At 43.3% G+C, this 60,948-nt stretch overlaps 2 protein-coding genes and 1 long non-coding RNA gene across 3 annotated transcripts; 1 reads left to right on the top strand and 2 right to left on the bottom strand.

The window, feature by feature from the left end:
- The first annotated feature begins 8,056 nt into the window (after positions 1 to 8,056).
- On the top strand, positions 8,057 to 9,103 carry LOC307041965 (uncharacterized protein). The gene is made up of 2 exons (XM_079685587.1): positions 8,057 to 8,694; positions 8,761 to 9,103. The coding sequence occupies exon 1, from the start codon at positions 8,163 to 8,165 to the stop codon at positions 8,691 to 8,693; it is 531 nt and encodes a 176-aa protein (XP_079541713.1). The 5' UTR covers positions 8,057 to 8,162; the 3' UTR covers position 8,694; positions 8,761 to 9,103.
- Positions 9,104 to 15,531: 6,428 nt separating this feature from the next.
- Positions 15,532 to 16,175, bottom strand: LOC307041130. Its single transcript, XR_013808698.1, has 3 exons — positions 16,127 to 16,175; positions 15,874 to 16,049; positions 15,532 to 15,774 (listed from the first exon to the last, which is right to left on the bottom strand). It is a non-coding gene; the product is annotated as an uncharacterized lncRNA (long non-coding RNA).
- A 115-nt stretch (positions 16,176 to 16,290) lies between these two features.
- On the bottom strand, positions 16,291 to 17,738 carry LOC307038773 (uncharacterized protein; the record flags this gene model as incomplete). Its single annotated transcript, XM_079680452.1, has 5 exons — positions 17,498 to 17,738; positions 16,837 to 16,999; positions 16,644 to 16,727; positions 16,409 to 16,563; positions 16,291 to 16,302 (listed from the first exon to the last, which is right to left on the bottom strand). Exons 1-5 carry the CDS (start codon positions 17,594 to 17,596, stop codon positions 16,291 to 16,293), a joined length of 513 nt encoding a protein of 170 aa, XP_079536578.1. The 5' UTR covers positions 17,597 to 17,738.
- Positions 17,739 to 60,948: the final 43,210 nt, after the last annotated feature.

Below are 60,948 nucleotides of genomic sequence, written 5' to 3'. Positions count from 1 at the left end.
ATTCAGAAGAGATCTCTCTCTCCCCCGTCTGTGTGCGAGGGGGCGGGGCAGTTTGCACACACACCCGGCTGCTACATGCAGCAACACACGGAGGAGATGGCGGAGAAAAGCGCTCCAAGGTGTGGTTAAATGTCCGTCTTGAGGTGGACAATACTCCTTGCCAAGAGTGTTTAACAAAAGTGCACCACATTCAGACGGAGGAATGCACCGGGTTCGACTGTCTTTCTAGTAGCTCTGTAGCCCCGTCCATCCATGAGTAACTTTTCCACGTCAGGTGTTATGTATGCTAGCAGCAACACACGGAGTTAACTCAATTATACAAACATGGTTTAATCATTAGAGGTAACAGAGTTACTCTTTATTTTGTTAAAGTTTCAGCTATTCTGTTTACAGCTCTGTCATCAGATCATTTAATACGATTTGTTAAAACATTGTTGTTTCTTTTGATGTGAAATATTATTTATTTAATTCAAATAAAAATCAATGTTAATTTTGTTCACAATTTGTTAAGTTAATTTAATAATATATGTATTTTTGAATCAAGTATTCATCTTTATTGTCTTCATTGTTAGTTTCCACATGCCTAAAACAACCTCAAGCTAAATCTAAAAGTTGATGGCTAAATAAGAGCGTTTGAGAAATTGTGCAAGGCAGTAATAGTCCGAATAGTCCATTAATCGTTTCATTAATCGATAGATTCATCGATTATCAGATTAGTTATTTGTTGCAGGCAGCCCTATTGTAGTTATCCCATGTATAAATAAAACGTGTTATTCAGCAACCCTTGCAATTTGGGATTTTATTTTTGGTTGGTAGACCTCGGTGAGCTGGTCATTTGTTGTGGAACAACAAGTTCTGTTTTAATTTCACAATAAAGTTAGTTTTAATATTTTGGTGGAGGCACACACATATTGATAGATGTCTTGTTGGGGAACCTATGACCCAAGTTTGTCATCATTGCATAACTACACCGTAGTTGTGTATATGATATGTCAATAAACCTTTGATTAAAAAAGTCTTGAAATCTTGAAAGGGATGTGCAAAATAGCCATTATATACAGTTTTTGATGAACGATTAGAGAATAACAAGTAATGAATATAATTTATAGGGATCTGCAGATACATTTTTTTGTCTTCTCAAGCACCAACTATCAAATGTCTCGCCTGATTGTTTGCACTTGACAATCACCTTCACAAAATTTTACTCAGGTGTAACTAAAGTCTGATTTAAGGGTTGTTTATTTTTCACATCATTAATCCAAATCTGTAAAGTAACTAAAATAAATGTAGTGAAGTAAAAATACCAGGTTAACCTTAAAGAAATTCCTCAGGATTATAAAAGACCCCCATCACCCCAGCCACAAACTGTTCTGTCTGTTGCCGTCTGGCAGGCGGTACTGCAGCATCAGGACTAAAACCACCAGACTCAGGGACAGCTTCATTCCACAGGCCATAAGACTATTAACCACCTGAACTTTGAAACAACATTCATCTGGCTGCTACTTAGAAATTATTTGTCAAATATATCATATTCTAATCACTTGTATAGACTCTTATTGCACTATTTCACTTTTTACTATTTTACTATTTTTCTTTTTGTATTTACTTGCACTATTTTTTCTGTGTATCTGTTTTATTGTGTTGCACTTGGAGGAGCCTGTGACCTAAGCAGTGGCGGCGCCAGGCTATAGCTGGGGTAGGCTACAGCCATACCAAGAAATGGCTTAGCCCTACCTTAGCCCCACCATGAAAAATGATGTTAAAGTAAGCAAATTAAATTGGGGGGGGGGGGGGGGGGGGGGGGGTAGGACACGTTCAATCCCTGTTTTGGTTAGTGTGCCATGGATGGGATTCATTCCATTTCAAAGTGCTGTTTGACGCTCCGTGTAAACTTCACGCACTGCCACTCTTACATCCAATCACAGAGCTTGAGGACTAATCACGGTGAAGCAAAGCATATGGTGTAGTCCCAAACGATAGCTGAGGATTCTGGGTAGTGTAGTGTCTTCTGCCATCCTAAACTCCGAAAAAATATTTGTTTCTCCGAATCGAAGGGGGAAAATACAAAAGCATTTTACAAAATTTAAACCAATCAATATTGTGTAATTACAACACATCCTCACTCCCAGGTTGGCCTATGTTGACGTTAAGTCAAGTCCCCTCTGTCTGCTTTTTCCAACGCAAGAGGGGGGGCGGCCGTGTCGGCTTTGTCCAACGCAAGCGGGGGGGGGGGAAGTAAGTATTCTCTCCGCTTCGCTTGACAAACCCCGTGATAGTCCTCAAGCTCTGTGATTGGATTTCTTAGTGTGTTGCCAGGCAACGCAATAATTTACAAACTCTTCAACTACAACCCTAATTATATTTAAAAACATTTTAGAAGGCCTCACGAAATACTTTAATGTAAATTTAAATTTAAATGTGAAGGGATGTGTGTAATGTTGTGATTGACATTATTCACCCACGGACCTATGGTTTGGGTTATTGTTCTGCACGGACATTTCAGTTAACCGGACTTCCTTGATGTGAAATACGAAAACATAAAAAAAAATACAAATAATACTTTATTCCGAGTTTGCTTGCTTTTCTCTTAGGAGGTCATCACATAACGGCATTGTAATACACGGTTCGGCTGCATTAAATATTACATATCTGCCGTAGTTCGCTATAGAGCCCTGATGAGAAGACTTCTAGACAAACAGGAACAACTGCCGCCGAAACTGAATATGTGGCGTGGATCATAAATATATCAGCAATTAAACAAAATCTTCAATTTCTCTTCACAATATAAGTCTCCCCGCAGTATCAATACTAATTCGGCTGACTTTTATATTTGATCCAATCAGTATATTGGTATGTTTACACCATAACGGTGCAAAGCTGATAGAAAGGGACACCTCGTGGTTAAAGCACGTTATTGAAATGTATTATTTTTATTATTAAATATTAATAGGAGACACAGACAGACAAACTAATAAGGCTTTATTTAAACATCCAAGAATACTTTAGGTTAAGGTCTTATTTTGAATGAGAAAAAAGCTTTGGAGGTAAGTACTAATATATTGCTTTCCTGCAATGTTAACTCCTGTATGTTTAAGCACTTATTTTAACTGATATTATACATATCTAGTATACTCTTATAAGATGTATGTAGACAGTATAAGAAATGTGCATAAATATGACAGTTTAATGGTGGAGGTAAGGTATACACACATATTGATAGATGTCTTGTAATGCACTGTTGAGGAACCTGCGACCCAAGTTTTTCATCTCGGACCTTGTCAGGTATTGTACTTTCAATAAATAAAGAACACAGAATTATTCAATAAATTAGACTAAATGATTTAAAAATAAACACCACTGCATATTTACAACTGTTACACATGCTGATGTAACGCAAATGTTTCCAACTTGGGATCAATAAAGTATATCTTATCTTGAGATGATCGATGGCTGCTGCCATATTTGCAAAATGTGCCTCGGAACCTTGACAAGTGCATGTTTCAGGCTTGTCAATGAACAACAGGAGGGGCCACAGACATAAGACCAGCTGTTAAATAAAGCTCTTCTGACCTTAGCTGTCATGTATATTAATGCTGCCCATTATGGGCACAAGCAATTTTCACCCATTTATTAATTATATGTTTTAAATGTGAGTATTTCCTATCCCCTAAACCTCCAGGGATGTACACAGTTTAATACTGGCAACTTCTGATAATGGGAAATATGAAAATGTCTTTTAAAACTATCCCAGAGACGTGCCATAGAAGTTAAACATGTTGCGAAACACACAATAGCGAGCATGTGTAGTTCTGGGGACGGGTGGGGGAGGGGGGACGGGGTGGACCTATATATATAGTCTATGGGGTGGACCTGTTCAAATCCAGTTTTGGACAGTCTGCCGTGGTTCCATCCCATTTCAAAGTGTTGTTCGACGCTAGGCTACTATGAGCTGCTCCGACCCTCTGTCCTGACGGACTCCAACTTGTGTTTATTAATCAAACAAATAAATAAACACAAGGATAATTATGTGTTATTGTTGAGTAAATAACAGTGTGTGGTTTAGAAAAGAATACAAAATTAGAAGGAAAAAACGATGAAACAATACAGATTTCAGTATTCTGAGCCCCTACTCTCCCCATAACTGACGGCAACAAAAGTCCTACATTATTCAATTAAAATAAAGAAGTAAAAACAATATGTGTGGCTTGATATTGAGTAATAAAAAGGTTGATAAACGCTGTGAGAATGGATCTGCGGGTAGCATTCGCTTGCGATCTCAAGTCGTCTACAACATACGTTTAGGGAGCTATAGGCCAATAGAAGCCTATGGACATCCCGGAAAGTTGAAAATGTGTTCCTTGCGTTGGAAAAAGCCGACACGGCAGCCCCCCTCTTGCGTTGGAAAAAGCTGACACAGGGGACTTGACATAACGTCAACATAGGCCGACCTGGGAGTGAGGATGTGTTGGTAATTAACAAGGATAATCTGGCGTGTTTGAGTTGATGAGTAGTGCAGATATCACTGTAAAATCAATCGACAGTAAGGAGAATACTTACTTCCGGGTGTAAAATCCTCCGTTATCCAATGGGAATGGACGCTCACATTGCCTTTAAATGCCGCCGACATGGACCGATGCGGTGCTTCCCTGAGCGTCAAATACCGCCGCCAATGGGAATACATTGCAATCAGTTAAAAGCTCTTTGCGTCAGTTTATGAAGCTGAAGGAGACTCGGCGCCTCACAACTGCACGCCATAGGACCTTTTACAACAAAAAGGTGAACAAATATGTATATGAGTTATTTTCAATGTTTTGATCAGCCACCACTGTTGAAAAATGTGTCTAATACTATTATTTTATTGTAGCCTAGCGACTGTGCAGGAGAACTGGATATAAACAGGATGAATGGAAGAAATAAATTCATCATATTGTCATTTCTCTCACTATCTGAGGAGGACATGACAAAGGTTCCACACTCTTTAAACTGTAATCTCCTCTCAAATTGAGATTTTTACCTTCAGGGGAATACCTGATGACGTCAGTCTTCATAACAATTAGCAATATGCTCCTGTCTGTTGCATTGTGTATTTTAGGAGCCTTTTTAACAAGACGCGTTTGTTTTGGTAGAACAGCTGTCTGCCAAATGGCCTTTTGGTTAAAAGCAATATTTTGGGGTCATTAGAATAAAGTGCTGGCTGACCAATTATATGTCCAAGTAACTCTCCCTAAAGTATCTCACAACACACAATAAATGCCAAATGAAAGATGTATTCAAATGGAAATCAAGCATCTTTTTTCAAATTGTTTCCCCTGCATGTCTACTATTATGAATTAAAAGGCCAGCGTGTTTGCCTGGCCTTCATCAGGGAGCATCTGTGCATATCCATGCAGTGTAATAACCTCACCAATCTCAATCAATGATACGACAACCACCCACTGATTGTCTTTTGCCATATCAAAATGCTCACCCTTGTGCCCGTGGTTTTCGTCCCTCCCATTGAGCAGGCAGACTGACAGAGGGGGTGTTACAGTGAGACAGGGGGGGGCTCAACAGATGCTGTGGGATCTCGCTCAAAACAAGCAAGAAAAAGGCAACGCTCCCGTGGTCTGATTAGAGCCGCCACAGGGGAACGTGGCAAGGAGACTTAATTAAAACTAATCTAGATGAAAAAACTAAAATGACATTTAGTCTGGGCTGCTGGCGGCTCTAGGGTTAGAGAATATATGTGCACCTCATCACTGGGGTGGGGATTGAAAAATGATCAGCATTAGCATGTGCTGTGGCCGAGTTACAGCCACAGGCAAACACAGTTAGTGGACCTCAAACGCATTTCAACTTTATTATATAGACTTATTTTTTATTTGTTCCTCCTCTCATGCAGCCCTCGTTCTTTCTCTGTCTGTCGGCACATCTTTGATCAAAGTAAAACACATATGAAAACGTTCTTCGTGGCTGCGACAACAGTATACCTCTACCCCAATGGAGACGTCCTTCCCGCGTTTACCTTATCCATTTATTTTTTATTTTCATCCCACTCTCTTCCCAGGTATCCAAATTACAGCGCTCCACAGCAATGGAGCCCATCTCAAACACCCATTAAAAATAATGAGATGGCCATTTTCACCGCCTGTTACTTGAAAACAATCCATATCACACGGGGAGCCCCAGGCAGAGACTGAGGGGAGCAAAGCGGAAGGCAACAATTGCTGAGTAGATTTACTTAATAACCTCGTGTTGTCCTTGGTCACACTGCTGAGCCTGTGTCCTGCAGTAAAACCATCTATCTGCTCGGTACAGTAAACATCTGACATACCACCCAAATACGATTTAACAACACGTCTGACTTTTGGAGAAGTATTGTGCGAGGCTGTTGTTCTTTTTTATTCCCCAATTATAGATACTGAATGTCACAGTGTTTGTAAAGGCGTCTTTTAGATTTATATTCATAATACAGTATTTTGCAGTAAACATATGGCTACATATCAAATTGTAGCATTAATGCAGTAGAATGAGACTTTCTTTTACGGCTGTTTTTTTATGATAAGTAAAGCCATATGTCTATTTGACAGTCGGAAATTACAATGGCTCTCTGCATACACAGGATAACATCCAAATAATGAAATTGTTTATTAATCACTCGCCTTCTTTCCTTGAGGAAATGGCAGTGTTTCATAATGGAAATGAAAGACATCACCTATGATTTAATCAGTGCTAAAATAAAAGTGAGTTGATTAACATCTGTCTTTTTGTGAGTGTGTGTGTCTGAAGTGTTGCCAGAGGGAACGTGTCATCTCACAGTCTATTAATTTAAAGTAATTTTGTGGATTTCCACAATTGCTTCCTGACTTCATTACAAGTAACCACAGTGCATTAAAGCTCTTTATGTAACAGATTATATGAAAAGCAGAGCTACATCTCTTTCTGCAATGGAAAAAAGGCTGCTCCAAAAACAAGTAAAATATTAGGTATTTGTGCTTGCAGTAAGTAAAGAAATAAACCTATAGAACAAGTAAAGATTTGCTCAGTGTGTGTCACGGGTTGTGAAACAAGCAGGACCCAAATGCAGATTTAAACTGAAACTTCCTTTATTTCAAGGCTAGGGTATATATAGACAATGACAAACAGAACACTCACCGCAGAACTAGTCAGAGAACAAGACGAACCGACCAAGACAGACAGACAACACAGAACTTAAATACACACAAGACTCAATCACACAACAAGACACAGGTGAGGAGGGAGGAGAAAACACAGGGGCCCAGGTGAACATAATCAGACACACCAGGGAAACTAATGACAAGACAATAAGACACACCCAAACCTACAAAACTATAAACGTGACATAACATGAGAATCGTGACATAACCCCCCCATCAAGGGACGGATTCCAGACGTCCCAAAAAAAAAAAAAAAATCCAGCAGGGTGGGTGGAGGGGGTCTGGAGGACGGGTCTCGGGCGGACGGCCCGGGGACAAGGCAGAGTTCAAAAAAGAGGAATTCGGGCGGACGGCCCGGGGGCAAGGCAGAGTTCAAAAAGGGGAATTCGGGCGGACGGCCCGGGGGCAAGGCAGAGTCCATGGAGGGAATCTCGGGCGGACGGCCCGGGGGCAAGGCAGAGTCCATGGAGGGAATCTCGGGCGGACGGCCCGGGGGCAAGGCAGAGTCCGAGGAGGGGTGAAGACCCGACAGCTCCGGAGGCCGGTCAGGAGCCGGTGTCGGCAAGATCCCCCATGGAAGAGGACACAGGACCGGCAGGACCCCCGGCAGGAGAGCAGTCGGCGGGACCTCCAACGGCACAGGACATGGGGTTGGCAGGACCCCCGGCAGAAGAGCAGTCTGCGGGACCTCCAACAGCTCAGGACATGGGGTTGGCAGGACCCCCGGCAGAAGAGCAATCTGCGGGACCTCCAACGGCTCAGGACATGGGGTTGGCAGGACCCCCGGCAGAAGAGTAGTCTGCGGGACCTCCAACGGGACCAGACATGGAGTTGGCAGGACCCCCGGCAGAAGAGTAGTCTGCGGGACCTCCAACGGCACAGGACATGGGTTTGGCAGGACCCCTGGCAGAAGAGCAGTCTGCGGGACCTCCAACGGCTCAGGACATGGGGTTGGCAGGACCCCCGGCAGAAGAGCAGTCTGCGGGACCTCCAACTTGACAAGACATGGAGTTGGCAGGACCCCCGACAGAAGAGTCGTCTGCGGGACCTCCAACGGCACAGGACATGGGGTTGGCAGGACCCTCGGCAGCGGGGCAGTCTGCGGGACCTCCAACGACACTTGAGTGGGTTGGGTCGACAACAGAACCCGGGGAGCTGGCGTCGGACGGACAGCCAACAGGAGACGAGGTGCTGGAGTCGGCCGGTATGCCGACAAGACACGGGGAGCTGGCGTTGGACGGACAGCCATCAGGACACGGAGAGCTGGCGTCGGACGGACAGCCATCAGGACACGGGGAGCTGGCGTCGGACGGACAGCCAACCGGAGACGAGGTGCTGGAGTCGGCCGGTATGCTGACAGGACATGGGGAGCTGGCGTCGGACGGACAGCCAACAGGAGACGAGGTGCTGGAGTCGGCCGGTACGCCGACAGGACTCGAGGAGCTGGCGTCGGCCGATGAGTCAGCAGGTGACGAGGAGCCGGAGTCGGGACCATGGTTACTGGAGCCGGCACTGAAGCCGGGGCCATGGCTGTAAGGTCCGGTTCTGAAGCCGGAAACATTGCTGTAAGGTCCGGCTCTGGGGCCGGAAACATGGCTGTAAGGTCCGGTTCTGGAGCCGGAAACATGGCTGTAAGGTCCGGTTCTGGAGCCGGAACCATGGCTCTTGGGGCTTGAGCTGCCTGCTTGGCCTTGCGACTCCTCCTCTTAGCAGCCGCCTGAATACTCCGTGGACCTCCATAAGCCAGACGAGTTCCAGAATATGACTCCTGGACAGGAGCAGGAACTGGGGCAGAAGCACGGGTTGACTTCAGACAGAACCCACCAAGGCGTATGGTGCCAGGTTGGGAATTGGGAGACATGGAGCTAGCATGCCTGGGGCTAGCAGGCCGGGAATCACACACAGGGAGGATCCTTGAAATCCAGCCAGGTAAGAACTTCACCATACCTGGTTTCTCCCTAGCCATCTGGCGCGCCTCCGACAATACAGCCTCGCGCTGCTGAACTCCGGGTGCTCTCTTCCATCTATCCGAGCAGTTAGCCAAAAAAAAGGAAACATTTAATAATTCCGACTCGAACGGATCTGCTGGGCCCATTTTTTGGTCGGTTCGTACTGTCACGGGTTGTGAAACAAGCAGGACCCAAATGCAGATTTAAACTGAAACTTCCTTTATTTCAAGGCTAGGGTATATATAGACAATGACAAACAGAACACTCACCGCAGAACTAGTCAGAGAACAAGACGAACCGACCAAGACAGACAGACAACACAGAACTTAAATACACACAAGACTCAATCACACAACAAGACACAGGTGAGGAGGGAGGAGAAAACACAGGGGCCCAGGAGAACATAATCAGACACACCAGGGAAACTAATGACAAGACAATAAGACACACCCAAACGTACAAAACTATAAACGTGACATAACATGAGAATCGTGACAGTGTGGGGGAAACTTCTGAAGCAATTGGAGCCAGGACTCAAAGAGAGACACGATGGAGAGCTGGAGCTTTGATGTCAAACACTGACAGTTTATTTGGAGCTTCGGCCGGAGAATTCACAAGACATGTCACGGGCCACGGTTTGACCACACGGTTGGGATGCCACAATCAATTCTGAAGAACCCCCCTGTAGCTCCAGTTTTTAACTAGTTCAGAGTGTAATAATTAACATTATTCAATAAGTAGACTAACCAGCTGAGGACAATGAATCACATTTGTTGTCGCTTATGGCTCGGGTTCATCTACACCCCGGGAAGGATGTGTGCCAGGTGTCCCACAACAATAACTATCTCTGACAGAGAGTTGCCCGATCATAAACTGGTAACATCAACAATATGCTAGGGCAGCCCCTCCTTATGGGAGATAACGGCTGCTCAAGGTTGGTCAGCTGTGTCAAAGGGCGAAGGAGGACATGCAGGGCAAATTATTCCCCAACAGTTCCTCTCATTTTATCAATTTTGATAACCTAAAAAACCCTATTTTAATAATAATTTGTTCAATACTTAAATCAATGAGAATCTTCAGAATTGAGTGTGGGCTTACACAATATCAATCACATTAATAACAATCACATTAATAACAACACAATAAGATTGAAACTTTCACCCACAATGATTGGGACAGCCAATCATAATAGAAAAATCATCTCTCGTCAGTGTTTGGAGCATCTTTTGTCAAAAGCATAATAATGAACACATATGAAATCACAGATACATAATAGCAAAAACATTTATTTTAAACTAATATGTTTTAACATTTAACCATTAGTTAATCTCCTTTATCAAACTATAAAATCAAAACCAGCTTGCAGCTTAAAGATTTACTTCAAGGCAATCACTAGTCAAAAGCATTTAAAACTCAGGGACATAAGAGATCCAGCTAAGGTATAACAATTCACAGTTAAGGTATACAATTCACAGTGTTGATTTAATCCATCTGTAATCTGCAAAATTGCTGTGCTTCAATGTAGGATTATATTTATGTTAGCTTCATTAAATATTAAATCAAAAGACTATGGCAAAGATAACATAATTACATTACTTAAACTATCAATCCTTATGTCATTTCAAAATCTTAAAGGGAGAAGTGTCATCTCTCGCAAATTATGTTAGTTTAGTTAAGTATTTTTTTTGTCTTTGTCTAGAGATTTTCCCCTTTAATTTTGAATAGTAATCTTTCCTCTCGTTTCAGATACTCTGACCTCCCTTCATTGTGTGTCTCCCACTCCTGTGATTGTCGACCACGCCCCTGATTGTTTCCGACTGTTCCCCATTACCTGGTGTATTTATTGTCCTCGTCTCCCTCTGTCCTGTGCCAGTTCGTTTTGTTTCTTGTGACAGTCTACCAGCGTATCATGCCAGAAAGAATCCCAAACAGAGCTTTGAGCCACGTCTTGTCTAAGTATTCTTATATTCATGCGCCTAGTGTTTTTTCCTCAATGAAGTGATTTTGTTTTGTTAGTGTTTTTTTCCTCATCAAGAGCGACTTTGTTTTGATACTGTTTTTAACAGTAACTAATGCTAACGGACTTTTGCATAGCACTCACGGTAGCAATGCCCTTATTACTTATCGTCACTGCACAAACAAGATATCCGATTAAAGCTGAGACTCCACAGATTCCACACATGTCATGTCATCACTGTACGACCCCGAATTCAGGAGCTATTAGCCAGAAAACAGAAAGTAAACAACATCCGGTTTCAAAAATATTACAATAATTACGTCAAAAGTTGTGTTCAACGGAATAAAAACGCCGCTCAAGGTTAATCCAATGTCTTTGTGTCACGTAGAATGTTTTACTGATAATCCACCATCATATTTATGGCAATATACTGGGTATAAAGTTTTGCTGCCAAGGCTTGTACTTTCAGATGTGCTTCGTTTGCTTCTCTATTACGTCCGCGATGGTAATGTTTACGTGGATTTGGGAACTGCCCATCGATTCTATTGGATGTAATGGTTAAGAAAAAGGTGTAAATCACCCAAATCGACCAATGGGTTCCAGAGATATGGTCCTGCGTAAAGTATAAAGAATGCCAGCCAGCGTAAGCACTTTACGCAGCAGACTTTACTTATTGTTTACTACTTAAGGAAGCAGGAATTGCAGGACCCAGAGCGCACGGAGCACAGAGCGAACAGCAGATAACGGAATTGCAGTTGTATTGCTTATAGGTTATCAGAACGTTTGAAAGGGGACACAGCCACATTGGATATTAACCTAATATGTTTTTTGTTTTTTTTCACAACAGTTGTATTTGGATGGAATGAATACCTATAGTGATAATTCAAAGTAATAAAATGATTTTTACAGTGAAAAAGGTCAAATGGAACTGATGGTTCCCAAATTACCCAGAGGTGAGTCCGTCTGGACTTTATTTTTCTAAACCTCTCTAAAAAGGTCAAATTTCACTTGTTTTTCATCAATCTTGATACAGGGTACTTATTATATGTTATAGTTTGGATTCCTAAAGCTTTTAGTCTACTAACCCATCATTCAAGGGTGGTTTTCACTATAAGTAATGGGGTTTTTTAGGCGGACATTAGAATTTACATGTTTTTACTATGTTCCATCTGAATTTACTTTAAAATAAAAACATCTATATTGATTCTGACACTTCTACATCCAACTCACAGATGTAACCTTGCTTTGAGAGAAAAGATTATCAATTTACCCTTTTTAGAAGTGAAGATATATCCTTTGCTGTGTTAATGGCATTTTCGAGCCTGAAACCTGAAAAACAGGCTCAGGGCTTAAGAGGTTAAAACTTTAATTCATACATTTGTAAAAGCTACAACTGATCTGTACCAAATTAACTCAATTAATTATTCTTATTAGCCATACTTACCTGCAAATATACTTATGGTACTTGGAATGGGTTTTTCTGTGTTTATCTAATGTTGAATATAGAATATTAATTTATTTGAATTATACTTCTCTAATTTGAGGATTAAATATGCTACGTAATTTTTATATGAATTATTATAAATATTTATTTTGGGCCAAAACTGAAATAAATCCAGTACTAGAAACATCATGTTAGGTATGTCTGTGCATGGATAATACATTAAAGAGTAGTGTTGTTAAGCCTGATTTCTGGACAATTAAGAATATTAACATTATCTGTTATAATAGTAGAAATACCTTATTATTAGTGCAGCCTTCTTACAGTGCAGACGCTTTTCTGCTTGCTCTTGCCTCTGCTTACTTTTTTATGCTGTTTTTCTATTTTTCTTTTCTGAAAACTTCGAGCAGCGGCTCCTGGACATTAAAGTATCACTGGGACAGTTATTCTTTGTAAATATACGGAGGGTTTCAGCCATATTTCAATATTTTTACGACGACCTCAGTCTTACAGTAGCGTGGCCTAGCAACAGCTAAAGCCTGGTACTGCATGCTATTTAGCTTAAGCTAGTTAGCAGCAAAATGCCTCCGTTCTCTACAGATGACTTCCACAAACTTCTACAGAAGATGGCCATGTTGGAAATTAAAATGCAACGGTTGGAAGTTAATGTGGAAGTGAATGGACTAGGTTGGAATGACACCACTTTACCAGTGTTGCAAAAGAATGGACAAAGGCATGCTAACTCAAAGCTAGTCAGCAGCTACAAGGATTCCAAGGAACAGGAGGGCTGTGTACCGGGTAATAAATCTACAAGTGGTAGTCCTCCCTCGAACTCTCTGGGTGCAAGGCCGAAGAGTAAATCATTTGCAGGGTAAGGACCAATAGCTACTCCAAAAGTAAAAGGCTAGAGGGAAAGCTAACAACTGGGCCTGAAACTCTGATTGTGGGTGACTCTGCTGTAAGAGATGTAAAAGGTCTGTGTAGTAAGAACAACACCAAAGTACTCTGTTTTCCCAAGGATATGGTCTCTGACTTGGCTGAGAAGATCCTGCAGGCTGAACATCCGACTGTGAAGAATGTGGTACTGCACATTGGAACAAATGGTGTTGTGAAACAACAGTCAAAAGTGCTGAAAAAATACTTTAAATGTTTGTTGGAAACTGTCAGCTCTCTAAATGAAGAGGTGTTCATCAGTGGCCCTCTACCGCCAGTCAGAAGAGGAGTGGAGAGATTCAGCAGATTGTTTGCACTGAACACCTGGCTTTCAACTGCCTGTACTGACCATTCTGTCCATTTTATTGACAACTTTAACTTTTTATGGGACCGCAGACATATTTTTAAGGCAAATGGAGTTTGCCTGAACAAGTCAGGAGTGAAATTGTTTATCTCTAACGTATTCAACTGCCTACGTCATCAATCTGTTCCCTCTGCCAAGGACAAGCAACAAGAGGAATCAAAACAAGAGAAAGACACAACACATCGCTCAGAAAACCTTGAAAATCTATCACTGCGCCCACCTGAGGAATGTCTAGATTATGGGAGACAAATGGAGGAGTCTCCACCGCCCTTCACCCCCCTATCACCTCTGAGGATACTCTTCCTTCACCCCACAGCTCTTTCTACTCTCCGTTCACCCTTTCACCCTCGCCCACCCTCCTGGAGATCGCTGAACACACGAAGGAGATACAGAGGGTTGGCACCGATTCCTTCCTGGAGTTCAAAGACCAAACTAAGGCGATACGCAGGGTTGGCAGCATGTCCCTTACCCCCACCCTTCAACAACGCCAACCAAAATCACAGAAGCAGAGACGCGCACCATCTCCCCCGTCTCCATCACCGTGCCTACTTCAACCACCTCCCCTCCCTTCAAGAAAGCATCTGCAGTCTCCGAAGCTTGATAAGGATGTGTGTGTACAAAACGCAACAAACTCTCACTGATATGTGTTGGGTCCAGGCTCAAGGGCGTATGGCACTCTCAACTCTTTCCAGGACATGCCGGGGCCCTGCCTGCCTGTAGCTTTGCCGATATCTGTGTTGATAGGTAATAGATTAAGAGCGGTGAATCAGCTTAGAAACAGGAAGTGCTCAAACGTTTGTGTGAGTTTATCAAATTTAGCAATGATTCCATGTAAGCCACAGCTTGTCACAAAAAATCTTACTGATAGTGTATCAAACTTAAACTAGCTTTATTAAATGTCAGGTCTTTGGCAGGAAAAACATTTTTAATCAATGACTTTATCACTGAGCACAATCTCGATTTTATGTTTTTAACGGAAACTTGGATTGAACCAAATAACAGTGAAGCTGTTCTTATCGAATCAACCCCTCCCAACTTTAGTTTTATGAGTCAGGAAAGAATGCATAAGAAAGGGGGTGGAGTTGCTATTTTGTTCAATGATTCCATTCAATGCAGGAAGACATCTTATGGGAACTTTGCTTCTTTTGAATATGTGGCCCTTCAGCTGAAATGCTCCTCTCGAGCTCTGTTCCTAAATATCTATAGACCACCCAAATACTGTGCAAGCTTTTTCGATGACTTTACTGAACTGCTGTCTATAGTGTGACACCAGTGTTTCCCACAGATCTGAAATATACTTGGGGGGGAAGGTGCCAGGGGGGGGGCTGCGAGCGGAGCGCGGTGCGGGCGGACCGCGGGGCGGGCTTTGTGATGTGCAACACATGTGACAAACAACAAGTTTTAACAACATGTTTATTCATTAACTTTACATTACTGTATGGCAATATTCATTTTGTACAAAGATGGCACTGTTTGTCAGAGCACTTAATCCGTCTGGGTTTGTTGAAGAACAGCTCCAACGCCTGTGTGTATGGGAACGCCTCTGGTGCTGGTCCACTGACTGCTATCCGCATACATGCAGCCAGGTGCTCCCCTTTCAGTCGGTTTCTCATGTCAGTTTTCACCTGTAAAACAGACAGTTTGTTTTAAATGAACTATACAGAATGACATGCAACAGGGAATGACACTTACCCTGTTCATCGTAGAAAAATGCAGTGTTGAGGGCGTCATTTTGTTTCCTTTAATAACAGCTGACAATACACATTTCACACAATCCATTAGATTTAACAATAAACTCCATACCCGTCATCACTGCTGCACCGTCTGTCCCGAGTCCGTAGAGCCTGTCTACCGGGAGATCCTTCTTCTGTAGTACACTCTTGATGGCAGCAACAACGCTGTCAGCTTTCCCATCTTCCAGAGTTACCAGGTCAAGGAAGTGGTTGAAAACATAACCCTCTTTATCCAGGTGTCTAAAATAAAAATGTATAGGTTTTCACACATATTAATAAATATTAAGTTTAACTAGGCCTTTATTTAAATGCACATCATTCCTTTAAAAAATACCCCACCTAACATGTAAATCCAGCTGGCGGTTTACAGATACATCTGTGGTTTCATCAACCTCTAGGCTGATTGCTTGAGATGACCTTATCTCTTCCAAAATAGGCGACTCTACTATCTCTGCAAGGATCTCCAGCATTTCATCCACTATTCTGTGTGATTGATAATTGTTTCTTTGATCCACCTGAGAAAAAGAGATCATTTAACATTTAGCTGGTTAAAGTTCTTAGTTTCACAAGCATCATTTTGTACTAGGTTTACCTTCAGCTTTTCAAAGTAATCACAACCCAAAAGCTGAGCTAAACTTAAGAACTTAGGGTAGTTGGTGTGGTGAGCAATCTCGTTCTTTACTAGCCAGTAAAGACATTTGAATCCACCAATGACGGCCTCATGCTCCATAATAACTGTGGGCTCAAAAGCCTGCATCACTGAGTAGCCTAGACCAAGGGCAAAGACATAATTCATTATATGAGCCAAACATGGTTGATAGGTTGCAGAAATTAGCTTTACATAAAAAAATGATATACCTGATTTAAGTGAGACCTGATGCTTTACACTATATTGATGAGGCTCTGAGGAGATGTGGCGCTCGATATAATCCTTGCGGAAAACAAGAATCCCAACTTCTATGAAAGCCCGTTTTAAGGGGCCTTTCTTTATTGGAGGCTTGTGTTGCCTGCAGATTCGGCAAAACATTCCTTTTTAAAAAGAAAAACGTGTTAATTCTTACAAAAAATAAGTTTTATTACAAATATGAACTTGCAAATGCCATTCATACCATGCTGGGTGAGGTAGAGCCAATTCTTGAACTGTGGCATTTTGAGCCAATCAGGGTTCCATCCTGAGTGGCGATGCTTGGAATCTGAAAATATTGCATTGGTATTACTGCATTTAAATGGTAGAGTTCTCCTTGCTATTATACTATGTCTGTGTCTGTGTCTGTGATGCTTGGAACTGTGCTGCTTGTTCACCTGCACCTGCTTGTACCACACTGGGACCTGCTGCTGCTTGTATCACACTGGGACCTGCACCTGCTTCTACACTGGGACCTGCTGCTGCTTCTACCACACTGGGACCTGCTGCCTCTCCCTCAGTACTCTGACTAGTTGTGCCAGCATCTTCACTGACCACCGGCTAGAATTGAAAACAAGCTTGAATCTAGTTTGGTCTCTGCATTGCAACTCACTGTTGACTGCAATTGTATAATTTCAGGTCAAATGAACCGACATATATCATTATTGAGACTTATGCATTTATTATTGCCATTGCAAGCAAAATGCTAACATTGGCTAAGTTACCTGTGGTCTCTCCTCCTCTCCTCGTCTCTCCTCCTCATCCTCACGCCGTATTCTCTTAAAATATTTTTGAATACTCATATCTGAGGAGTAATGCAGGGGAAATTAACAGTCTAACCTTAGCTAAAGTTCATCTGTGTCCTTCTAACTGGCATAGCCCGAAGAGAAAACGAATTATAATCTTTTTTATATTTAATTTAGCACACGTAACTTGCACGCAGCAAAGTTGGCCTGATTACGTTAAATACACTCTTAGTTGCCACTAACTTCAAATAATTCGAATCTCCTACCAAAGTCAGAAAACAACAACACAATAAGGAGAAAATAGTTACTTTACCTTAGTGTCCGCGTCTTCTAAATTAACGTCGTCTTCTCCGTTTCTCGTTTCCCTCCACGCGATGGCAGCACGAACACGAGGTGTCGAGCGAGGGATCATACACTAGTTAATCGATCGCAGAGCGAACAGGGGGGGATTATTGTCCCCTAGTTAATCAACCGCAGAGCGAACAGGCACAGGAGACGTAGAGCGAGGGCTCATTGTCCATTAGTTAATCACTCGCAGATGGCGTCGCTCGCGGACGGATAAAAAAAATTAAAAAAAAGGTCCGAAATATACTTGGGCGGGCCTTAATATACCTGGGCGGCCCGCCCAAGTATTAACATTGTGTGGGAAACACTGGTGTGTATTGACTTTGACCGTCTAGTCATTGTTGGTGATTTTAACATCCATGTTGACAACCCCCAGGACAGAGGGGCTAAAGAACTGTTTTGTGTTCTTGATATCTATGGACTGACTCAGCATGTGACGGAGCCCACACACAATAAGGGGCACACTCTGGACTTAATTGTCTCAAAGGGTCTGAATATCTCTAAGATTGTGGTGACTGATGTTGCACTCTCTGATCATTCCTGTGTTTTCTTTGAGAGCTCTATTTCTGTTCACAAAAAGGTTCAAAAAGAGGTAATCACAAAGCGATATTTAACTGAAAATACTAGGGAAATGTTTACTCAGAATATTTCTTCCACACTTGCCCCTGCTAACATCTCAGTAAATGAGCTAGTAGATTATTTTAATTTAAAAAAATCAAAATGTTATAGATGCCATTGCTCCAACTAAGGTAAAGGAAGTGACTGGGAAGAAAATATCTCTATGGAGAAAGGCCATGACCGTGAGAGCAGAAAAAAGAGAGTGTCGAAAAGGTTCACTTTGAAATCTATAAAGAGAGACTTGGCCTTTATAATTTGGAATTGAAAAACACACGACAGTCTTTCTTCTCTGACATCATTACCAAAAAAAAAAACAATGCACGTGCCTTGTTTGCTACCGTCGACCGACTAACTAACCCCCCAGTGTCAGTAGCCTCTGAATTTCTATCCACCAGGGCATGCAAGGATTTTGCCTCCTTCTTCACTGACACAATTCAGAAAATCAGACAAGCAGTCAGTGCCTCTGCATCAGGTACAGCAAATGTATTGTCCGTGTGTCCACCTAAAATCAATTTAAACACCATGACACAGTTCCATCAGATTAATGATAAAAACCTAGAGGACATTATTCAACTTCTGAAATCCTCCTCCTGCTGCCTTGATATTATTCCAACAGGATTTTTCAAAGATGTTTTTTCCTTGCATGGCCTCAGATCTACTTCATATAGTAAACAAGTCTCTTCACTCAGGGGTTTTTCCACAGGCCCCAAAAACTGCAGTCATTAAACCGCTCTTAAAAAAGAATAATCGAGATGCTTCAGTAATGAACAATTACAGGCCCATATCAAACCTGCCATTTCAAGTTTAAATCATTGAAAAAATTGTTTTTCAACCGTTGAGTAACTTCTTGCATTTAAATAACTGTTTCGATGTGTTCCAGTCAGGCTTTCATCCAAACCACAGCACTGAGACTGCTCTTGTAAAGGTCTTCAATGACATCCACTTAAACACAAACAGTCGCAGAGCTTCAGTGTTAGTATAATTAGATCTCAGTGCTGCGTTTGACACTAGTGTATTGACCACGACATATTACTCGACCGACTAGAAAACTGGGTGGGATTTTCGGAAACAGTTCTAAATTGGTTTGAATCCTACTTAAAGGACAAAAAAACGTTGTTTCCATAGGTAAATACACAAATATGACATGTGGGGTACCTCAAGGCTCCATCTTGGGGCCTCTTCTCTTTAACATCTACATGCTACCACTGGCTCAGATAATGAAAAACAACAAAATAAGTTACCATAGCTATGCGGATGACACACAAATTTACGTAGCAATTTCACCAGGAGACTATGCTCCAATTCAAACATTGAATAAGTGCATTGAACAAATCAATGACTGGATGTGTCAGAACTTTCTCCAATTAAACAAAGATAAAACTGAGGTAATGGTTTTTGGAGCCAAGGCAGAATGTATAAAAGTTAGCGCTGAGCTTCAGTCTGCAATGTTCAAAACAACAGATAAACCCAGAAATCTAGGTGTAGTCATGGACTCTGACCTGAGTTTCAACAGTCACATTAAAACAGTTACTAAATCAGCCGACTATCACCTAAAGAATATATCTAGGATTAAAAGACTAATGTCACAGCAGGATTTGGAAAAACTTGTCCATGCTTTTATCTTCAGTAGACTGGACTACTGTAATGGTGTCTTTGCAGGTCTCACTAAAAAATCTATTAGAAAGCTGAAGCTAATTCAGAGCGCTGCTGCTCGAGTGTTCACTAACACTAAGAAAGTGGATCACATCACTCCTGTTCTGAAATCTTTATACTGGCTTCCTGTGTGTCAAGGAATAGATTTCAAAATACTGCTGCTGGTTTATAGAGCACTGAATGGTTTAGGCCCAAAATACATTTCTGACCTACTGTTAAATTATTAACCATCCAGATCTCTCAGGTCTTCAGGGACTGGTCAGTTTTTGTCCCCAGAGTCAGAACTAAACATGGAAAAGCAGCGTTTAGTTATTATGCTCCAAATATCTGTAACAAACTCCCAGAAACCTGCAGGTCCGCTGCAACTCTGACTACTTTTAAATCCAGACTAAAGACTTTTTTTTTTGCCGCTGCTTTTAATTGAACTATTCACATCTTAAACTGCACTGTAACTTTTATCCATGTATTTTTTCTTTTAATGTTTCTTTTATTATCTTTTCTCTTTAATGACTGATTTTAAATGCCATTTTCTTAATGTCTTTCATTTTTTGTAGAGCACTTTGAATTGCCTTGTGTTGAAAGGTGCTATATAAATAAACTTGCCTTGCCTTGCCCCGGGGCAGACTGGACCTCTTCCTGGAATGGGGTTGGTGCTCCATCCTATTTTTACCCAGGAAATAAGTGCACACAAAAGGTATTTATTGATTTCATGTTCACAAATTCAAACCTACATGGTATAATTACATTTTTAATTAGTCTTACCCGATTAGACGCTGGTTGTGGGTGCCTGAGAGGTCTGATAAAGGTAAACAAATATATTCAAACTACTGTACTGTTAAAACATTCTGCTTCTTGTGGCACAAAATAATATGTTGACAATGTTTTATTTTACCCTGGCAATGTTGAGGTTGAGTGAAGCAGGCAGGATCCAAATGCAGAAAAAACTGAAAATACCTTTATTTCAAGGATATGGAACACGGACAATCAGAACACTCCCCGGTGAACACATCACAGACAAACGACGAACCAACAATGACAGACAGAAAAAAAAGGACTTAAATACACACAGGACTAATCAAGGAAACAAGAGACAGGTGAGGTGGGAGGAGAAAACACAGGGGCACCAGGTGAACACAATCAAGGGTGGGTGGAGGGGGGTCAGGAGGACGGGTTTGGGCTGACAACCCAGGAGCACAGCGGAGGGCCCGGAAGGGATCTCGAGCGGACGGCCCGGGGGCAAGGCAGAGACCATGGTGGGGGTCTCAGGCGGACGGCCTGGGGGCAAGGCAGAGTCCATGGTGGGGGTGTCGGGCGGACGACCCGGGGGCAAGGTAGAGACCATGGAGGGGGTCTCGGGCGGACGGCCCGGAGGCAAGGCAGAGTCCATGGAGGGGCGAAGACCACAGCGGGCGAACTCAGGTGGCCGAGCATGAGGGCGAAGGCCACGGCACTCAGGAGGCCAGGCTTGAGGGCGAAGACCGCGGCTCTCAGGGTGCCGGGCTCGAGGGCGAAGACCGCAGCACTCAGGGGGACGGGCTCGAAGGCAAAGACCACGGCTCTCAGGGGGCAGGGCTCGAGGGCGAAGCAGGCGGCGACGGAACAACTCCGGAGAACGGGCAGGAAGGCACTGAAGGGACAGTTCCGGAGGCCAGGCAGGACCCGGTGTCCGCCGGACAGGAACCGGAGCCGGTGGGACAGACTTCGGCAGGATCCCCCACAGAAGAGGACCAGGAGTTGGCAGGACCCCCAGCGAGACAGGTGACGGCGGGACCTCCAACGGAACAGGACATAGGGTTGGCAGGACCCCCGGCAGAAGAATCGTTGGCGGGAACTCCGACGGCAGGGGACATAGGGTTGGCAGGACCCCCGGCAGAAGAGTAGTCGGTGGGGCCTCCAACGGCACAGGACACAGGGTTGGCAGGACCCCCAGAAAAAGAGCTGTCGGCGGGACCCCCAACGGGACATGACATGGAGTTGGCAGGACCCCCGGCAGAAGAGTAGTCGGCGGGACCCCCAACGGGACAGGACACAGGGTTGGCAGGACCCCCGGCAGATGAGTAGTCGGCGGGACCCCCAACGGGACAGGACACAGGGTTGGCAGGACCCCCGGTAGATGAGTAGTCGGCGGGTCCTCCAACGGCACAGGACATAGGGTTGGCATGACCCCGGGCAGAAGAGTAGTCGGTGGGACCTCCAACGGTACAGGACATAGAGTTGACAGGACCCCCGGCAGAAGAATCGTCGGCGGGACCTCCAACAGCATGGGACATAGGGTTGGCATGACCCCGGGCAGAAGAGTAGTCGGTGGGACCTCCAACGGTACAGGACATAGAGTTGACAGGACCCCCGGCAGAAGAGTAGTCGGCGGGACCCCCAACGGGACAGGACACAGAGTTAGCAGGACCCCCAGCGGAACCTCCAACGGCACAGGACATAGGGTTGGCAGGACCCCCGGCAAAAGAGTAGTCGACGGGGCCTCCAACGGCACAGGACATAGAGTTTGTAGGACCCCCAGCGGAACCTCCAACGGACCAGGACATAGGGTAGGGACTTGAGAGGGGACTCAAGAGGTGACTTGAGAGGGGACTTGAGAGGGGACTAGAGTAGGGACTTGAGTTGGGACTAGAGAAGGGACTGGAGAAGGGACTTCAGATGGGACTAGAGAAGGGACTAGAGGAGGGACTAGAGGGGGGACTAGAGAGGGGACTAGAGAAGGGACTAGAGAAGGGACTAGAGAAGGGACTAAAGAAGGGAATTGGGAAGGGACTAGAGGAGGGACTTGAGAAGGGACTAGAGAAGGGACTAAAGAAGGGACTAGAGGAGGCACTAGAGGAGGGACTATGGCGGCTGGGGCCAGAACCAGGGCTGGAACCATGGCTGCTGGGGCCAGGACTGAGGCTGGAACCATGGCTGCTGGGGCCAGAACTGGGTCCGGATCCGTGGCTGCTGGGGCCAGAACTGGGGCTGGAACCATGGCTGCTGGGGCCAGAACTGGGGCCGGAACCATGGCTGCTGGCTCCAGAACTGGGGCCGGAACCATGACTTTTGGGGTTCGGGCTGCTAGTCTGGACTTGTGACTCCTTCTCTTAGGAGCCTTTTGGAGGCTCCGTGGACCTCCAAAAGCCAGACGAGTTCCAGAAAACGGCTCCTGGACAAGAGCAGGAACTGGGGAAGAAGCAGAGGTTGACTCCAGATGGAACACGCCGAGACGTATGGTGTCAGGTTGGGAATTGGAGGGCAGGGGGCTGCCCCATGCCTGGGGCTAGCAGGCCGGGAAACACATGTCGGGAGGATTTCCATAACCCAGCCAGGTAAGAACTTCACAAGACATGGTTTCTCTTTTGCTATCTGGAGCGCCTCTGCCAGAGCAGCCTCTTTCTGCTCAACACTGGACGCTCGCCTCCACCTACCATAGCAGAAAGCCAAATAATAGGTAAATCTATGTAGTTCCACCTCAAATGGATAATCTGGTGGGTCCATCTTGGTTGGTTCGTTCTGTTACGGTTGAGTGAAGCAGGCAGGACCCAAATGCAGAAAACACTGAAAATACCTTTATTTCAAGGATATGGAACACGGACAATCAGAACACTCTCCGGTGAACACAGACAAACGACGAACCAACAATGACAGACAGAAAAAACAGAACTTAAATACACACAGGACTAATCAAGGAAACAAGAGACAGGTGAGGTGGGAGGAGAAAACACAGGGGCACCAGGTGAACACAATCAAGGGTGGGTGGAGGGGGGTCAGGAGGACGGGTTTGGGCTGACAACCCAGAAGCACAGCGGAGGGCCCGGAAGGGATCTCGAGGGCGAAGACCGCGGCACTCAGGGGGCCGGGCTCAGGGGGCCGGGCCGGGCTCGAAGGCAAAGACCGCGGCTCTCAGGGGGCCGGGCTCGGGGGCGAAGCAGGCGGCGACGGAACAACTCCGGAGAACGGGCAGGAAGGCGCTGAAGGGACAGTTCCGGAGGCCGGGCAGGACCCGGTGTCCGCCGGACAGGAACCGGAGCCGGTGGGACAGACTTCGGCAGGATCCCCCACAGAAGAGGACCAGGAGTTGGCAGGACCCCCAGCGAGACAGGTGACGGCGGGAGCTCCAACGGAACAGGACATAGGGTTGGCAGGACCCCCGGCAGAAGAGTAGTCGGTGTGGCCTCCAACGGCACAGGACACAGGGTTGGCAGGACCCCCAGAAAAAGAGCCGTCGGCGGGACCCCCAATGGGACATGACATGGAGTTGGCAGGACCCCCGGCAGAAGAGTAGTCGGCGGGACCCCCAACGGGACAGGACACAGGGTTGGCAGGACCCCCGGCAGATGAGTAGTCGGCGGGACCCCCAACGGGACAGGACACGGGGTTGGCAGGACCCCCGGTAGAAGAGTAGTCGGCGGGTCCTCCAACGGCACAGGACATAGAGTTGGCAGGAACCCCGGCAGAAGAATCGTCGGCGGGACCTCCAACAGCACGGGACATAGGGTTGGCATGACCCCGGGCAGAAGAGTAGTCGGTGGGACCTCCAACGGTACAGGACATAGAGTTGACAGGACCCCCGGCAGAAGAGTAGTCGGCGGGACCCCCAACGGGACAGGACACATAGTTGGCAGGAGCCCCAGCGAGACAGGTGAGGAGGGAGGAGAAAACACAGGGGCACCAGGTGAACACAATCAAGAAAACAGGTAGGAGTGAACACACACAGACAGGAAACCAAAGACAGATCTAAACAAGACAAAACACAACGCAGACAGAAAACCAAAGACAGATCTAGACAAGACAAAACACAACACAGACAGATCGTGACAGGCAAACTGTTGTCCATTCGTGGAGTGCTCACTTTTGGAACATTTGGAATGTCCCAGACCTGCATACACACAAATGACTGACTGAAATAAAATTAATTCGCTTTAATTAAGAATAAATGACACGATAAATCCAAACTGACCAAGGTACATTATATTGTTGACCATCCTTTAAAGAGCATCTTGCAGGTTTTTTTTTTTTTCTACATTTATGCTTAAACTTGCTTGAAAATTACAATTAAAAAAGTGAATGTAGGATTTGATATGTTTTACGAGACATCCATCCATCCATCCATCCATCCATCTTCTCCCGCTTATCCGTGGTCGGGTCGCGGAGGTAGCAGTTCCAGCAGAGAGCCCCAAACTTTCTTTTCCCTGGCCACATCAACCAGCTCTGACTGGGGGATCCCAAGGCACTCCCAGGCCAGAGAAGAGATATATCCCTCCATCTGGTTCTAGGTCTACCCCTTGGTCTCTTCCCAGCTGGACGTGCCTGGAACACCTCCCTAGGGAGGCGCCCAGGTGGCATCCTAACTAGGTGCCCAAACCACCTCAACTGGCTCCTTTCGACGCGAAGGAGGAGCGGTTCAACTCCGAGTCCCTGCCGGATGACCGAACTTCTCACCTTATCCCTAAGGGAGACACCAGCCACCCTGCGGAGAAAACCCATCTCGGCCGCTTGTACCCGCGATCTCGTTCTTTCGGTCATGACCCATCCTTCATGACCATAGGTGAGGGTAGGAACAAAAATGGCCCGGTAGACAGAGAGCTTTGCCTTCTGGCTCAGCTCCCTTTTCGTCACAACGGTGCGGTAAAGAGACTGCAGTACCGCTCCCGCTGCTCCGATTCTCCGACCCATCTCACGCTCCATTGTTCCCTCACTCGAGAACAAGACCCCGAGGTACTTGAACTCCTTCACTTGGGGTAACGACTCATTCCCTACTTGGAGTGGACAGTCCATCGGTTTCCTGCTGAGAACCATGGCCTCAGATTTGGAGGTGCTGATCCTGATCCCAGCCGCTTCACACTCGGTTGCGAACCGATCCAGTGAGTGCTGAAGGTCGCAGACCGATGAAGCCATCAGAACCACATCATCTGCAAAAAGCAGTGGTGCAATCCTTAGTCCACCGAACTGCAGACCCCCTCCCCAACGACTACGCCTCGAAATCCGATCCATGTATATTACAAACAGGATTGGTGACAAAGCGCAGCCCTGGCGGAGGCCAACCCTCACCTGAAATGGGTCCGACTTACTGCCGAGGACCCGGACACAGCTCTCGCTTTGGGAGTACAGAGATTGGATGGCCCTGAGTAGAGACCCCCTCACCCCATACTCCCGAAGCACCTCCCACAGTGACTCCCTGGGAACCCGGTCATACGCCTTCTCCAAGTCTACAAAACACATGTAGACTGGATGAGCGTACTCCCAGGCCCCCTCCAGGATCCTTGCGAGAGTAAAAAGCTGATCCGTCGTTCCACGACCAGGACGGAATCCGCATTGTTCCTCCTCAATCTGAGGTTCGACAATCGGCCTGACCCTCCTTTCGAGTACCTTAGAGTAAACTTTCCCGGGGAGGCTGAGTAGTGTGATGCCTTGGTAATTGGCACACCCCCTCTGATCCCCCTTTTTGAAAAGGGGAACCACCACCCCGGTCTGCCACTCCTTCGGTACTGTTTCCGACTTCCACGCAACGTTGATGAGACGTGTCAACCATGACAGTCCCTCAACACCCAGAGCCTTCAGCATTTCTGGGCGGATCTCATCCACCCCCGGGGCTTTGCCACTGTGAAGTTGTTTGACGACCTCAGTGACCTCCCCCCGGGAGATTGGTGTCGATCCCCCGTCATACTCCAGCTCTGCCTCTAACATAGAGGGCGGAGTTGTCGGGTTCAGGAGTTCCTCAAAGTGCTCCTTCCAACGCCCTAACACTCTATCAGTTGAGGTCAACAATGTCCCATCCTTACTGTACACAGCTTGGATGGTTCCCTGCTTCCCCCTCCTGAGGTGTCGGACAGTTTTCCAGAACAACTTTGGTGTCACCCGAAAGTCTTTTTCCATGTCTTCTCCGAACTTCTCCCACACCCGCTGCTTTGCCTCGGCCACGGCTGAGGCTGCTGCCCTTCGGGCCTGTCGGTACCTTGCAACTGCCTCGGGAGTCCCCCGGGATAACAAATCCCTGAAGGCCTCCTTCTTCAGTCGGACGGCTTCCCTGACCACCGGTGTCCACCAGGAGGTTCGAGGGTTACCGCCCCTTGAGGCACCTAGGACCTTGAGACCACAGCTCCCCGCCGCGGCTTCGGCAATAGAGGCTTTGAACACCGACCACTCTGGTTCAATGTCCCCAACCTCCACAGGAATGCCCGAAAAGCTCCGCCGGAGGTGTGAGTTGAAGGCCTCCTGAACTTGGGCCTCCTCCAGACGTTCCCAGTTCACCCGAACTACACGTTTGTTTTACGAGACATGAGGGCAGGAATTCAGAGGGAAAGGAGCAATTTTGAGCTCTGCTCTTAAAAACGGCTTTTTTTTAAGGTCATACGTCAAACGTGCCATATTACATAACAAAGGGTAAACATCTCCGCTCTCTGACCGCGGGTATAGTTAGTAGTTGCGTTGAGTTGAGCGGTTGTGTTTTAGCAAGCTGGTATTTTTCGGTAGTTTTACATTGTATTTCACCATTTGTAATCATAGTGCAGTATTGTGTTTGTGCAGGTTGCACAAATACCAGCCTGTCAAGACATCGAGTCCACAGTAAAAAGGACCGGAGCTAGCGTTCGTTCCTGGGTGCGTTGTGCATCCACCTACCTGCAGCACATACTCTCCACAGCTTTATCAGGAAACCGTATTACTTCTCTCTCCCCCCCCCCCTTCGCTGCTCTCTCTCTCTCCCCTCCGGTGCACGGCACCGTAAGACGTCGTGTGGAGTTGCATTAGGTAACGCTGTGGTGGCTGTACTGCTCCAGCCTTCTCCTTTGTGTTTGTTTGTTTCCCCCTGTCTGTGTTTTTTGTGTGTGCGTGGTGGCTGTCACTCCTGGCTCCCGGCTCAACCTCCACTCACCTGCTGCAATCAGCTGTGCACCCTCCCCGACTACACACCTGCTTTCCATCAAGCCATTTATAACGGCATATCAACGGAGGCTCCACAACCTTTCTCCGCCAGATCGTCAAGTATCAGCCGTATCTCGCGTCTCCCCTCCGGTACACAGCACCGTAGTGTGGAGTTGCATTAGGTAACGCGAGATACGGCTGATACTTGCGCATTAGTTTCTTTTATGGATCAGTATCAACAGTCCTGCCAGTAACGTTACTATATATCATCAATGCTACGTTAGTTATAGCCTGATATATGATAGCTAACTTCACAATGTTGTGATGTGACGTTAGCTAACATTCTGTAGCTAACGCCGGTCACTTACCAAGATAGCTGCCCAGTTCTCCACTGGTTCTACCACCACAGCTCAATTTCTCTCCGATGGCCGTTATTTCTTCTAATCCTTGGCTGCTTCTGGTCTCTTGGAAGCCTAGCAGGCTCATAATTATAAGGTTGTGGTCCGTCATATGCATTCGAATATTCATGTTCAACTTCTTCTGTGTCTTCTGTGTCGAACCTAGCATTGGGATTCATGTTAATTAATACGTTACACCTGCCGTTCTCCCCCTTGTTTCCCCCATGTTACGTTACACGCGGGAGGTCACGTGCCGAGGCTTTTTTATGTGGAAGTGAAAATGTCTTACAAAAACGACGCCAGATGTCACTGTAGTGTATATTTCTGTATATTTTTTTGAAAATCTAGTGTATTCATCATTTTCCTACACATTTATTCACAGGTGTCTTTAACCTGGAAGTTGCTCTTTGAGTCTCTAGGATTTACATTGGGGCACAATAAACCAACTCCTCTCTGCACCTATAATATATCTATATGATGTCAAGAGTTACATTTAGGTGCACAGTGCTGTCTCTTGACTTGCAAACTCTTTTACCAAACAAGCTAACGCTAGCTGGGTAAATATGACGCTCTTTGTATGAAAACAAAACTTACCTTCTTATATGTCGACTTTTTCCACTTCGATCAACTTTGTTTCCTCCGGCTTCAATTAGCAGCACTCTTGTTTGTTCTCTCTATGTCTGGTCAGACATCAATCTGTTCCACGTAGCGCACCCCCTAGAGGCCTTGAGCACTTCCGGAATGTTTTTTTTTTTGTATGTGCTTTGGACTTTGCATATCGTTTTAGTATTTGCAGCGTTTTTTTGTTGCGTTTGTGTGTTTTATTTAGTTTTGCATCATTTCTTTAAATGCAGCGTTTTTTGGTTGCATTTGTTTTCAGGATTTGTTTGTTTTTCATTTCAGGATTTGCAGCTGTTTCCTGCTAATGTATGTGTTTTTGGCCGTTTTTCCGCGTTTGCACCTGCCGGCCACCGTAATTAAATCATAAATATATGACACAGCCTCAATCTGCTGCCCACGTGAACACAGTCACCAGCCACCACAAGGATCTCACACACACTACCAGCCCCAAAACAGACAGGGCAACAGAGCCTAAATACACACACACACACTAATCACCAATTAGACACAGGTGGGGGGGGGGAGGAGACAACACAGGGCAACAGGTGCACACAATCAACAGCAACAGACATGGGAGAAGGGGAACACTTTAACATAAAACCAGCAAACAGAGACAGACAAACTAAAACAGACAGATGCACACACTACATACATTTCGCCACCAACAAAGCTACACAATTCGTAACGGGGGCCGTGATCTATGGCCCCAAAGATCACCTCCGTTACATATCCTCACCCCTCTCCCCTGGAAGCACAGTGTCCTGGAAATCCTGGCTTCCCTACAAGGTTTCTGCTTCCCCTTGTGCAGTATTGTTTCCTCAGGGCGGGGGCGTGAAGTCAGAAGGAAGCTTCACTTTCTTCCTCTTCGGGATCTGATTCTTCGTTTCCATGCGCTCCTGCTGGTTCTGCTGTCTGACGCGCTCTCTCTCCTGACGGACCTTCTCGGCCATCCTCATTTTGCGCTTCAGTTTTTCCCGCTGCTTCCTGCGTTTCGCTGTTCTATCATCGGCCGCCTGTTTGTTTAGCTCCACAACACAAGGCATCAGGTGCACACAATCAACAGCAACATACATGGGGGAAGGGGAACACTTTTCAACATAAAACCAGCAAACAGAGACAGACAAACTAAAACAGACAGATGTGCACACTACATATATTTCGCCACCAACAAAGCTACACAATTCGTAACGGAGGCTGAGATCTATGGCCCCAAAGATCACCTTCGTTACACATAGCATGAATGATATTGGGTGTCTGAGGGTGTCATTACTGAGAAATGTTATTTGAAGAATGTATAATTGATCATATGTAAATAAAGTGTTTTTGCAAAAGTCAAAAAGTCTTCTTCTTCTTCTTCTTCTTCTTCTTCTTCTTCTTCTTCTTCATCTTTCACTGGTGCTGGCCTACCGAGCTGTGAAGGTAACAGCTCCTTCATACATCCAGGCCTTGGTTAATACATATACTCCAGCACATGCACTACACTCAGCATCAGCCAATCGACTTGCCACTGGCCAACTTTGCGTGGCCCCATGCAAAGTTATGTGATGAGGCCCTCTGTTTCGCGAGCGTCGACCGGGGGCTAGTGGAGCACGTGCAGCGAAACTGCGCTTTGCGCTTCAGTTGATGCCCCCTCCGCAAGGTGAGGCCCCATACGCCACGTGAGGCCGCCTCCGCAAGGTGAGGCCCCCTATGCAAGGTGAGGCCCCCTACGCAAGGTGAGGCCCCATACGCCACGTGAGGCCCCCTCCGCAAGGTGAGGCCCCACGCAGTCTGCGTGATCTGCGTGTAGAGAGGGGCGGCCCTGGAGCTACCTGTTGACATCAGGAGAGCAGGAACTCTGCATGTCTTCCATCGCAAACTGAAAACGAATCTATTTCGACTGTACCTTGGCAATTAAGTTAAAAGAAAAAGTACTTGATTTAACATAGGCCTTGTATCTGATTCACCAGCACTTACTGTGGTATGATCTTGCTTGAAGAAAAAATATCTGCACTTTCCTTGTTGTTCCGAGTTTGATTCTTTATGGTTTTTGCACTTATTGTAAGTCACTTTGGATAAAAGCATAAGCTGTAATGTAATAATTGTTATTTAAGAATTTGTTTTACTTTTAAGTTTTTACTTTTACTTAATTACTCATATTAAGCATTGGTTACTAGTACTTTTCGATTCTTCTTCTTCACTTTTTAATTCAGGAGTATGTACCATTTTGTAAGCTCTACAATGTTGATCTGTTAGAACTATAACATGTGACTGTTTTTAATTACCACTGCTATAGCACCAGATAAACTGTATGTGTCACTTACTGTTGTGTATTCATGATATGCTAACAATAGTCAAGTTTACAATCTCTTGATAGCCTTGTGGGGTGTAAACCTCCATTCAATATGTACAGCAGAGTAAATAGAAAGCAGATAATGCAGACCATGGCAGCTCTGAAGGTCTTTACAAGGCACCAATCTGTCGTTTAATTTGCCTTACATGAACTATGTTAGACATATAGTGGGGCAAAAAAGTATTTAGTCAGCCACCAATTGTGCAAGTTCTCCCACTTAAAAAGATGAGAGAGGCCTGTAATTTTTATCCTAGGTATACTTCAACTATGAGAGACAGAATGGGGGGAAAGAATCCAGGAAATCACATTGTAGGATTTTTAATGAATTCATTGGTAAATTCCTCGGTAAAATAAGTATTTGGTCACCTACAAACAAACAAGATTTCTGTCTCTCACAGACCTGTAACTTCTTCTTTAAGAGCCTCCTCTGTCCTCCACTTGTTAAATGTATTAATGGCATCTGTTTGAACTCGTTATCAGTATAAAAGACACCTGTCCACAACCTCAAACAGTTACACTCCAAACTCCACTATGGCCAAGACCAAAGAGCTGTCAAAGGACACCAGAAACAAAATTGTAGAGTTGCACCAGGCTGGGAAGACTGAATCTGCAATAGGTAAGCAGCTTGGTGTGAAGAAATCAACTGTGGGAGCAATTATTAGAAAATGGAAGACATACAAGACCACTGATAATCTCCTTCGATCTGGGGCTCCGCGCAAGATCTCACCCCGTGGGGTCAAAATGATCACAAGAACGGTGAGCAAAAATCCCAGAACCACACGGGGGGACCTAGTCAATGACCTGCAGAGAGCTGGGACCAAAGTAACAAAGGCTACCATCAGTAACACACTACGCCGCCAGGGACTCAAATCCTGCAGTGCCAGACATGTCCCCCTGCTTAAGCCAGTACATGTCCAGGCCCGTCTGAAGTTTGCTAGAGAGCATTTAGATGATCCAGAAGAGGATTGGGAGAATGTCATATGGTCAGATGAAACCAAAATAGAACTTTTTGGTAAAAACTCAACTAGACTTGTTTGGAGGAGAAAGAATGCTGAGTTGCATCCAAAGAACACCATACCTACTGTGAAACATGGGGGTGGAAACATCATGCTTTGGGGCTGTTTTTCTGCAAAGGGACCAGGATGACTGATCCGTGTAAAGGAAAGAATGAATTGGGCCATGTATCGTGAGATTTTGAGTGACAACCTCCTTCCATCAGCAAGGGCATTGAAGATGAAACGTGGCTGGGTCTTTCAGCATGACAATGATCCCAAACACACCGCCCGGGCAACGAAGGAGTGGCTTCGTAAGAAGCATTTCAAGGTCCTGGAGTGGCCTAGCCAGTCTCCAGATCTCAACCCCATAGAAAATCTTTGGAGGGAGTTGAAAGTCCGTGTTGCCCAGCGACAGCCCCAAAACATCACTGCTCTAGAGGAGATCTGCATGGAGGAATGGGCCAAAATACCAGCAACAGTGTGTGAAAATCTTGTGAAGACTTACAGAAAACGTTTGACCTCTGTCATTGCCAACAAAGGGAATATAACAAAGTATTGAAATGAACTTTTGTTATGGATCAAATACTTATTTTCCACCATAATTTGCAAATAAAGTCTTTAAAAATCAGACAATGTGATTTTCTGTTTTTCTCATTTTGTCTCTCATAGTTGAGGTATAGCCTACCTAGGATGAAAATTACAGGCCTCTCTCATCTTTTTAAGTGGGAGAACTTGCACAATTGGTGGCTGACTAAATACTTTTTTGCCCCACTGTACTACAAGAGGTTCACTCTGCTTGAGACTTCATCAAGGTCATAGACCTCCCCCTACATCCCACTCCCTCCTTGATCTCTCCCTCACACTAATGAAGAGGTATAAAACGAGGGTGATGCAACAAAAGTAATTGTCAATGGGTCCATTTCGATGAAATAACCAAGAATCTCCTCGGCTGCATACAAACTCATTTTAGATGAAGCAACATACATGTTTTCATTAAATGTAATGAAAAAATGTATGTTGTTTCCCTCTTTCCTTTCAGGAGTTTAACTTTTAGACATACATTTATTTTGGCTAGACACTTGACTAGGTTGGTTCTGCACCAGCTCATCAACCTCACACTGGCCTTCTTCCATATCCCAGAATGCATAAAGACGCTGATCACAAGGTACTTCAGCATCCTGCAGCTTTACAAGATGTCATAACTGCTTGGAAACAGATGTAAGTGGGAAATGCAATGATTTATTTCTTCTCCCCAGTGCTGTTTGTAACAGCCTTTGAAGTCGTACTGATTGCAGCCAGGCTGTGTAGGTGTGTGGCTTCAGTCAGGCCAGATACAGCCTCCAATAAGAAACTAAAAGGATGACCTGATGAGCATTCATCAAACGTGCAGCATGTGATTGCTGCACGCATTGATGAGTGATGGTCTGAGAGAAAATTAGGATCAATCCGAATCGATCATTCTGTGAATCTACAAAGGGGCTATTTGTGGAAGCTGACAGGAAACCAACACTGCTAGCAGGTCATTAGAATCAGAGGAAGTATACTGCAGATCTTTGTGACAGGTAAAAGCATCCCACAGCCTTGAAGCATTCGCCAACCTTTGTGACTTATAAATATCTCTGGTGTTCACTTGCATGCAGGTCAAGACAGAAAATATATGATAATCCTACAAAAAATATTTTCCCTCACATTTTGTGGTGTTCTTCTGGGCACTCCATGTTAAAATGAATAAGGATTACACATAACTTTACACAAATTAACAAAGAAAAAAGCAGCAGTCCCTACAGTGAAGAGAAACTATGGACGTGTTGTGTGTCATCTTTCTACTGTCTTGAAACACAGGCTCTAGAGATGGTCTTTCACATTTGTATGTAACCTGAAAGCCACACTATGTCTTATGGTCTCATGATGCCATGTTTAGGCAGCTTTTACCTTTAATAAACATTTCATTAAGGCTTTAGAGATATCTAAACCACAGAGAATGCAGTTACTAACAAACAGGTTGCTAATGACAAAGGTGATTTTCCCTTAAGTTTCTCCTAAACATTTTGGCTAGCACGTATGTAGCATGTATGTGGCTAATGTTTTTATTAGTAGCCTATTTGGTGTATTTTTGACAATTTTCAGGCTTCATACTCAAAAAAACGTCTCCTACAGATCGAATCCGACGGACTTCATATTTGGTCAGTACCTTCCTAAGACCATAAGGATAAAAAAGTATTAAAAGCTTTCTGTTATATGGAACGCCCTGGCCCTAGCAGCCATTTTGAGACACTCGCAATGCAACAGAAAACTGTGATAACTTGAGGATATAGTCTCCAATCTGCATCAAATTACTTGCGGCCTGAAGACTTTAACAGATTGACATTAGGTGTAAATCATAGTGCCACCTACTGGCTACAGGAAATCCGCCTTATGTGTCAAACATCCTCAGATTTTGTATGAAAATGACAATGTGTTGACGTGACATAGATCCACATACTGTTTGTGTTCTGTAGCCACATAGTGGACATCTGAGGGATTCATGATTTGCAACATATCATTTTCAACGTATAACACTCCATGCAAAATGTTAATTTATGAAGAATTTTAGGAATTGTTACAGTAGTTGTAGTAGAAGCAGTTGTAATAGCAGATAGTGTTTACCTGTTTTACCAGGTAACAACAGAGTGAACACATTTCAACTGTGTAAAAGATTGTAAGGGGGAGAGGAGGTTGTGGAACAACAGAGGAGTGAAATCCATTTGTATGGGACTCAGTATTGAATTGTGCAAACAGCTGTGCCTGGTCGTGCTGAACACAAAAGAAAAGAATAGCCTCCCGTCTTTAACAAAATGAAAGCTATTCCCCGCACATTTCCCCTGGGTTTTTATCATGAGACACTGCTGTTCTGAACAACTTGACTTTGCGTGTGTACGCATTCTTTTCATGAGAGAGAATGATAGAAGGAGTTGGGGGGAGCGAGTTAGGCTAACAATGTTGACTGGCTAAAACAAAGATGGGAAAAGCCAACTAAATTGAGCACCACAGGGGATGGCAGAACTGCCCGAATATGATAATGACAATGACACCTTTTCCAAATTGAGTACATTCTGTGTAATGCCCTAGCATATTATGGCTGCAGCATTGTATGTGTGATTGTGTGTGTGTGTGTGTGTGTGTGTGTGTGTGTGTGTGTGTGTGTGTGTGTGTGTGTGTGTGTGTGTGTGTGTGTGTGTGTGTGTGTGTGTGTGTGTGTGTGTGTGTGTGTGTGTGTGTGTGTGTGTGTGTGTGTGTGTGTGTGTGTGTGTGTGTGCGTGTGCCCATTTGGCCTAGATCTCCCTCTAACAAATTAACAGTAACAGGCTGATGTCCTTCCAGCTGGCCACACACACACAGTCAGGAACAGTTTAATGTGTCTTACATGAAACTGTTATGGGAGCATGCAGAGAGATGTACAGCTGATCACAGTGACCACACCACTGATGCTATTATGCTCCCGTCGACTTATTGTCACTTTACGACTTCACTGGAAATATTTTCCCTCCACAACATGCTTCACATTTGTTTTATTTTGATGGGAGCTGGTAAAATGGTGAAAAAAAAAATGATGGAAATAGTGGGAAATGCAGATTAAATGCAAGTAAAAACGCCAGTGGATGAACAAAATGAAATTCCTGCTGCCAAAAGGAACAACAGCACAAAAAAGATGAAAGTAATGTCATGTTCCATACCAGCAGCTTGAGGGGTCAGAAGATTGATGCAACATTTCCCTGTTCTCAAAGCTATCAGTAATGATACATTAATGAATGAATTAGTTGTGTGTTGAACAGTTGAAAGTGCTGTACATTTTGGGATGTTTTGTGTGAGCGAGGGTAAAAGATTTTACATGAACACATGAACAATACATATTGTTTTAGTAACAGTTTGATCAACCTGATGTTTATCATGTCGTATACAGTAGCAAGGTATTGTTCCACAAGGAATAATAGTGAGCTGTGTTTGGGTTTCGAGACTAATTGAAACACTTGCATTTGTCATGTTTGTACCCATTGAAATGTAGTTGTCTTTTGTAATAAAAAAATAGAGAGGTCCTGTAAAGCTTGTGTTTGGTATGTTCCTTCTGGGCTACTGTAGAGAACCGCATCCTACGTAGATATGAAGGGCTAATTTTATGATAACAAAAGCATATCATTTCTTAGTTATTTTGCGGATTATATACTTGTACAACATATTATTACAATGTATAATTACAAATTAATCACAGGAATATAATAACTTTAAAATACTGGATGTACTGTAAGTTATTAGGATCATACCACTCATATTAAGTCAGTGCCTGACTCTGGTTACCCCTAGACAAAATAAAAACGAAGGACAAGCCACTGCAGGTCAACGTCATTCCATCATAATTAATCATTTTTTGTGGAGTTTACCATGATAGTTGGTCCATAAACCTATCACTGTGAGATATTGTATACCTGACTGATTAATTTTCTAAACAGTGACCATGACACTATCAACAGCACAATGCTAAATTAAAAAAAGTTGCTGTATTAGCTTACAGTGTTTCGGAAGGTGTTTGGCTTTGATGTAGCTATGGCAACTACGACGGTAGGCTAGTTGTCTTCCTAGACCTGAATCCCATGTAAATGTCACATCCTGGCCCTGGCTGATCGCCTCACTCCCTCACCTGTGTAATTTGGCTCCCTGTTAATCACCTGCCTATAGCCTCAATGAGCCTCAGCTGTCCCTAATCATTACTCCTCACCTGTGTATTTAGTCTGTGGTGTTTCCTTGGTCAGTGCCAGTTTGTCTTGTCTGTAGCAGAAAGTGCTCCATGTTTTCCTAAGATATTTTTCTAGCTGCTTAGCAATTGTACCAACCTAGTTGGTTGTTTTTTTGTTGCTTCTTTAGTAGTTTTCCGCCAATTTAGTTGGTTAGTTTTCATTGCTTCCAGTCAGTACATTTTTTGATCTTTGCCTGTTTTATTTTTACCTTTTGGATTAAATGCTTGACAAAAGACCTTTTTGCCTGGTTGTGCTCTTGAGTCCTATTTTGTGCTCGTGCCCGTACTTGTGTCTGATAGTAACGGGATTATTTTCCTTCCATTTATAGATCTAAGCCTCGTAGTTATTTCAGCTGGCTGGCAGATGACAGCATTATGTTTTTTTCACAGAGCATACAATTAGCGGCGACTTGCTCAGCTAGACATCGCCTTGTGTCAGGCTATAATGGAAGATATGATATTTTACTTCATGATCGGCATTTACAGCCATTTCATCATTTGACAGGATGCACTTCTTCAGTTAGCACAAGAAATATCCTCTTAATGTTCCAAGATTGGTGGAGCACATTTCAATACCTACATTATTATGCTTCTATGTTCTCTACTTGATACTACATGATGACTTCAAATTGACCGAGTAGAGACATGTAGTTATTTTAGTCTGACTCACATAGTGGGTATATGTGAAAATCCCACATAACACAATAGAAAACTCATTGAAGCATTTAGTGCAGTGTTTCCCCTACTATTGTCTTGGAGGGGTGCTGCGGCCCGCCAACGGAGCCCTGCACCCCCCCTGAAATTCAAGGTGTAAAAAAGATTATATATTATTTTAATATATATATATATAGCAGCAAATTTCAACTAATCTATATCTACTGTCACTTTTCACATTGAACATGTGCTATTTTATGAAATAAACTAAACGCTTTTTAAATTGCGAGTTTAGTGTTTTTGACCCTAAGAAACACTGATGCATTAATCAATAACAATAATCCACAGCTCCTCTCTCTGCTCCAGAGGATTTAAAAAATATATATCCCAATGCCGCCACCCCCCCCCCCCCCCCCCCCCCCCCCCAGCTTTGATATCTGGAAAGAGTTCAAATTTGAAGTGAAGTTGAGCTGGTTCACTAGTCTGATGCCTCCTGGTCGCCTCCCTGTGGAGGTATTCTGGGCACATCCAACTAAGAGGAGACCCCGAGGCAGACCCAGGGATAACATATTCCATCTGTCCTGGGAAAGCCTTGGGCTACCCCCAGAAGAGCTGAAGGACGTGACAGGGGAGAATAACCTCTGGGCTGGAGTAGACTTCTGCCACAGCAGTTCAGAATATATTCCTGTCAACATGTACGTTTCTGTCTGTGTTATAAAGAGAGGGTGTGAATAATGGTAATGTATTCCACATTTGCAAGAGCAAAGATAGGAAGTGTGAAAAGAGAAGAAGAATAGTAAAGGCTAAGAAAAAGTCAAATATAGCAAGAAGACAAGGCAGTAATTTTTCTACCAAAAGAATGTCTTAAAAGCGACAATTCCTCCATTTTGTTAGCTGTTAGCTCTCCAAGGTGCACTCTACAGAAAAAACTAAAAGTAATAATGGACTTAATGAGACATGACATTTTCACGAAAAGCCTGAATTAAAGCCCTGCAATACAAACTGTTGATATAGTCCTGTTAATAATTTAAGGAAGTGCACATCACTCCCAGGCATTTTAGGTGTATTTTTTGCAATTATGACTCAACATTTATGTAGTATACACTCAAGAGATCCTGAAGGTATGCTATGCACATAAAGTCTTTTGAAATATTCAAAAGAGTTTGAGGATTAAGAGCTAGCAGTCTCAGTGTTCAGACATGCCCAGAACTTGCTAAATTCCGTCCAGGGATGGACAGATTCTGAAAGATAGGAAAAGTGAAAATTCTATTTGGATAACAGGATAGTAGTTATCTGTAGTTGATATACAGAGAGCAATATGTTGTTTAATGCTCTCTGCACAATAATGACGCTCTGCCCTGTGTTACAACAGTACCTGTCACACTTGTCCAAATCAGTCCTTCTATGCTTCTGAGCCCAGTATTTAATATTTTCATTGTTAATTCTGGTGTGGCTATGAGATCTAAAAGCTATGTTCTTGCTGGAGTTTTGTTAAGATGTTATCTAGTGTATAATCCCTAATTTTAAAGTTGCTGGAGCTATATTGAATCAGCTTTTAAGCCTGCATATCTTAACTTGCATTGTGTGCCCATAATTCAGATATTTGAAGGAAGTATAGAAAAGGGTTTTGATGGTAAATAAGCAATCAGTTAAATAGTTTTTACCCATATATTAATTTAAGATGTTACCAACTTTCCAATTATTTTTGAGGAGTCACTCAGTTAGTAATGTACCAAACGCCTTGAGAGTCCCAAGAGACTGGTCCACTTAATGGATTTATTGATTGATCGTGTTGTTTATTTGTTCATTAATTTGCATGTAATTGTTTAATGGCCAGCTCTTGCTGTGAGACCTGTTTTAAATACCGTGACCATGGTGATTTGCAGAGACAGAGCAGCAAACAAAGCAATTCAACTTCTATAATTTTTCATGACTCTTCATCTAAGACTTAAGAGGTTCAGTCAGAATTCAAATGATAAATTATAATCTAATTCTGAAGCAATTAGTGTTACAACACTGTCGGCTAAAGCTTGGAAGTTGTGTTAACATGTGGAGACACATGTATGTCTACAGTCTATGATGTCTACGCATACGGTCATGCCAAAGGAGCATTGCTGCTGGCATAGGGTATCTTATGCCCCTTTTCCACAAAACTGGTTCCGGTTCAAGACCCGTTCTTGTGCTTTTCTGGTCCTTAACTGGTTCTTCTCTGTAGCCCCACTTGTGTTTCCACCGCTCAGAGCCCGACTGGTGCTGCCGTTGCTGTGTCATGACACCACCGTTTACGTTGCTGATTTTCTCCCCAACGCCGCTCACGACAACAACAATGGAGGGCTGCGTCGGGTCGATGATCGTGTTGCTTTTAATCATACAAAGCTAAATTGAGGTCGGTGCAGTCTCTGATGGGTTGGGGGAGTGAGTTCCAGAGGGAGGGGGCATTGACGGAGAAGGCTCTGTCCCCCCAGGTCTGGTGCTTGATGCGGGTGGGGATGGATAGGAGGTTGGCTTCTGATGAGCGGCGACAGCGGGAAGGGGTGTGGTGGTGCAGCAGGTCTGTGAGGTAGGGGGCTTGTGCGTTATGGATTCTAAGCCTTGCTGCAACAAGAATGCCCCTTTTAGGACAATGAGGAGATTACTGAACTTGGCCCCCTACTTCGTTTATGTAACGGAGTTATCCACATTAGAATGCTGATGATTTGGCAGAAGCCTGACCTTTTTTTAATCCAAGCTTGCAAAATGTATGTCTGGATAGTTCTTCAAAGCAAAAAGGCCTTGAATAAATATGCAGTTCTTACTGAAAGGACTGTGAATCACATGAATGAATTGAAATATAAGCAGTTTTTATGAATAAATAATGACTGCTGAAATAAAAATGGTTCTATTTTTATGAATACAAGTACCTCACATTACTAACACACCTACAAAATACCGTGCCTAGCCCACCTCACACCTTGGGCAACTCTAGAGAAGAATAGAGTCCAACCCCTATCAAGAAGTAAGGTTCCAGAGCCAACACTGTGCGTAAATGTGAGCCTCACCAGGGGCCTCATTTATAAAGTGATATACGCTAAAAAAATGGCGTACGCCAGTTTCTACGCAATGTTTGCGATTTATAAAATACTAACTTGACGGGAAAATGTGCGGCCCTCCACGCAAACTCTAACCCATGCGTACGCACTAAGCACAAAAACGGGAGAGACGAGAAACTGCGACACCGTTGGCAGAAGGAAGAATGGAGAGAAATATGTGGAAATAATACCATAAATAAAATGTTACCTCTCATTTATCATATATGAAGAATTCATTTTTCAAACATTGATCCAAGCCAATCTTAAAATGATTAAACAAACGGCTGTTTGCGACTCCTCAGTGCACACAAAAACATAACTTGGAGAAATAAATAAATACGGATATGTTATTTAAAACCACCTCGAATATGTTGTGTTAATGTTATGAAATGTTTTCTCATAAATGATGCGGTAAGCAGGAGGACAGAATTACGTCTAAACTGACGCCATTTTGCATTTCTATAGGTTGTATACGAGCATGGTTTTATATACTATCATGTTTAATCATGTCTTATGCCGTTTGCTAAGACTTGATAAGTCGCTCATAAAACACAGGAGGTATGGAAACTAAGAACACCATATGTGGTAAATTGTACAGCTAATATAACACAACACATTAGTTGTATTTCCTTTAACTGGTGGATATAGAGTTGCTGCAGTGGGGACGCTGCGCACAGCTGATCAACAGCTGGGACACAAACCACCAAATACGAAAACATAATTCAAATCCAGTCGTCATGACTCCACACCGGAGGGATTCCCCGATCATTTCTTACAGTTTCTCATCAAGGGGGTGTCTCCTGTCCCCGGTACAAACACACTGCCTGAGGAAGGCTATGGCCGTTTCTCAATCGCGAGGATGCTGGCTTGGTAGCACATGTCTTCCGAGTCACTTCCTTCAGAAGCTAGGCAAGAATCCTTCCTGGCAATCGGAAAACGAAGAGTGGAACCGGCTAGCAAATATGCAGGTGTGCGTCATATGAGAGGCCCCGCCTTGCATTTTCCGCCACAGATTTGGGGAAATTTGTCCGTGCGCAAAGCATTGTGGGGATTTGAAGGACGCAAAGTCTACCCATGTGCAGCTTCGAAATTACCCCCAAACCAAGGACGCGGCCTCGGTGGAATTCCAAGTATACTGGAGATTGGAACAGTCCTTTGGCGGCACTCGATGACGTAGTATCCTTGAAATATTGCCTTGGAAGCCAGTTTCCTCGCGATTGAGAAACGGCCTATGTGTATTTTTTTTGTCATGAACCTTTTTCGGACCACTTATTTATTTATTTTGGTGACGATGCAACCTACATGCTGCTACTCTGGTTCAAACTGCATCCACCAAACAATATGATTTATCTTGACCTCCCCAAAATAACCAAAATCTGACACGGTGTGAGATGTCTTTTTTAGCTGTTCTGTCGTCATTTCCTGCGATCTTCTTCATGCAGTCAGTCAAAATGAATGAATGAATGGGGGTGTCTTTGACTATTTATAGGCAAATATGGGCATTAAGTGAAGCCCGCAAAAGCTGCACCGCATTTCGAGTCGATTGTGATTTATAAAGAGAAACCGGCGTAGGAAGTGCTGTACGCACTTTCCTCACCGGTACGCAATGTTTGGTGAATCGGAAAATGTCGGAAAATGTCTGTACCTATTTTTTGGATTTCTACTACGCAAGCAACCTTCACACGTGAATCCTACGCACGTCGTTATAAATGAGGCCCCAGATCCAACTGGTAACAATCCACCTCCCGCACAAGCTCCGGCTCCTTCCCCCCCAGATGCGGCTTTTACACCAGCGCTTTTCCCTTTCTAGCTCCGAGCTAGAGCTTTTCTGGTTAAACTCCGGTTTCCCTTTTCTGCTCCCGCTTTGTTCACACCACTCAGAGTCGGGATGGTGCTGCCGCTGCTGCGTCATAACGTCACCGTTTACATCGCTGATTTGCTCCCCAACGGCGCTCACAACAACAACAACGGGGGACTGCGTCGGGTCGATGATCGTGTTGCTTTTAAAGCAAAGCCAGATTAAATTAAATAACGACTTCTCCAACCTTATACTTTTCAACCTGTGCAGCCCATGTATGGATTCCATCCGATAGCTGCTATAATAAAAAACAAAACGTCTGACTGCTCTCCACAATGATCAATAACAGCGAGGCCGACAATATTTTGAAGCTGGAAGTGAACCGGATTCCGGAGCTAAGAGGCGGCGCCGCTGCGGTGTGAACAGGAAAAAACGGTACTTTTCAGGCTCTAGCCGGCGCTGAAAACGCGTTGGTGTGAAAGGGGCAAGAGAGGTAACATTCGACGTCCCCAAAGCCAGCTTCTGCCGCCCGGGTCTGGTCCGTCGAGACCCTCTGCTTTCACTGCCACCCTTCTGGCAGCGCACCCGACCCCATTGCTGTTTCCCGTAGGTCGTGGGCCTGCGGGACGGAGAAGCGGAGGTGTTGTCCACGTTGCCTTTTCGGGCTGTTTCCACGTCGGGCTCCTCGGCTTCCTCCGGGCCGGGTATCCTCACTTTTTATGTTGTATGGCCCGTTGCCTGAGACCAATTTGCCCTGGGAGACCCTACCAGGAACACAAGGTTCCAGACAACAGAGCCCACAGGTTCAACGGGACACAAAAACCTCTCCACCACGATAAGGTGCTGGAGACATATGGCTTTTATTTCACATTGAAATGGGTACTTTGTCATGTCAATGCTAAGATATATTGATGATTAATTGCAGTTCTCCCTTTGTTGAAAATGCTTTATGCAACTAAAAGCTGCCTTTATAAGATAAACAAGGTTTCAGTAACATGTCTATGATTATCACTTTATTGTTCTCCCAGGAAGAATGGAATAACCTCACCAATTGTGCATCAGCATCTTTCATTTAATATTAAACAATGACAAACATTGTTGAGCACAAAGTAGAACAAATTATACAATGTGAGATCATGAATGTATCTATTGCAGCAGTTTATTCTTGGATGGTTTTACTCCTGTTACTGCAATCGCATGATCCAGTATTCAATAATCCATCCATTTGAAGGCCGGATTAACCATATGGGCACACTGGGCATGTGCCCAGGGGCACGGGCAGTGAAAAGAAAGAAAAAGAAAGAAAAGGAAGAGATAGTGGCGGCTGCATTAAAACATTTCCCAACAATAAATAGCTTTTTCTAAAAAGCTAAAAGTGACAAATTAGGCCAGCAACCACAAGGAACAGTGACGGTCACGGAGCCTGAGGATATTGTTGAGCTAGCGAGCAATGTTAGGATTTTTATCAGAAACTTTGCAAAGAAAAGGGCAAGGAAGAAACACTTCTAAAGGCCTTAAAAGGTAAGATCCATTAATTTGTGGGATTGTCTTACAATCACACATTCTCCCTCTATTGCTTACACACACACACACACACACACACACACACACACACACACACACACACACACACACACACACACACACACACACACACACACACACACACACACACTCACTCACTCACTCACTCACTCACTCACTCACTCACTCACTCACTCACTCACTCACTCACTCACTCACTCACTCACTCACTCACTCACTCACTCACTCACTCACTCACTCACTCACTCACTCACTCTGGCCCAATTCCAATCCACCCCCTACACCCTACCCCTACACACTACCCCTGCGTTCGCGCGGAGGGTCCGCCCAATAAGTGCTGTTCCAAACCAACGAGTGTGGAGGGGGAGTGGCTTATCCAGCCCTCAAACAGCGAGTCTGCATCGGTGCTGACTTCACCTGCTGCCCAACCTGACCGGACTCAATGCTGGTGTGTCTGTCAGGAAACACGATGTTTACAAACAGTTCCTGCAAACATTCACTGATAAACCAACGAGTGTGGAGCGGTGTGGAGGGGGAGTGGGCTATCGAGCCCTCAAACAGCGAGTCAGCAGCGGTGCTGACTTGAGACCGGTCTCTACCTGACTGGAGTCACGCTGTGTGTGTCCGTCAGGAAACACGCTGCTTACAAGTAGGCCCATTCCCAAACCGCCCCCTACACCCTACCCCTACACCCTACCCCTCCGTTTGCGCGTTCACGCGGAGGATCCGCCATATTGAGGGCTGTTCCAAACCAACGAGTGTGAGGCGGTGTGGAGGGGGAGTGGGCTATCAAGCCCTCAAACAGCGAGTCTGCAGCGGTGCTGACTTGAGACCGGTCTCTACCTGACCGGAGTCACGCTGTGTGTGTCCATCAGGAAACACGCTGTTTACAAGTAGTTCCAGCAAACATCCACTGATAAATTGCGATGTTAACAACCTCATGATAACCTCATATGTTTTTAACAGTGGCGGATTTAGGATTGTAGGAGATACGGGGCTTAGCCCAGGAGTTGTTGGGGGGTGTAGGGGTAAAGTGCTATTTTTTCTTACAACTGGGGGGTGGACCGAACCTCCTTTAGGGGGGGCGTTGCCTCCTCTATGGGGGGTCCGGGGGCATGCTCCCCCGGGAAGCTTTTTTTTAAAATATTGAAGTTAAAAGCATCAATCTGGTGCACTTTGAGAGCAACATTAACCCTACCTTAATAATACCTTAAAGCGGACAAAAGGCACTGGAGAACACTTATTCATTAACACCCTTTAATGAAGCAAACTAATGCCTTAACTCACTCAAATACAGTTGTTTACTTATTTAGGTGAAACGAATGTGCTTAGAGTTTTAAAGGATGTGAATAGTCTCACCTTGATTCTGGCGCATTGCTTATTGTTTATAGATCTATTCTCATCCACCATCTTTGTTTGTGACGTAAAGAGTGTAAGAGTCACGTTTCTGAATCGGACACTCTGAGTGGATGCAGTCACAGCCAATCGGAGTCTGATTCAGAGGGTTGCCTGTCTGCTCCGTTCCCTCTCAGTTCCGTTGCTATGGTTCCATTGTTAAGTGTACTGAAACGAGAGCCGGTATAATTCCAAAACAATATAAAAATTGGAATACGTTATTTTAGTGTCTTAAATGTAGACTGAGGTATGAAGGGTTAACGTTACATCTTTGGGTAATTTTTAGTTATGTTCTGTATACATACTAACATATAAGGGTATAATTAGTGTGGTTACTCCATGTTTACTAGTTATAACATTAACGTTACATCACTCTTTTTCACTTCTTACTCAGTCAGCCAGACTGCAGATATCACCATCAGATTCACAAACCTGAAACATCATCCATTTCTTCACTGCTGGTGATGACATTGTTGTCAGCTGCTGATATTGCCGCTGCTGCAGCTTGTGGCGCCTTTTTCAATGAAAATAACTTTCTCATATCCATAACTTTATAGGCTATTAGATTAAAACTCGTCAGGCACTATCAGAGCCATATGGCGCTTGGCACTATGGTTCACTTCTTCTTCAGGGCAGGGAAGGCTACGCAGCACGCAGGCTACTGTCCCGCAGCAGCTGCCTCTCTGGTGGAGTCTGGTACTGCACATTACTCCTGAGACGTTTTTTAAAAAAAATTTTAAGTGAAACATCCGGGGCTTTTCAGAAAACATCCGGGGCTTGAGCCCAAGTAGCCACCCCCTAGCGCCGCCACTGGTTTTTAACTTAGGATCATACCTGTGTTTAGTCTAGAAAAAGGTAAATGTGTGCATTTTATTATAAAGTTGTGTATATTTACAGACCGTTGCAAAAACTAAGAAGCTTATAAACATCAGGTTTAAAATTAAAAGAGCTTTGAAACACAATGAAAGATGTTTGGAGTTTTATTTTAGTTATTCATTTAAACTTTTTGTCAAAGAGATGCTGATTTGAAACCGTTGTTACATAGAGTTACGGCATTTCCTTTTTCTGCCGGAGAGAGGGGAGTCCATCCCAAAGCTTGCTGCTGTATTTACTCCCTCCATCTGACAGGAGGGAGCCTCGTTGAGCTGCGAGTGTGGCTACAGACGGAGTTCACTCCGTCACGGAGGGGTAGGGTCGAGGGAGTGGTTTGGGATTGGGCCTCACTCTCACTCTCCCTCTCACACACACACACACACACACACACACACACACACACACACACACACACACACACACACACACACACACTGTTTTCACTTGCTCTCAGTATCTCTACCCGCCCATTTCCTTTGTTCTTTGGTTTTTCTGTGTTCCTGTTTGGAGTTCTATTTCGTCCCTACTGATCGCCAGAGGCGGTGCTTAAGGCCCATTCCCAAACCGCCACCTACACCCTACACCCTACCCCTACAGCAGCTTTGCGACTGATCCAGTCGGAGCCGCTGGTTGCTTTCTCGCCCTCATGGAGCTGTGGCCGACTGTGCAGAACCTCGACGGACAGGTTCGTGTCGGCTATGTTGGTGATGGCAGTGTCATACCTGCCAACCCTACCGATTTGGGCGGTAGTCTACCGCTTTTGACATGTTTTTACCGCTTACCGATTTAGCTGGCTTTCATCACCAGTGTTGTGCTTGTTACTGAAAACCAGTAAAGTTAGTTACCATTACTAGTTACTTCATTTCAAAATAACTCAGTTACTTTACTGATTACTTACACCAAAAAGTAATGCGTTACTGTGAACAGTAACGCATGGAGTGGAGTCGGATGAGTCTGTGGTCTTAGCTACTAGCTTCGTCCCGGCATGTTGTTTCTGCAGATGTTTCAACAGATTTTAATTGCTGTTTTGGGCAGTAGATAGGATCTTTGACCCGCCAAGACACAACTTACATTTAACTAAAACTTTCTTTTCTTTGTGCTCGACAAAAGTGAAATAGTGAGAATATCTCCAGGCGGAGAAACTCGACTTGAGCTCCGCCGCTCTTTGTAACGCGTTAGTCCCAACACTGGTCATCACTCCCAAATGAGTTTAGGGGAACAGAGACGAGGCATTTGAGTCCTGCAGGGTTTCCCCGTTAATATCAGTGTCTCGAAAACACATGTTAGCAACTGAAAGACATCCAGTGTTTGGTCTTTTCCGGAAGCATCCTACAGTGTCTCAACTGAAAGAGGACCACAAACACACAAAAAATATAAGACATTTTCAACACCAAACATGTCGTTAATGTCTCTGTTTAGTGAACTACAGCAATCGGAAAGCTTGTACATTATTTATATGACACTGCAAAAACACGCAGGAAATGACTTTTTGAATGCAGTATTTTCTGATATATCGCACAACACAAAGATATATCGCTCTGTGCAAACATTTGACTCTAATATGTCAACAACATGAAACAAGAATATGAACCTGGCTTTATCCAATGTTCACAAAAGAGTTCTGGCTTTCCTAAATCCTGTTGGGATCTGCTTCGCGCCGTTCCTCTATGAGTTTGTTTTAAAAGAAGGAAAAGTCAAAGCAGCCAGGATAAGGGTTAAACCATAATCTGCTTTAATGTTAGAACATACAATACATCACAAAACAATTCAAAAGGGGCCCCCCCTTCGGGTGCCCCTGCTCTGGTCCTCTCGCTGGGAGAGGTCTTACCACCTTGGCCAGCATGAAGAAAAGAAGAGCGCGAACCAAAGGAAAACACAGGCTTTCATACTAAAAACACAGGAGGAGGTGTGTGGATGCTTCCCCCAGAGGTCATCTTATTGGGAGAGACCAACACATGGCCTGTCGTACCCAATCAGCGCGACACAGCAGAAGAAACCCGGAAACAAAAAGTCTCTTTCAGTTTGACGAAAACCAGATACCTTTTGGTGTCTGGAACGAACCTGCTCTAAACAACAAGTTTCCTTATCTTATTTCACATCTTGCAGCCAGCACACACACATCCCCTTTATGGCTCTTTGTCTCTGTGGCCATCTCCCCCCCCCTCAGGTTAACACACACAAGTTAAAAGTATGTTTTAAGATATAGTTGATATAGTTCGCTAAATACATAATACATGTAAATTACTTTCATATCAATAATAACGAGGAACACATTACCTATGCTCTTAAGCAGTATTAGAGATGCTTTTCAAATAGTCAAACTTCACACAGGCCCAATATAGAGAACACACTCATTTGTCCTGCAGCCTTTCCAGCCATTTGTTGCTATTGTTCACATCTTTACTTCAAATAAAAGGTTTCACATTGCATATTTCCAGCTTCCTTTACACATACTGTTATTATTAATACAAAGTAATTAACCACACACATCTATTTAAAACAAGTAGATTTCCCTGATAATTGACATGCTGAAAATCTTAAGAAGAATGTCCCCTCCCCCAGCTCTCTCGTCCCTGTCATAAAAGCTGCTTCCATTTCATATAGAGTAATAAAACATGTTTAAGCTAATTTCTCCACAATGTTTGTAGCCATTTAGCACCCACACATGAAAGAATAAAAACAGAGGTATAGTTGAACAGTAATCACGCAGCACATATATTTACTGCAATGAAAACACACACATTTGCCCTAAGCATGTGTAATGCACCCTCTTCTTTTATGAGGGAAACATTCCAGAGTTTTGGAGCTATCCCCAAATAAGGATGTCCCCTGCTCACATCCCTCTCTAAACACAAAGACTTCACCTCAATATATTGGGGAGGAAAAATATACTTTGTCCCTTCAAATTTAACACACATGAATATATATAAGGTGACATTAAAATGAATATACCAGATTGAACTTTCCTGCCATAACACGTTACTTTAATCCTTCAAATAATTCAAATAATACTTCAATCCTTACACATCCTTCATACACTGTCTCAATTAAAAATATAATAAAATGTGGAGACTTTGGGATATTTATCTCCCATTCTTTTACTTTTGGACATTTTACAGGCCAAACATGTCTGTTTACCAAACTACCACTTTTTCTGAAAAATGCATAAAATGATGCAATATATGTTACATACATGTAATTACTGGGGTTCCATTTCTTCTGATTACCTAGTTTGGGCGTGCACATTTGCCACGCACAAATCTACCTCTTTTGGATTTGGAAAGGTTGGCATGTATGCAGTGTCCTCGCTCACTCTCCCAGCTAAGTTGTCCTGATTGCTGTCTTGCTTTCTATTTGGCTTGGACTTTTTGGTGATGGCAGCGTTTCCGCTCCCTCTCCCATAAGCTGCCCTTGTTGTGCTCTTTTGTACTTTCTGCTTGTGTCATTGTGCCCAAGCTATCATTAGCATTTTGAGTTTCCAGCTTTAGCTGCGTTTCTCGTTTAATTTAGTTAGCAGTAGCGTGGCTCAGCCTAACTATATCGTTGTTATTCACTGCTCCTAGTACTAGACTCCTAGCAATAGCATGGGTTAAATGCAGAGAACAATCTTCACTGTGTGCTGTGTGCTCTGCATGTGTGGCCATTAAAGAGGGTTTCATCCCTCCCAATATTATTATTATATTATTGCTAGTGTGCAGCCGTTTGGCCGACACTTTTAAGCACTGGCCATGGTTACTACTGTAACTACGGTTCTATGCCGTGCTGTTTTCTTCTTTAGAAGCTAATTATCTGGTCTTAACATTTGTGTTATTTGACTAGGACTTGCTGGCTAACATCTTGCATGTTCTGTTGAGCTTCATTATTTAACTCCGCTGGTGAAGGCAGTGCTCTCGCTCCCGCTCCCGGTAACGTATTGTTTTGATTGTTAGCAGCAGCCGCTTGGCTAACATCTTGCAAGTTCTATTAACCAGTTAAGCCCCGAGCCTGTTTTTCAGGCCTCAGGCTCGAAAATGACATTCCCAGAACAATTGACTATGTCTTATCTTCACTTCTAAAAGGGGTAAATTCATAATCTTTTTTCTCAAAGCAATGATAAACCTGTGAGTTGGATGTAGAAAAGTCAGAATCAATATAGAATATTTTTATTTTAAAGTAAATTCAGATTGAATATAGTAAATTATAGTATCCGTCCAAAAAAAAACATTAATTATAGTGAAAACCACCCTTGAATGATAGGATAGTAAACTAAAAGCTTTAGGAATCCAAACTATAACATATAATAAGTACCCTGTATCAATATTGATGCAAAACAAGTGACATTTGACCTTTTTAGAGAGATTTAGAAGAAAAAAACCCACTTCTGGGGTCATTTGGATGCATTTTCCATATTGTCGGAGTCGGGAGGGCTGTTAATTTATTCCGGAAATTACTCAGGCCTACTAATTGACCTACCAGAAGTTATTGAGTCCATGTAAGTTTACTGCTTGGCAAAGATCCACCAACGTCAGCAAGATCTCACCTAACTCCTGAAGAACCAGTATGTATGTTATCAATAAATCCTGTAACTGATTTGTTTGCTTTCACACCACAAACTAACCCCATCAAAGTCAGTTTGAAAGCAGATTGAGATCTTTTCCATCAGTCTTGATTCGGTTCGAGGTCAGTACAACAGTTTGATTGACAGCTTTTACCACTGTCTAAATTAACTGTGCTTTTGAGGAAAAGGGCCATACATTTGTGTTAATTAAACCAAACAGGTCAGGTGTAAAAGCAGCCAAAGTAAATTCATCATATCAGTGTCAACAAATGGGTGACAAAATGGCTTACCTCTGTTGGTACTCTTACTTATAATTGTAGTTATTCCCATGGTTTTGGTGCCAATATGGCATATTAGAGGTAATTGATACTCAAAGTAGATTAGATGATATACTTTCATAAAGTCATTGTAACCTTCATTCTGAAGGCTAAACTAACTTTTTGGAAAATCTTATCCAATCATCATGGGAAATATGAGGTTTTCATGACCTCAGCCAGGGTTAATGTATTAAATACATACTGCCCTAATAGTTGCATAGTCATTTGAATGGATATTGGACATTGTATGATTTCACATTCCTTGTTCCAAAAGGCAAATCACGTTGGCAGAAAGATGGATGAGCTGTCTCATTATCATTTTAATGAAAACAGATGGAAAGTATCAGTACCAGCACAAACATTGTTTCTGGTGCTTGATTTGAAACTATTATGATTTTGCCATTTTGCAACAACTCAATAGCTTGCTAATGGCTTTGCTAGTGTATGAAGAGAAGAGAGAATATGTGATGCTTGTACTGTAAGTCTACACGTTTGTGTATTCTGCTTTCCACCTCTAATTCTGACATGCAAATATACATGGGCTCTCCCTTGCCTTCAACTCAAGGGCAGCTCAGCACTAGCATGATTTGATATGCTAATGCCGGATTTCATGCATGGACATCATAATGAGTCATTTAGCGCATGACTTCTCCCATTTCTATTGACACTACTGATACATCCAGAGGACAAGGTTTTCCCTGTCTCCCTTAACTCACCATATAAGGATTCACCATTGACTAACTAAATCTGTCTCACACTTTAAGGGAGTAGACTGCAGCTGGTTCATCATTTTCCCTGTTGAAGTTGGGTACATTTCAGCTAAAGAAAAGATTGGCAGATGGAGCCATATATCTCACCAAACTAGCTGGCACAATAGAATAAACCCTAAGGTAGAAACTGAAGGATGAACATTATACATTATATTTTCTTTCTTTTACAGACCTTAACTTTAAGTGACCTCAGGTCACTTAAGGTTAATATTCCACATCCTATTGTAAAAGTCAGGTCACTGACTTGACTTTTACAATAGGATGTGGAATATTATTGTTATTTCAAATGTGCAGATGGCCTGAAAATGTGGCTTTTGTAGGGTTGGTACTTCTTTGAACCATGGTTAACACAGCAAATGTCTTGAATTCTGGCCATTAGATCATTAAATCTATTAGCTGGTGCATGTTTGAATACACATTAACAAAAAATAATATACGGATTAAAGAGTATTTACTCATAATGATACATATTGCTCAATTTTATATTATTTTAATTAACATGGCAAACAACTTCAAAATAATGTCTGTAAAAAATTGAAAAATATGTATTAAATTATGATATTCAGTCATAACAAATCTGTGAATAGAAATACACGTTCAAGGAAGACTATTGCATTTACTCCTCTTTCCATGTACTGCTGTACCTGTATGCCGTGAATTGACCTGCATATCACTAAAGGGTAATTGTACTATTTACCTAAAAAAACATCCCACTTCCTGTCTTTCTACTTCCTACCAGCATGTGTGACCTGCAGAAGCCCTCTCAGCAGGTTGTTTGTCACTTAATAATGGTACATCTTTAGTGGCATATAGAAAATCCATCGTGGTGGCTTACTTACCATTTCAAACCAAAGTGTATTTACAAAATGATTTATGATAGAAAATAGTATAAGGGGACTTAAGAGGCGGTAAATGTATGCCTCTTACGAAATGTACCAAACTGTTTAACATGTAAACTCCATTGCTTGATGCAAAATAGTGGAAGCATACCAAGAGCAAGTTCATTATGAAAGTAAAGACACAGGGATAGAATCGTAGATTCCTTGTTGCCAAGCACATAAGTAGTTAACATTTTGACAGTGTCCTCTGGGTTTTGTAAGCAATATTTATCTAATGTCAATGTAATCTACATTCAATAGAAGTGGAATCTTAATCAGATGCAAAGCCATCGAGGCACTGTGGGCATAAGGAAAGGAGATAAAGACATGGGAAGATCGGCAGAGGCCTAGTGGAAAGCTGCGTGATGTAAAGTAGGTGAAACATACAGAGGCAAAGGAAAGCAAATAATGAATCATTACAAAGCTGTCCTTGAGCTAGAGTGCCACATCTCTCAAAGTGTGTGTGTGTGTGTGTGTGTGTGTGTGTGTGTGTGTGTGTGTGTGTGTGTGTGTGTGTGTGTGTGTGTGTGTGTGTGTGTGTGTGTGTGTGTGTGTGTGTGTGTGTGTGTGTGTGTGTGTGTGTGTGTGTGTGTGTGTGTGTGTGTGTGTGTGTGTGTGTGTGTGTGTGTGTGTGTGTGTGTGTGTGTGTGTGTGTTTGTTTTACTTCTTTTAAACAATTTCCCCTTCATTTTGGTAAGAGGTAGAAAAAGCATCTTTGGCTAAGAAGACAGTTGGATTTTTCAGCCTCTAACACAGACTAGCTTGTTTAGCAAGGCTAATCCGTTTTTCTTATTAACTGTAATATCAATGTATGCTCATTTTGAAACAAAAAACAAGCTATACACAAAATGTACTTATGCTGCTGGGAAATTATGAACAGCCTGCTCTCTCTTTTTAGCCTACCACTTAACGCTGAACATTGTAGCAGCAACGCTATGTTAGTAACAAGGTCATTCACAAGGTAGCCACATCCTAAGGCATACTCTGCTTAATTATTTATTCGACCCTAAATTGCACAACAAAATGAACATCATGCTGTTTCAGGAATAGCAATTGAGAACTTAAACTCACCAATGAATGTTATTGAGGTTTGTGCTCAGACTACACAATAAGACTTGTTTTTTCCAGACCAATGGTACTTCTGCATTGGCTACACTTTTCAGACACGTTGGTTGTCCCTCTTTAGCTTATCTAGCTAACATTAGCTCGCTACTGAAAGATAGGATAAGATGTACTTTATTGATCCCAAATTGGGAAATGTTTTTGTTGCAGCAGCATAAAAAAACAAGGCATTGCACATAATTAGAAATTAAAAGAGTAGAATAAAAAAAAAAATAGAAACATCTCAAAATAGAAATAAACCAGCATTAGAGAATAGAAAATATACCAGTTGACCGTGAAGATAAAAAATCTATAAACTATCTGACAAATAAAACACTATTTAAGGGCCAATTTTCAGTTAACAGGGAGTCTGATATTTCATTAACAATAACTGGAGATATATTCATGGCCCTTTGAGAGAGTCACACACTATGTTTACATGACCAATAATAATCCTCCATTGTTCAAAATATATTAATATTCGGAAGTTTATAGGTCAACAGCATATTCCTATTTGATGAAGTAGCATTTTCTGATTAAGACATGTAGTCTGTATGCCTATATCCTAATGGCGATAAGAGCAACACAACTATTAATATTGGACATAGGTATAAATGGAAAGCTGTGACAAAAAGGAGCTCACTGATCCATGAATGTGCAAACATCACTGCTTTTTCTAATGTATCCGATGTTTGAAGAACTGTAGTCAGTGTGATAGCGGAGCTCATCTGAGAGGAAGCACTTTCACTCTGCTTTGAGTTGAATAGAAAATATTTTATAATATTGGACATGTACATTAATGTAGGCTAAAAAAACCTCAATGTTCAATCTTATTTCTTTCATGTTGCTCCTCTTTTCCTTCCCCTGCCTCTTTCTCTCGTCTCCTCTTCAGACTTGTTTATTCCCTTTGGCTCAGATTGGTTAAGATGTCCATGGCAGAAAAGCAACAAGGTTGTTTGTGATGTCTCCATGGTTGGGCGGAGGACAGCGAGAGGCTTGATAGATCCATTAATGTTCCTTTCGTCTACCATTTCAAGGCTTCACAAACACTTTAATGTGCGTGCATCTGTGTGTGCGTGTGTGTTTTTTGTCTTTCTAGGAAATTGAGAGGATAAAATGCATGTCTAAAAAGCTACAGTGTGTGAGTGTCCATGTAAAAGCCCCTCAATACGTCTTGACAACTCTTAATCCACTATTTATGAATTTGGTCACAGAGTTTTACGAGACATCAAATGTATCAAATAGATATATAAATTAATAAAATGACAGCGTTTTTACTCTATATATTATTAACATACTCAGTAAATAAAAACTAAAGAGTTGTGCTTTTGTGGAAGAGATCAGGGCCGTATTCACCATATACATTGGGGGGACACACATCCCCCCCAATATTCAGATACACTCAAAATGTCCCCCCCAATAAATAGCAAAACTATTTATTTTTTTATTATTATTTTTTTTATTAAAATAAAATTGCTATTCTATGACTTCTTTATTTTGGTTATTTGTTTACTTGACAATCTATATTTTCTGTTATTGTGAACTTCACCAAAATGATATTTCTTTTCAAATGTAAATTGGTTCCTTATTTTGTACCCGGGGGTGTATTTTGCTGTTGCACGTCTGAGTCCACCTTCAGTTAGCTTGATGCTCCAAGCAGGTCAGTCATGTTTTAATTTGCCCTCCATCAGTTCTGGTATCTTTTCTAGTTAGCCCTAAAGTAATCTATATTATTTTTATTTCGTAATGGTAATGTTAATGAACCCTCCGGTTTAGCTTCTTTGTGTAAGTAACTTGTAGTTCTGATGTTAAAACCGAACTTTTCAGGAATAGTAGCTAACTAGCTGTGGGCTAGCTGGTTTCAGTTGTTAGCCAGGGTTTGGCGGGCTAGTGTCAGCTATGTGGAAAATGATGGTGTCGTTTTGGATGTAATCCAATAGATATTTATTCATGTGGATTATTTCTATTTTATTTTGTAATTTGTAGGGTGTGGAAAGATTTAAAACTGTGATGTGTGACATCTATGGAATACCAAAGGTGCCAGAATTAATTAAATAATAAATACTCTACAATTATTATGAAATAGTATTTCATAATCGTCAAAAGCATTTAAAAGATGCTCACACGCAGGAAGTTTGCAGTGTGCATCATAGCTTGTGCTGGGTTTAGAATGCTCAGAACTGCTAATAAACATGTTTAATTATCTTATATCCAGCGCTGCTGACCCGTATTAATCACATCAGCAACTGCAGATCGCCGAGGTCAAGCTGTAAGCATGAGCAAGAGGAAGGGTGGCAGTGACATTAGACAGCCTCAGAAAAGAAAAAAAGTAAGTTAAGAGCAGTGAGAAAGTGAGTATTGTTACCAGTCAGATAGCTTGTTTACTGATAATATTTCTTCCATGTTCACTCTGGTGTGTTCAGAGTAAAGAGAGAGAGGGAGAGAGAGAATGTGAGCATGGCGACCGGACAGGGAGAGTGTGCTCTGGTGACATGGAGGTAAGCCAGAAACTAGCTATATTGATGGTTAAGACAGAATAATGACAACATAGCAGTCTAATGTTAATGTACAGACTCCTGTGTCCCCCCATATGTATAATGTGTATCAACAGTCTTTCTAGTCAATAGTTTACTGATATTTCTTCCATGTTCACTCTCGTGTGTTCAGAGTAAAGAGAGAGAGGGAGAGAGAGAATGTGAGCATGGTGACCAGACAGGGAGAGTGTGCGCTGGTGACATGGAGGTAAGCCAGAAAGGAGCTATATTGATGGTTAAGACAGAATAATGACAACATAGCAGTCTAATGTTAATGTTAATTTAAGATGAGATCATCCTCATATGTATTTCCGATAATACCATCAAGCAGGGAGAGTGAGTTTGACAATTAGAGAGAGAGCAGCCAGGCCGGCGAAAATGAAGGTACAGGAAAGGAAGGGGAGGAGCTTGGACTTTGCCCAAATCATCCAAATGTCAAAGTCATACCCAGTCAAACCCTATCAAATAGAATACTCTACTTTCAGGAGAAGTGGTTTGAAGATCATACATGGCTCCATTACAGCCCCTCTGTAAAAGGGGTCCTCTGTTTCTATTGTGCTAAATACTTTGCAGCACAAAAGTCTAAGCTTGCGTCAAAAGCAGATTCAGCGTTTGTCAAGACTGGTTTTAACAATTGGAAGAAGGCACTGGAGAAATTTAGTGTGCATAAACACAGCCAGTGTCAGAAATTAGCTGTGATGACTAGGATTCAGGAGCCAGAGCCTGTTAATGTGCAACTTTCACGTGAGCTTGAAAGACGGCAGCAACAAGCAAGAAGAAATCTGATGAAGATTGTTGAGGGTGTGAGGTACTTGGCGCGGCAAGGTCTGGCTTTTCGAGGCGATCAGAAGGAGAGTGGGAATTTAAGCCAGCTTCTAAAGTACAAGGCAACGGGCGATGCAGAGCTGACCTCCTGGCTAAAAGGTCCCCTCGATTTCACCAGTCCGGAATTGCAGAACGAACTGTTGAAGGTGATGGCCAATACAATCATCAAAGAAATTGTGTCGGAAATAACATCAATGCCAGTGGTCCAGTTCGCAATCATCATTGATGGCACCCAAGATATATCAGGAGTTGAGCAGGAGTCAATATGTGTGCGCTCTGTAGATGCAGATCTACAACCAAAGGAAGAATTACTGGGAATCTACCAAGTGTCATCAACTACAGGGCAAAATATAGCCAAGATGGCATGTGATGTGATGACGCACCTACAGCTTCCTCTGTCTCAACTCCGAGGACAAACTTATGATGGTACCGCAAACATGGCTGAACGATTGCAGGGAGGACAAGCCATTTTAAGGAAAGAACAACCGCTGGCTGTGTATTGTCACTGTGGTCCCCACTGCGTGAACTTAATTACGCAGGCTGCCTGTGGAGCCTCTCCACTAGTAAGAGATGCAATGGGTCTGGTCCATGAATTGGGGGGCTTCTTTAATCAATCTGGGAGGTTCAAGTGGATTTTCCAGAATATTGCAAAATCAGAGCATGGTTCAACTTTCACCTCATTGAAGCCTCTCTGTCCCACCAGGTGGACTGTACGTACCCCTGCCATCCGCTCAGTTCTCAAGCAGTATGAGTCAGTGCTGATGGCCCTTAAAGAAATGGCATCATGCAGCTCACCTGAAACTTCAGCCAACGCCAATGGTCTTCATGGAACATTTCTTAAAGGGAACACTGTGCTCGGCCTTTTAATGGCTGAAAACCTGATTGGGGATTTGGAGTGCCTGAACACCTCCCTGCAGCTTAGGAAACAGACCGTTTCAGGCATGTTGGAGGCTGTAGACCATGTCAAAACAAGCATGCAGGTCAAACGAACGGAGGACCATTTTGATGTATTGTTCTCGAAAGCAACTGCTGTGGCAACAAAGTTGGACCTACAACCAATTCAGATCCCTCATGTCCGCAAACCTACAAAGCGTTACACCGGTCAGGCTGCAGCTCATATCCCTCCCGATGCCCAGTCCTTGTACAGAGTCCAATTCTACAATGCCTTGGACACAGTGAATACTCAATTCATAGAGAGGTTTGAACAAGCTGGATTCCACAAGCTGCAGTAGCTTGAAAATGTGCTGCTACACGGAGACATGGACAAGGTGGTAGAAGAGTATCCTGAATTGAATTCAAGACTACTGCAGGTGCAGCTGGCCATGTTTGGGGCTAATTACACCTATGAAACAAGCTCAGATGTTGCTAGCATTATTCGGGAAATGGTGCCAGAGGTGAGAGGTCTCTTCGGTCAGGTGGAAGCTTTAGTAAGGCTTCTGTTGGTCGTCCCTGCCTCTTCTGCAGAGGCTGAGAGGAGTTTTAGTGCCCTGAGGAGGCTTAAGACATGGCTAAGATCATCGGTGAGTCAAACGAGGCTGAATAATGTGGCCATATGTCATGTGCACCAGAAGAAACTGGACAGACTGGACCTTGAAGGAATATGCCAGTCTTTTATCAGTGCCAACGATAAGCGCAAAAAGGCTTTTGGGTCCTTTACTTGAGGGTTGGGCTTTTTGGGCGGGTGTCTGGGAGGAAGTTGGGGGTCTTTTTGATTTTGAATGAGCGGCAAGCAGCTAGTGCGAGTCGTGGCTGTAAAACAAAAGGGCAATAAAGTGTTCCTGTTTCTACTGAAATTGTGTGGCACAGACCTTTCTATGGATTGAAATGCTTTAATGTGATTATGGTTATAGTTGTACTTTATTCATCCCTAATCTCTGCCATTACAAACAACAAAACAAGAAAAGCTAAACTAGATAAAATAGGGCGATGTAATACAATGCACAATTAGACATTATGGTAAAACATTTTAACCAGTTAAGCCCCAAGCCTGTTTTTCAGGTCTCAGGTTTGAAAATGACATTCCCAGAACAATTGACTATATCTTCACTTCTAAAAATGGTTAAATTAATAATCTTTTTTCTCAAAGCAATGATAAACCTGTGAGTTGGATGTAGAAAAAGTCAGAATAAATATAGATGTTTAGGGATGTCCCGATCACCTTTTTTTGCTCCCGATCCGATTCCGATCATTTGATTTTGACAATTTGCCAATACCGATTTTTCCCGATCCGATCTTTATGCAATGCATTAAGAGGATAAAAAGAAAAAAAGCATTCAAGTTGTCCCTTAAGGTTATTTTTTAATTTAAATTGGATATTCTATCCAACATGGATATAGCTTCTTTCTTTCACAGCAGCATTGGATCAGTTCAGTTGTGCAGCATTGGATCAAAACAAAATAAAGCTTATCACTACTCGTTAGCTTACTGCTACAATTAGACACTGCGCCCACTCTGTTGCCAGATTTGAGAGAAATAAGCAACCAGGTCTATGAAAACAAGCCCCAAAGAAGCAACACATACATGATGTTGTGTAATTTGAAACCAAAACTAAGGCCTCAGGATGACTTTAAGACTTGAACATGGTCATTTTTGTTTTGTAACATTGAATACAAAATAAAATAAAAAGTATTTTAAAAAATTAAAATCCCGATTCCCGATTTTTTTCTCCCGATTCCGATCTTTTGAAAATCACGTGATCGGCTCCGGTCCCCAATCACGTGATTGGATCGGGACATCTCAAAAGATGTTTTTAAAGTAAATTCAGATTGAACATAGTAAAAAAATGTAAATGATAGTGTCCGTGCAAAAAATAAACCATTACTTATTGTGAAAACCACTCTTGAATGATGGGATAGTAAAACTATAATCCAAACTATAACATATAATGAGTACCCTGTATCAAGATTGATGCAAAACAAGTATTTCCAAGGCACACCTTTATATGTTCATTATAGTTATACAAAATAAGAGAATAAGAGAATAACAGGTATGAAATCATTCCAACTCATACTACAGTTTAAAAAGGGAGTGATTTGTAAAATATGCATAAAGAAAAAGTAAATCTGTTCAGTTCTGTTTCACATGGGTGTTGATGAGATGTATCCATAGATTTAGTCCCTAATGTTGCTCTCAAAGTGCACCAGATTGATGCTTTTAACTTCAACATTTAAAAAAAAATCTTCCCGGGGGAGCATGCCCCCAGACCCCCCTAGAGGAGGTTAGGTCCCCCGCCCGCCCACACCCCCCGTCAAATTGTCCCACCCACATTGAGGATGCTTCCTACACCCATGCCTGAGACACAGTTTCGTGACTATTGTTGTGTTTTGCCCCAACGGGCAGGGGGCATGGGGTTTAACAGGTTTTAAAGTATCCAATGTGTTAGTGATTTTTTATGTATTTTCCTTTAGAATGGCAGGAAATTAGTATTCCAATTTTTATTGAATTTTTGGTCCCCCCCAATGTTGACTCCATGAATACGGCCCTGGAAGAGATATTGCTGCAAAACGTTTCTGTCATTTTTATACTAAAAGTGTAGCGCCATAATTTCCATTGCATCCGGTGTGTGGCAGCCGAATCAAGAATGATTTGACACTTCTCTGACAGCAGTAGATTATCAGGCCACCTGAAGGTCCTGTCAGTTGAAGATAAAGCCGGAAAAAAGTATGCGGCAGCCTTCCTTATTATTATTGTTATATTTTTCTAAAGAGCAAGCCCCTGCACTGCAGCAGAAAATTATTATATTATATAATAATTATTATTTTCATTTGAAGAAAGTTGGCTTTTGCTAAGTACCTATCACTGTTTTTATCACCTGACTTCAGAGGCAGCCCTGCAAGTCCTGTCTCAGAATTACATGGGCTGCATATAAATTGATTTCATGGGTTATGTATGCAA

The sequence above is a fragment of the Notothenia rossii genome (genome assembly GCF_949606895.1).
Source record: "Notothenia rossii genome assembly, chromosome: 5".
Taxonomy (NCBI): Eukaryota; Metazoa; Chordata; class Actinopteri; order Perciformes; family Nototheniidae; genus Notothenia; species Notothenia rossii.
Note: the sequence above shows the minus strand (reverse complement) of the source record. Positions and strands in the feature narration are given on the sequence as shown.

Coding starts and splice junctions, on each gene's coding strand:
- LOC307041965 (XM_079685587.1), top strand. CDS start 8,163: ATGGAGTTGGCAGGACCCCCGACAGAAGAGTCGTCTGCGGGACCTCCA.